General features: G+C 36.4%; 5 protein-coding genes and 1 pseudogene across 5 annotated transcripts in view; 1 reads left to right on the top strand and 5 right to left on the bottom strand.

The window, feature by feature from the left end:
- The window catches only part of LOC107796070 (peroxidase 64), a 1,772-nt gene extending 1,564 nt beyond the window's left edge, over positions 1–208 (bottom strand). The window contains exon 1 of the mRNA XM_016618790.2: positions 1–208. This exon is cut by the window's left edge and continues 68 nt beyond it. Coding sequence (XP_016474276.2) covers positions 1–142 — 142 coding nt within the window. The 5' untranslated portion in view covers positions 143–208.
- A 26,356-nt stretch (positions 209–26,564) lies between these two features.
- LOC107791849 (pre-rRNA-processing protein esf1) lies at positions 26,565–32,725 on the top strand. Its single transcript, XM_016613989.2, has 7 exons — positions 26,565–27,254; positions 27,355–27,429; positions 28,515–28,750; positions 28,978–29,140; positions 30,663–30,791; positions 31,192–31,880; positions 32,020–32,725. The coding sequence occupies exons 1-7, from the start codon at positions 26,625–26,627 to the stop codon at positions 32,324–32,326; spliced, it is 2,229 nt and encodes a 742-aa protein (XP_016469475.2). The 5' UTR covers positions 26,565–26,624; the 3' UTR covers positions 32,327–32,725.
- A 330-nt stretch (positions 32,726–33,055) lies between these two features.
- LOC107791850 (aspartyl protease family protein 1) lies at positions 33,056–37,065 on the bottom strand. The gene is made up of 10 exons (XM_016613990.2): positions 36,606–37,065; positions 35,802–35,937; positions 34,997–35,232; positions 34,686–34,910; positions 34,441–34,576; positions 34,280–34,353; positions 34,098–34,197; positions 33,961–34,021; positions 33,568–33,639; positions 33,056–33,490 (listed from the first exon to the last, which is right to left on the bottom strand). Exons 1-10 carry the CDS (start codon positions 36,914–36,916, stop codon positions 33,222–33,224), a joined length of 1,620 nt encoding a protein of 539 aa, XP_016469476.2. The 5' UTR covers positions 36,917–37,065; the 3' UTR covers positions 33,056–33,221.
- Positions 37,066–51,438: 14,373 nt separating this feature from the next.
- On the bottom strand, positions 51,439–55,870 carry LOC107830345 (aspartyl protease family protein 1). The gene is made up of 10 exons (XM_016657871.2): positions 55,279–55,870; positions 55,043–55,181; positions 53,841–54,076; positions 53,431–53,655; positions 53,189–53,324; positions 53,034–53,107; positions 52,797–52,896; positions 52,644–52,701; positions 51,911–51,982; positions 51,439–51,811 (listed from the first exon to the last, which is right to left on the bottom strand). Exons 1-10 carry the CDS (start codon positions 55,563–55,565, stop codon positions 51,591–51,593), a joined length of 1,548 nt encoding a protein of 515 aa, XP_016513357.2. The 5' UTR covers positions 55,566–55,870; the 3' UTR covers positions 51,439–51,590.
- A 3,190-nt stretch (positions 55,871–59,060) lies between these two features.
- Positions 59,061–60,186, bottom strand: LOC107830336 (uncharacterized). Its single transcript, XM_016657861.2, has 3 exons — positions 59,859–60,186; positions 59,675–59,726; positions 59,061–59,517 (listed from the first exon to the last, which is right to left on the bottom strand). Exons 1-3 carry the CDS (start codon positions 60,008–60,010, stop codon positions 59,347–59,349), a joined length of 375 nt encoding a protein of 124 aa, XP_016513347.1. The 5' UTR covers positions 60,011–60,186; the 3' UTR covers positions 59,061–59,346.
- A 9,836-nt stretch (positions 60,187–70,022) lies between these two features.
- LOC107813867 (uncharacterized) overlaps positions 70,023–72,089 on the bottom strand; it is a 2,402-nt pseudogene continuing 335 nt past the window's right edge.

Raw genomic sequence — 72,089 nt, forward strand, 5'->3', positions numbered from 1 at the left:
CTTCAGTAATAACCTGTGTGACAATATCTTCAACCTGAGGGCATGAGTTCTCATAGTAATTTGAACTAAGTGCATTTCCATGAGAGTAAATTAAGGACAAAACTAGTAATGAGCTGAACAAGAATGCAGAAGAGGGTGACATAGCTAAATCCTGCAAAGAATATAATTCTAAAGTGGTAAGAAATCAGTTGACTTGTGCTGAAGATTAAGATAATTAGCAAGGGTATATATAGGGATGTTCAGAAAGACGGACAGATTAGTAGAATGATTGTTGGAGTTGGAAATTGGAAATGTTAGCTCTAACAGTGAATTTGGTAACATGCATATTCCTTTTCATAATTGAGTGTTTTTGAAGCATACTAAAACATTAATTATTGTCCTTTCTTTTCTTCATTTTAAACATTGCCGTCACTGCCTCCCTTTTATGTTCATTAAAAATATCGATGAGAATTTTCTTGAACTTCAGTATTAATCTTACTGTTTTCAGGAGAAAAGAACTTTAAGAAGAAAATAAAGAGAATTTCTATATACAGGGAGACATCTCTATAACAACATTTCTATATAACAATACTTCACTATAAAAGTCAAGTTTTTCCCGAACCAATTTTCATATTATGTTATAATATATGTTCTCTGTAACAGCACTTCGCTATAACATCCAAAAATATTTGGAACAAACGAGACTGTTATAGAGAGGTTTGACGTATGAATTTAACTCTTTTTTAAGGGAAAAAAAAAAGAAGAAAAAACTATTTCCCCTTTAATAATAGACATCACTGGTAAAGTAGTTGAGATTGAAACATCAAAACCGCTTTCCATGTTTTTCTGGCTTGTTATCTAAGACTGATTTTGGTTAGTTACCATAATTTGGCGAAAGGACGAGTCAGGAATATAGCAATAGTGATGTGATTGGTAGTTAGGAATGCAAGCTGGCTTTGCAGAAATAGTATTAGCAACTCTCCTATTATTTTGTTAGCAGAGATTTAACTCATACGCAGATAGATATACATTGAGAATAAATAAATTTATAGTATTAGTTAATTTAAACGATTAAAACATGTTATGTACATTATTTAATTTCTTAAGTTGGAGTTACTATAGACAGTTAGCTGTTATAGGTATCTTATCTTAACGGCATTATTAAAATTATTCACTGTTAAACTCTTTTTTAGCAAGCCTATAGAACTCTGATTTTGGGTGCACGGGCTTCAAAACCTAATATTATGCCTTGGCTGTTCTAAGAGATGCCCCTCTCCTAAATTAGTATTGCTTGTGCCTACTTGTAGATGAGCAAGTGGTGCATTTTATACAACTCATTTATGTGTAGTCTAGTAATAATTAAAAATATTTCATGACTTTGAACTATCCTTATTATTTCCATAAATTGCAAGTTCCTACTTACTAAAGAAGTCAGTGAATAGATCTTGCATTTCGTAAGTATCCTCTCAAGTTGAATTCGTTTTGACATTTTAAAATCTAAAACTACACTTGTATTGTCTAAAAATGTCGGCTATTCTTTAAATTGGGGTCTAAAAACGGCTATTTGTGCACATTAACATGTGATGGATTTTGATGGTCTCAAAGTGGATGAGAAATTTTGAGAAACTATTATTGTTTAGTGATTATTAACTTGTTATAGCTACCATTTACTTAATTACTTCATATAGTATATGCCTTTCTACTATTATCAATAGTTTAAATAAGCCCTCTATTATACTATTAAATGCAACCAAGTCCCTGACGTTATACTATTAAACACAAATACCCTTATTTTAACAGATGGGCCACGTTGCAACACCAAAGTCATCCGGTTAGATTTAATATAGATCCGATCCAACCCTTCTCTAAAATATGGACTGTCACAGACCATTTGGTCAATTCCCCCTTTTTCTTTTCACTCTCTCGAAGCTCTAAGAGACCGGCGGTAGTGGTGACTCCAAACTGCTGATTTTATATGATCTTGGTGTAAAGGTTAGTCTTTTCTTCATTAAATTGCTTGATTTTAATATTTGTTGATCGATTTTGCTGATTGCTTGTTATATTATTCTTATTTTTGTGGTCTAGGTTTTCGGTTTGGACAACATCTAAGCTTTATCCTTTATTTTTTTTGTATATCTTTTATATTTTGTCTTCTTGTAGTTGTTGCATGTTTTAGTTTGAGGTGGTCCCGATTTGTAGTGGTTGCATGCTTCAGTTATGCTAATAAATTCGTATGGGTATATATCAAGGTGGATTTATTGTCTTCTGATTTAGGGTTTTTTCTCAGAGGTGGTTTCTTAAGTGGATTATGATTTGTTTTTTGTCTTACTGGTTTAGGGTTCACACATTGATAAGGGTGAAGGGTTTAGTATTTTAGGGTCGGGTTGGGTAATGGGTTGGGTGAAGGGATCTATACTAAATCTAACCGGATGATTTTGATGTTGCCACGTCGCCCTTCTGTTAAAATAAAGGTATTTGTGTTTAATAGTGTGAGCACGTGATTTTTGACTCACATGAATTACTCCAAAAAGAATTCCCAAAATTAGATTTTTATCTAATTATTTGCTAAAATTAGGAATTACTATGCAATTTGCCTGAGTGTTTGATTAATTCAAAGCCCAAATCAAATTACCCCAAAACTCGTCCGGTCCAGGCCCAAAAGTCATTCCCTACCCGGTCCGCCCCTACCAGAACCAAACGACGTCGTTTGGACACGCTTTGATCAGGGCCGTCGATTTCCATTTATCCAATAGATGAGAACCAAAATCCCTTTTTAATATACCCTAACCCCCTTTGAACCCCCCCCCCCAAACTCGTCTCTCACACTCCCCTCTTTCATCTCCCAAACCCCTTCACCTCTGAAAACTCTAGAGACGCCGCCACCCTTTTCCACCGCCCTAAACCTAGCAGCGCCGGTTCCGTTCACCACCAAAAATACACCACAGAACCACCACGACCCCCTCTAAACAAATCCCAGATTAGTTTCCTTCGAATTTTTAACCTCTCGAATATTAGATCCAAATTCAAGCCCTAAAAATTCAAAACTCGATACGGTCAAAACTGGTGGCATGCATCGACTGGGGAAGGCCGATTCACTACAAAATTGATGTCATTCGCTCTTTCTTGACAGAGAAAAGTGATTGGTATCAATTTTGTATGAATCAAGTTATCAAATTTTAACTTCGAGTCTAGCCAGGTGAGTTCTATTTTCTATTGACTAGTTTATTCTTCTTTTCTTCTCTTCTTCTTCTTCTTCTAGTCTTTTCTAATGGTCTGCTCTTGGTCTGAGTGTTCGAATAATTTCGAATTTAGTTTTGTTTTTCTTTTATATCAATTTAAGGATCGTTTGTTAGTTTTTCAGTTTTGTTTTTTTTTAAAATTAATTACGGTTAAATTGTTGCACTTTTATTTTTAGGTTATGGCGTGATAATTATTAGCTTATTTAGTCTTGGTTGAATTTTAGTTATTTTGTTTGTTTCTTTAAGCTTTGGGCCGATTGAGAGCATTTGGCTCTGAGGTTCGATTGAAATTGGATATGCTTTGCTATCTTTCTCTGAATTGGATTTGGACACTGAAATTTGAAGCCCAAGACCTGGGCTATACAGACCCACACCAAGTCAATTTGGGTCAATCTGACCCATGTTTGGTTTGTTTTCTGAAATATAACAGGGTCATGGGGGTAATTTGGGTAGTCTAGCCTAAGGGAACCTCAATAATTGAATTAGGTGGCTGCTAATAAGTGATAAGGTTTAGAAAGTGCACTACTGAATTAAATTATAAGCACTAAGTTAGTGGATAGTTAAAAATAAAAAAGTTGACTAGTAGTGGAGAGAACACTAACTTAATGCCTATTTCAAGGGCTGTTGAGGACAGAAATAAGAGGATAGAGTTTAGAGGTGAAAAAGGGAAAAAATTTGGAAAAGAGAACTTAAGAACATAGAGAGAATTCACTGGAGATACTGATAGAGATAGTTGAAAGGAAACTGAAAAGAAAACTCGGAAATAGCCTTAAGTTTCCTGCATTTCCTTATTGAAAGCCACTCAAATTCTGTTTGGTTTTTGTGTTCTTGGTTACTTAGAATTTTCGAAAGCTTCAAAGATCATGCATCTGATTTAAGATAGCTCAAATTCCATTGTTTCTAAAATTTGATTTCGAGCTATTGCTAATACTGTTACATTGTTGATCTGTTGTGTCGTCTCCATTGACCCTCATTTACTTCTTGTTTTCCTCTTATTTCTCAGGTATATTACTTAATTCCTACTAATGTAAAGTTTGCTTCATGTCTGATATGGAAAACTGGAAGTTTAGAGCATAATATCAGCTTGTTTCTTCTATTATAGTGTAGCTTTACTTTTTATGAAACTATGAGTGGTTGGTGCATATTCTCCCTCTTGGTGATAGCACTCATTGAGAGTTGAATTTGGTTCAAGAATTAGCAAAGAAATTCAATGTTCTGTTTAATATTTCATAGTTAAAGTTTCGTATTGTATAACTGAATCTTTTCATGATTCTAAACTCTTATGAAGGTTCGTTTAACATTAAGTTTAATCAAGTTTGGATATAACTTGTATCCCTTTTGCTTGGACTATTAATTGAAGTTGTTGTCAGCCTTTTCAAATGCTGAAATTAGGTTTTGTTTGGATGTGAATGATCCTAGATTGGTTTAGACTTGGTGGCATCAGTAATAGATAAGGGTTCTGGTTTGATTTAATTAGTTAGAACTGTTTGGCTTTCAGTTTATGTCTAAATGCATCTCAATATAGATCTTTGGTTTAATCCATTTGGTTCAAGTTGGTTTTCTTCTAGTAATCTTGTCAAATTTGCTCTGTTCAGTAGCTTAGTTTTATTTTAGTTTAATGAGTTTGCCTGGTGCATTATATCCTGCTGAGTAATGTCAAAAATCATGTTGAAAGCTGTATTTGGTTTCATCTGATGAGGGATCAGTCCTCTAGCAAGTATCTTGAGATTAAATGTTGTGTAATTGAAAGTCTTTTGGGAAAGTTGGGTGCATAGCTTATTTGGTTGCATACATAGTTAGATCATGCCAAATGGTATAAATTGTATATGTATCTTCTTGCTAAGCAATGCATATGGTTATTACAGCATGTTACCTTGTAATTCAATAGTGTCATATTCATGTAATGAGTGATCGAATTCTTTTTAAGTAGTAATCAATATGACTCGTGCTTAAAATAAAGGAAAATGATCCAAGTTGCCTTAAAATAGGAGCTATGCATTATTTCATTTGTAATGCAGAAATGTGTTAGTTTAAAATAGACTTTAGGACTTACATATACTGGATAGACCCATAAGATTCTGCTTAACATTACGCATGGAAATAGGCTCAAATTATACTGAGAATCTCACATAAGGGTCCCTGTATAATTAACCGAAGCAATTGTCAAAGGGTAGTTCGTTAGCAAAAGCCGTATTGGGTTTGTATTCTTAATTTGGTATACCCTTATGTCCATGGGACTCAGTCTTCTGGTTAATAACATATGCTGACCAAGGTCCATCAGCTATTAAACATGCTTGAACTCTTGGTAAAAGAATAGTAGAATCACATTAAGCCTCTCTTTAATCAATTAATTGGTTTTTTAAAAAAAATTAAATTGAGGTCCGCCGCGCCAAATATAATCCCAAATGCGTGGTCTGCACTTAATTATATCCCTTAAATTCTTAGAATTTGAGGCGTGCCATTTAGCAAATTTCCATGGCCCTCTCAAAATTAAAAACGCATAGTTACTTTAGGCGCACTATTTAATAATTTACCTTCCTAAACTCGGGTGCGCATTTATGTGACCCAAATCCAAATCTCAACGTTAGCTGAAATGTGTTGCGAACTGCTGGCGTATTTATGTAACGTGATTTGAAACATATTTTAAATAATGTTGCAATCTTCCTTTAATTAATTAAATAAAAGCGGTTTAAAGTAAAAATACACATAGGTTTATAATGGTTTTAAAATCAGATAATTGAACCATTTATTATAGTTTAGCGACCGCGCTAGAACCACGGAACTCGGGAATGCCTAACACCTTCTCTCGGGTTAACAGAATTCCTTACCCGGATTTCTGGTTCGCGGACTGTTAAATAGAGTCATTCTTTTCCTCGATTCGGGATTTTAAACCGGTGACTTAGGACACCATAAATTATCCCAAGTGGCGACTCTGAATTTTAATAAATATCATCCCGTTTCGATTGTCACTTAAATTGGAAAAACTCCCTTACATTATTCGGGTGTATAGGAAAAATGAGGTGTGACAGCTCTAGCGACTCCGCTGGGGAAAGAACCCAGAATCTCCGGTTCAGGGTTCAGAATTCGAGCTTAGATAAATTGTTATATTTGGCTTTATCTGATTTAGGGCCTAATGTGCTAAATGTTGATTTTTACCGCTTTGATATTATTTGAACTGTATATATAAACTGCTACAAAATCCCTCTCTTCTCTCTCTTGAGGAGTGCACGCTGGTCGTGACTTCTTTCTGTTAGTGTCCTATTCCAAATAGAACGAGGTTCGGACAAATTGCAAAGCCGGATGATCTTTTGGTTACCGGTACGCAGCCCCCCTCGGCTCGAGTTGTCCGCTCGGGTAAGCTAGGTCTAGAACAAATAAACTCAGGTTTTAAACCTAGTATAACAAGACCTCATGACGGATCCCTAGTAGGAATGTTTGTCTCCATCACGTGCATTTCGACTTTGGAGACTCAACACAGGGGTTGGGTCTGTCTAGGACATGTGTACCAAAAATGAAAAAGACCATCCTGATGTATCTTACTTGCTACTTGTGCATTTATTTGCTTCGGATTTGCATGTTGACCGGCTTTTGAATAAAAGGAAAGAGTTTGGAAAAGAAAATAGCAGTGTGAGGGCCAAGGGGGGTAACTACCTGTTTTGAGAACCTATATCCCAAAATATACCGAAACTCTGCCGAAAATTTGAAAAGAAAAAAAAAACAAAAAGAGAATTTTTATTGTTTTCAAGAAAAAAAAGTTGGTTTTTTGTTTTGTCAAAATTGCCCGAACTACGCCAATTTGATTCTCATCGGATGTGGGATACGTAGGCAACCCCCATCGGGTCCAACTGCCCTTTTTGCAAGATAGCCCAAAAAGAACAAAAATTTTATTTTTCATTTGAAAATAATTAAAGTAATGTCATTCTTGTCAAAAATAGCCGAATGTCCCCAAAAGGGCACCGGAAGGTTGCTTTTGCAAGAACATCCACCTTTGGTCATTTTTCAAAGTTTTGGCTGGTTAGCCGACACAGCCTTAAAATCTTCGTTCTCGAAATGCTGAAAGGTTGCATTTGCAAAATCGGGTTTTTATTTTATTTTGAAAAAAAATGTGTGTTAATTTTAATTTTGAGTCAAATAAGTCTTAATTTTTGCCTAAACACCCTAATAAACATGCAGAATGAGCACGAGTCAGAATTTGCCGGCAACAGTTATGAACAAAATCTCTTTGGAGTTGCGTATATGGTGAAAAGATCTGGGCAAGTCAGAGCAAGATAAGGTCAATTTGCATTTGGGAGGTCTCACCGGGTTGATGAAGATAAGGCCTATGGGAGACATCATAAAGGCGTTGGTCACATTTTGGGACCCGGCTCACAACGTCTTGCATCTCTCGGATTTTGAACGCATACCCACCTTGGAAGAGATAGCAGGTTACATGAGAAGTACTGAAGGTCTGAGGCATAAGTATCTGATCGCTCCAAGAGCCGTTAGCTCTCACAAATTCATGGATTTGTTAAAAATAAGCAAGGAAGTCCCATATTCCGAGTTGGACGGTGGCTTTTCCACTCTATATTTTATATACCGGAGGTACGGGCATATAAGAGGGTTCAACGATCCGGAAAGCGGGGTTTGTAGCAAAGGGAACCAAGCAAAATGGGATGAACATAGTCGTTTCGCTTTCATGGTAGCTTTCTTAGGCCTTGTGGTGTTTCCCCGGAAAAATGGGAATATCGATCTGCGGGTGGCTGGAGTCGTCAAAGTCTTAATTACCAATGCCAAGAGCACCCTTGCCCCTATGATAATATCTGAGATATACCGAGCTCTTACAGCTTGTAAAGCTGGGGCAGATTTCTTCGAGGGATGCAATTTGCTACTACAAATGTGGATGATCGAACACCTGTGTCACCACCCTCAGTATATGAGTTATGGGTCTGCAGAGAAAAGTTGCATTGAAGAGTTCGACACAAGGATTTCAGGGTTCAAGTTACCGAAGTGGTTTGGAGAATGGATATCCCACCTTCGCGCCATCACTACGGGACAAATAGAATGGACACTAGGTTGGCTTCCTGTTGAAGAAATTGTGTATATACCCGCCACTAGTCCTTACTTCCTCCTAATGGGTCTTCGAGGTATTCAGCTTTACGCTCCCTACCGAGTGATGAGACAATTGGGAAGGTGTCAGGTGATGCATCCAGATGAAGATCTTAGTATTTATGCGGTTGAGATTAGATTCAACGACCAATTTCACGAAGAAACAGTTTGTTCCATTTGGAACGGTGCCAGTATTTGACGGCGATCACTCGAGTAAAGGACCTATCTAGAGGCGAGGTCTCACCCGCCTATCTTGCCTGGTATAGAAAGAAGAACACTGCAAGGGTCGAACTAGAAAGACCGGCCAAAAAACCGCACATTCAGGAATTCGTCGAGGCATCGCAAGAACCGTGGGCTTGGTTGGCCAAAAAAAAATGAGTACAGGGCCACAATAGGAAAGCTGGAAAAGCAAGTCAAAGACCTTCAATTCGAGAATGTCTTACAAGCAGTGGCGGATGAGGGTGAAAAGAAAAGGCTAGCCAAAGAAAATAAGGCCCTTCGAGCCCAGATTCAGAAAATGAAAATAACGGCAGAAAATCCTGTCACAAGTGCCAAAGATGAAAATCTCATATATAACCTGAGGCAAAAAGTGAGTGAATATAGTTTTGATCTGAACAAAGCAGAAGGTGAACTAGCCAGGGCTCGAAAGCAATTGGCTAAAATTGCGGAAGAACGAGCATGCCCGGTAAACAATTAAAAGAAAGGTACGACATTGAGGTTGCGGGGTTAAAGAAAAGGGTCGTCACCATTGAGGACAAAATGATCAAACAGGCAAAGGAATTCAAGGCTAAAAGAAAACATTGTTATACAGAAATGGCACAGTTGGAAAGAGATTTGCAACAACTTCAAGAACAAAATCAAGTAGCCGAACAAACTCTGGAAGCCAGGGCACGGCAGATTGGGCGTTTGTTGCAAGAAAGGGTGTCATAAGAGAGAGAGAGCCAGAAATATCGCTGACTACATCATAATGAAGTGCAGTAGTTGTGAGGATATGACTAGATCTATGTTTTTCGCCACTGTGATGACCTTTGTCTACCGGATAATGGAAAGTCTCTACCACCTCGAAGGGGATTTAGCACATCGGCCCGAGGCGAGACTGAATGATGTCCCGCGGACCCCAGGAACAGTTGAGGCACTGATGTATTCGTGATTTTCACTTGAGTCTGTATTTTCTTTCTATTGGAGTTTGTCAGTTTGTTTTCAAACCTGTATTTTCTTCTGTTGTAATATGTTGGCTTGTTTTTCCTTTCATCAAAGTCCGTTAGTTTGAGTCGTTATAATCAAAATAGTTGCTTTTGTGAAAATTCGAACATCCCAAAAAAGGTGTTTTGTTACTTGTACCCTAGAACTACGCTCGGTCTGATTCATGCGGGGTCATGATACATAGGCAATCTTCATAGGATTCGACCACAACCAAAAGAAAAGAATAAAATGGAAAAAGAAAAAAGGGGGGAATAAGAGATAGGCGTGAGTAACAATAAAAGGGAAAGGTCAGGAAAAGCCGGGATGACACAAGCAACCGAGCAAATACATGATTGAAATGACTAATTGCCTAGATGCATTGCGTTCCTATGTGTGGTTGCTTATTTGTTAAAACTCTAATCACTAACAAGTTTGGTTGTTATTCTCAGAATTCAAGCAGTTAGTTCACCTAAGCATACTGACAATCCACCCATACCAAACCAGATCCAAAAGATAAATAATCATGTCTATCCCAGATGTAGACATCAGTGTCATCGAAGGAGAAGAGTTGGACGTTAACGCCATGAAAGAAGAGATGTACAAATTGAAATAACAAATGGCCGAAATGTATCAGGTCTGGGCTAAAGGACAACTGCCATTCGCTTACCCGACTAACCCTACCTTCACTCCACCACCGGCCCAAACTCAGGATCATCCTGCCACCAATCTATCCTCGAGCTTTCCCATGTACCAACACTACCGGGGCACCACTTCTCATACACCACAATCTCCACCCCCTAAACCAATTCCATGCCCTGCTCCACCAGTAACTCCTGTCTTCGTAACACCTCCAGCAGCTACACTCCACAAATCTCCTAGCGATCCTATGTTCCAGGCCCAGGACAACCAATACTACTCCTCGGAGCCCACTTTCAAAGCTACAGAAACCCATTCCTATACTCCTCTCTTTGACCTCCCGATAGAAGCTGATAAACCAGTCAAAAATTCCGAACAGGAGGAGATGTTCAGGAAAGTCAAAAGCTTAGAACAATCATTCAGAGACATGCGAGGATTGGGAGGGAAAGTAAGCGTGGCCTAAAAGGACCTATGTCTGTTCCCGAATGTGCAATTACCAGCAGGTTTCAAGATGCCCAAGTTCGATCTATACAACGGGTACGATGATCAATAGCCCACTTGAGGGGGTTTTGCAGCAAGATGAGGGGAGCGGGAGGAAAAGATGAATTGTTAATGGCTTACTTCAGTCAGAGTTTGAGTGGATCAGCATTGAAATGGTATACCCGCCAAGACCATGGAAGATGGTACACATGGGATGATCTGGCGCAAGCATTTGCTTGTCACTTCCAATACAATCTTGAGATTATTCCAGATCAACTGTCCTTGACTAAACTGGAGAAGAAGCACAGTGAAAGCTTCAGAGAATATGGTTTCCGATGGAGGGAGCAAGCAGCAAGAGTAGATCCCCCAATGAAGGAAAGTGAGATGGTAGATTACTTCCTACAAGCTTTGGAACCTACTTACTATGGCCATTTGGTCTCAGCTGTGGGAAAGTCATTCAACAAAGTGGTAAAGATGGGGGGGCATGGTATAAGAGGGCCTCAAGTCAAATAAAATCATGAGCTATTCGGCTATCAAATACTCAGGCTATTCAGGGCGGCATAGGAAGGATTGGGAAAAAGAAGAGAGAGGAAGCAGCAATGGTTGATTCAGGAACTTGGTCCGGATCCAGAGGTCCACCTTACCACTATAATCAACCTCGACCCCACCAACAAACTTATCACCACAATCCACCCCAACACTACTATCCCCCACAAAACCTCATTTTTCCGTCCACCATGCACAAGCATACAACCAACCTCCTGCCCACACTCAATGGCGTGCTCCTGTCCTACAAAATACTTATCCACATCCACGAGCCTACCAAAACACTCCCGGACCAAGTTTTCGGCCTAGTCAAGCATTCAAGGGTGAAAGGTTGCAGAAAAAGAAAACCTTTACTCCATTGGGAGAATCATACACTAGTCTATTCCACAAGCTAAAACAGCTAGATATGTTAAGGCCGATACAGTCCAAACTGCCAAATCCTCTTCCAAAAAATCTTGACTATACTGTCAGCTGTGAGTATTGTTCTGGTACTCTGGGTCATGATACAGAGAAGTGCTGGCACTTGAAAAGTGCGATACAGGAGCTTAATAATACCAATAGAATTGAAGTTCAAGCTTCTGAGGTGCCCAATATTAACAGGAATCCAATGCCAGCCCACCATGAGGCAAATATGATCGAAATAGTGCATGCGGAGGGAGAGCCCAAGAAGCCATCACAGACCATCATGATGATTCGGTCTAGTGGAGTCAAGACAGATGAACAATCAGCAGGTGAGGAGTTGACGCTCAAGTCGAGCAAAAAGAGTGTTGGGCCATCTGTAGCAGTTGAAAAGGGGTCTTTAAGCAAAGTTGCAACGAAACAGGAAGGGATGAATATGGTTGTACCCGGAGCGACCAGCAAACCCATCATAATCGTGGAAGGTGCCCGCGTAGATCAGGTTATTATCAAGCCGGTAACCCAGTTACCAATAATCAACAGCAAGGCTATTCCATGGAATTACGAACGGGTAATAGTGATGTACAAATGGAAGGAAGTCAAAGAAGAAGTATGTGAAGCGCAGGGTTGAACCGCTCGAGAAGGTGTTTTACTCCCGAGGAGTTAAGAAGAGCTAAAGATAATCCAGCGCTAGTAAAGAAATCCGTAACTAAAGAAGAAGCAGAAGAATTCTTGAGGAAGATGAAGTTACAGGACTACTCTATCGTGGAACAATTAAGAAAGACGCATGCTCAAATTTCCCTATTGTCATTATTGATCCATTCGGATGAGCATCGTCAAGCTTTAATGAAGATCTTGAATGAGGCGCACGTTCCTGATAAGATCTCCGTGAATCACTTGGAAAAAATAACCAACAAAATCTTCAAAGCAAACAGAGTCACGTTTTTCGATGATGAATTGCTTGTAGAAGGTACTGAGCACAACAGAGCTTTTTACCTCACAGTAAAATGTGAGAACTCTGTGGTGACCCGGGTATTGATTGACAACGGGTAAAGCGCAAACATTTGTCCCCTCTTCACTCTAAGCAAGTTGAAAATAGAAGATGAGAGGATCCATAAGAACAGTATTTGCTTGCGGGGATTTGACGGTGGAGGTAAAGATTCAGTTGGGGACATAGTGCTGGAGCTGACGATAGGGCCAATTGAGTTCACAATAGAGTTTCAGGTGCTGGATATAGCTGTTTTCTATAATTTGTTGTTGGGTCGACCATGGATCCACGCCGCTAAAGCAGTCCCATCAACACTACACCAGGTAGTCAAATTTTAATGGGATAGACAAGAAATAGTTGTGCATGGGGAAGACAGTTTATGCGCTCGCAGCAATGCCATTGTACCGGTCATTGAAGTGGAAGATGACTAGGGACCATGGGTCTACCAGGTTTCTGACACGATGTTGGTAGAGAAAGTTCCGGAGGGGAAATACATTCCAAATCCAAAGATAACAGCCGCATCAGTCATGGTAGACTATGAGATGTTGAAGAATGGTTTTGTACTCGGTAAAGGTTTGGGCTCATCTTTGCAAGGTATCATACAGCCAGTGTCCCTTCCTGAAAACTTGGGAACATTTGGTCTGGGATTCAAGCCCACTGCCGCAGACATAAGAAAGGCCAGAAAGCTAAAACAGAAGGCATGGGTCCTTCCAAAGCCAGTCCCACGTCTTTCCAAATCATTCGTCAAGTTCGGTACCAAAAGTCGCCCAGTAACAGCAATTCCCAGTTCTTTGATTAATCCTGACAAGGAGTTAATTGAAAGATTTGAAAAGTTGTTCGACATTGTGAACATGGTTGAAATTGGAGAGGGTTCCAGAAATGCGGAAGTGCAATTTGTCGGGCCAAAAATAAATCTTAACAATTGGAAGGCTACTCCTCTCCCCACTCGGAAGGAGTCTTGGTAGTTTATTTTGAGTTTCCTTTAGTTTGTCTGGGTTATTCCAGGGTTGTAATCCAGATTATTTATCTTTCAGTCTGTTTGAAGTGTGCAAACCTTATTATGTTTCATCATTCAATGAAATGTAGTTTCCCTTTCGTTATCATTGTTGATAGTTTTTATTTTGTTCTTCTTTTCTTTTATGTACAGTTCTTTTTACGCTGGTTCTAATGACATGGCATGCATGAGGAATCCTCAGCCCAGTCTTAAAAATCAATCTGATTCCGAAATAATAGTTCAAGAAGTAGATTGTGACTACAAATCAGAATACGATGAAGATGAAGCCTTCGAAGAGATTAGCAAGGAGTTAATTCACTTCGAAGAAAAACCCAAACCCAACCTGAATGAAACAGAAACCGTCAATTTAGGGGACATAGATAATATCAGAAAGACTAAAATAAGTGTTCATCTCGAGCCAAAGATCCGGGAAGAGTTAATCAAAGCACTCATCGAATACAAAGATATTTTTGCATGGTCGTATGACGACATGCCGGGTTTGAGCACTGATTTAGTGGTTCACAAATTGCCCACTGATCCAGCATTTCCTACCGTCAAGTAAAAGTTGAGGAAATTCAAAACTGATATGAGTGTGAAGATTAAAGAAGAAATCACCAAGCAGTTGGATGCAAAGGTTATTTAGTTCACTCGATATCCTGTTTGGTTGGCTAATGTCATGCATGTGCCAAAGAAGGATGGCAAGATCAGAGTATGCGTCGATTACCGTAATCTCAACAAAGCAAGTCTGAAGGATAACTTCCCACTACCCAATATCCACATTTTGATTGATAATTTTGCCAAGCGTGAGATTGAATCTTTTGTGGATTGCTATGCAGGGTATCATCAGATTCTAATGGATGAAGAAGATGCAGAAAAGACGACATTCATCAGACCATGAGAGACTTACTGCTACCGGGTAATGTCATTTGGTTTTAAGAACGCCGGGGCAAATTACATGAGGGCAATGACTACTGAGTTTCATGATATGATACACAAAGAGATCGAGGTATACGTAGATGATGTGATCATAAAATCAAAGCATCAGGCCAACCACGTTGGGGATTTGAGGAAATTCTTCTAGAGGCTCCGTAGATACAATCTCAAGCTTAACCCTGCCAAGTGTGCATTTGGTGTTCCATCCAGAAAGCTGTTGGGGTTCATAGTCAGCCAGCGAGGCATCGAGTTGGACCCATCAAAGATCAAATCCATCCAAGAATTACCACCCCCGTGGAACAAGACTGAAGTGATGAGTCTGTTAGGGAGGTTGAACTACATCAGCAGGTTTATTGCTCAACTCACGACAACTTGTGAGCCAATTTTCAAGTTGCTGAAGAAGGATGTTGCGGTCAAGTGGACTGATGAGTGTCAAGAAGCATTTGATAAGATAAAAGGATACTTGTCAAACCCACCCGTGCTGGTTCCGCTAGAACCAGGGAGACCTTTGATTCTTTACTTGACAGTCCTAGAAAATTCATTTGGTTGTGTACTGGGGCAGCATGACATCACCGGCAGAAAGGAACAGGCCATCTACTATCTTAGCAAGAAGTTCACGGCTTATGAGGTTAAGTACACTCACCTGGAAAGGACATGTTGCACCCTAACTTGGGTAGCACAGAAATTGAAACATTATTTGTCGTCCTACACTACTTACCTCATTTCGCACTTGGATCCGTTGAAGTATATCTTTTAAAAGCCTATGCCTACAGGAAGACTTGCGAAGTGGCAGATTTTACTCACGGAATTTGACATCATCTATGTGACTCGGACTACGATGAAAGCCCAAGCATTGGCCGATCATTTGGCCGAGAACTCGGTCGATGATGAGTACGAGCCATTGAAAACTTACTTTCCCGATGAAGAGGTGATGCATATCGATGAACTGGAGCAAATTGAAAAACCGGCTCGAAACTTTTCTTTGATGGGGCTGCTAACATGAAAGGAGTCGGAATAGGAGCTGTGCTTATTTCTGAAACAGGGCATCACTATCCTGTTACGGCTCAGCTTCGATTTTATTGCACCAATAATATGGCTGAGTATGAGGCCTGTATTTTGGGTCTAAGGCTAGCTGCAGACATGGATATCCAGGAAGTCTTAGTCTTGGAAGACTCGGATCTTCTGGTACATTAGATTCAAGGACAATGGGAAACGCGAGATTTGAAGCTCATACCGTACCGACAATGTTTGCATGATCTTTGTCAACAGTTTTGATCAGTGGAGTTTGGGCATATTCCAAGGGTCTATAATGAGGTCGCCGATGCTTTGGCTACCCTGGCGTCAATGTTGCACCATCCGGACAAAGATTATGTCGATCCTCTGCATATTCAAGTCCGAGATTAGCATGCTTATTGTAACATGATTGAAGAAGAACTTGATGGCGAACCATGGTTCCATGATATCAATGAGTACATCAGATGGGGATATATCTAGTGCAAGCCACGGGGGATCAAAAGAGAACAATTGGACGGTTAGCAAGTAGATTCTTCTTAAGTGGAAGATTTTTGTATAAAAGAAAACTAGACCTTGGATTATTAAGATGCATAGATGCTAGACAAGCTACGACTGTCATGTCTGAAGTACATTCGGGAGTCTGCGGACCACATATGAACGGATATGTGCTGCAAAGAAAATTCTCCGAGCAGGTTATTATTGGCTCACTATGGAGTGAGATTGTATCAGTTTTGTGTGCAAATGTCATCAGTGCCAAATACATGGAGATTTGATTCATTCTCCACCATCGGAATTGCACACAATGTCAGCACCATGGCCCTTTGTTGCTTGGGGCATGGATGTCATTGGACCAATTGAGCCAGCAGCATCCAACAGGCACAGGTTCATTCTGGTAGCCATTGATTATTTCACCAACTGGGTTGAGTCCCAAACTTTCAAATCGGTGACCAAGAAAGCAGTGGTCGATTTTGTTCACTCAAATATCATCGATCGATTCGGAATCCCAAAGGTGATCATCACGGATAATGATGCTAATCTTAACAATAATTTGATGGAAGAGGTATGTCAACAATTTAAGATTACACATCGCAATTCTACCCCGTATCGTCTCAAGGCGAATGGAGCAGTCGAGGCAGCCAACAAAAACATAAAGAAGATACTTCGGAAAATGGTAGAAGGTTCGAAGCAATGGCACGAAAAATTACCATTTGCGTTGTTGGGATATCGCACTACTGTCCGTACTTCGGTAGGTGCAACTCCTTATTTGTTGGTATATGGCACTGAAGCAGTAATACCTGCAGAAGTTGAAATCCCTTCCCTTCGGATTGTCGCTGAGGCTAAGATTGATGATGATGAGTGGGTCAAAACCCGTTTGGAGTAGTTGAACTTGATTGATGAAAAAAGATTGGCAGCAGTGTGTCATGGCCAGTTGTATCAAAAGAGAATGGCAAGGGCATACAACAAAAAGGTACGTCCCCAGAAGTTTGAAGTGGGCCAGCAAGTGCTGAAACGTATCCTTCCACATCAGGCTAAAGCAAAACGCAAGTTCGCACCGAATTGGCAAGGGCTATTCATTGTGACTAGAGTACTGTCCAATGGTGCTTTATGTTTAACAGATATCGAAGGAAAATGCATAGACATGGCTATCAATTCTGATGCAGTCAAGAGATATTATGTATGATTTCTTTGGTATATTTGTTGATTGTTTGTATTTGGCATTGTTTCAAAGATTGGAATGACGAAGGTAATTTGTTCTGTTATCTAAACACTTTACCCTTTGTTTCCCCTTTTTGAGCCTTATTTATTTCTTTCATACCCTTCTTTTGGAATCAATAACGAAAAGAGAGAAAAGAAAGAAAAAGAAAAAAAGGAGAAAAAAGAAAAGAAGCGAAAAGAGAAAGTACAAGAAAATAAAGAAATTCAGGCTGTGAACTACGTTTGACCTGATTCCTATTAAGGATACGTAGGCAGCCTCACGGCTCGGTCATAGTAAAATAAAATATCAAAAGATCCCCAAGCAAGAAACTGGGGCAGAAGTTGTGATTGTGATAAGAAATCTGATTCCAAAAGTTGTAATTCTAACCCATTTGAGATGCTTGGAGCCTTTTCGATACCCTTTTCTTTCCAAACATATCCAAGAACCCACATGGCTGTCCAAAGAAAGACCTTCCGATCAGTCTTCGAGAGATGCCAAATCAAGCAAGTAAAGAGAATTCATATCAGGGTCAACACTCCGGTTTAAGCAAGAGAAATCAAAAAATGAGAGAGTCTTATTGGTAAAACCCCTCATGGGCACCATAAGGCAACGAAAGCTGAGAGAAAGTAAAAATGAGAGAGTTTTATCGGTGAAAACCTTCGCGGGCACCATGAGGCGACGAAAGCTGAGAGAAAGTAAAAATAAGAGAGTCTTATCAGTGAAAACTTTTGCGGGCACCATGAGGCGACAAGGAATTAAGGAATAAAAAATGAGAGAAGTTTGTCGGTGAAAACCCTTCAGGGCACTGCAAGTCGAACAAGGTCCGTAAGTTGGCGGAAAGTAAAAAATTGGGTTGTGGAAATATTGGAGCACAAAGTAAAAAAATTGGAAAGGAGATTGGTTAAATAGAGTGGGCTGATTAATCCAAAATGCATACCATGACCATTGGTTCCAGTGAATCCACTTAGATAAGTTTCTTTTCCTATCTCCAACAGTTATCCAAATTTGGATTTTCTTCTTTATTCCTAATTCTTAAAATCATTGCATTTCATTGCTGTTAACTTTACTCCTCTAAAGCTCTTCCAAGGTTAGCCTTGTTTCAATAAATAAGAAGGAATGTCAAAGTGTACTACCATATTCAAAATTGCACAAAGCAAAATGCGGCTAAGACATGTTAGAGATAGTATGATAAAAAGTGGGACATAGGGTGTAAACAAAATCTATATTAGTGGAATGGTTCAGTAATGTCGTGGGAGATGTACGGGTTTAGGCAGAAAGGTCAGAAGGAGAGAACAACAGTTGGGGGATCATGTAGTTAAGGATCAGTCAGAAGGTCAAAACAATCTTTCGACCAGTTCAAGGCAGTCGGTCGAAGCAAAGCATGACAAAGAGAAAACCATCCCCAGTAAGAATGCCACAACCAACCGCCACGTTTTAAACTGACAAGATTTTCTTTGATTTGAAATAGGGGCAAAGAAGGCATTTGTTTCAGGAAGCACCCTGTAAGGAAAGCAAGTACCATGCAGGTTTGATCGCAGAATTTTCAGGACCCTCCTAGAAAATGAGACCTAGTTTAAAAATCGAAACAATCGTAAATAGCAAAATCTAGCATAAAGGTACCCCAAAGGAATATAAGTTGGTTTCAAAGTTTGTATGTTTAAGATAGGATTCAATTAGGAGTTCTCAGGACCCTCCTGGATAATGGGACTTAGCTTTAATTCGAAATATTCATGAGTACAATATCTAGCATAAGCTCTACTTTGTGAAAATATAAGTTGATTTGAATTTTTCATTTTTTAAGACAAGGCTCAATTCGAAACTTCAGGACCCTTCTGGAAAATGGGACCTAGGTTAAAATCCAAAACAATCATAAGTAGTAAATATAGGACAAATGTGCACCAAAAAGGATATAAGTTGGCTTCAAAGTTCGCATAAGAGTTTTTAGGACCCACCTGAATAATGGGACGTAACTTAAGCATTCCATTAGATAAGTAAGTGTTGTTATAAGAGAGTACAGTTTAGCGTTGAAATTTTCATTCGTAAGATAAGCTTTAATTCAAAATTTCAGGACCCTCCTGGATAATGAGATGTAGCTTTAAGACTGTCTTAAGTAACAAGATTCGACGAAAATCATACCCCTAAAAAATATAATGTAGCTTTGGAAACTTGCTAGAAATTTTCAGGACCCTCCTGGATAATGGGATATAGCTTGTAGATTGTTAGAGATGCTTGGTAAAAGGATTCAATTAACACTTACAGATGCGCCCGGTTACCAAACTAGGGCAGAAAATTTTCTTTGGTTTTGTCTATTTTGTTGAAAGTCAGATACCCGTCTGAATAACAGGGAAGAGCAACACAGATGTTAAGGACAAAAAGCAGCTCAAGATCAAATAATCAGGAGCCCACCTGGAGAACAAGGGGAAAACAAATCAAGTTTCAAGGAACAACAGTTGAAGTATCAGCAATCAGACGTCCACCTGGAGAACAAGGAACAACAGTTGAAATATCAATAATCAGGCGCCCACCTGAAGAACAAAGAACAACAGGTGAAGTATCAGCAATCAGGCGTCCACCTGGAGAACAAGGAGCAACAGTTGAAATATCAATAATCAGGCGCCCACCTGAAGAACAAAGAACAACAGGTGAAGTATCAGCAATCAGGCGTCCACCTGGAGAACAAGGAGCAACAGTTGAAGTATCAGCAATCAGGCATCCACCTGGAGAACAAGAGAATACATTTCAAATCCAGCAATCGGGAGCCTACCTGGAGAATAAAGGAATACATTTCGAGTTTCAGCAATCAGGAGCCCACCTGGAGAACAAGCGAATACAATTGAAATTTCAAGTAGTCAGGAGCCCGCCTGGAGAACGAGAGGAAGAAGCAATTCAAGTTCGAGTAATCAAGAGACCGCCTGTAGAACAGAGGATAGGCAACAATGGTCAAAGGAAGATGTTTAAAGGTTCACCAATGAGGTGCCCGCCTGGAGGAAAGAGAAAGCATCTCAAGAATACAATTCAAGTCAGTAGCAAAAGAACTTCTGTTGGAAAGCACAAGTCAATGAGGCAACAAGAATCACAAGATCAAGCTTGAGAAGTATAGAGTAGATCTTTGTAATGCATAGATCATATTTTAGTCTAGCTTCTTTATTTTTGTCATGGTGTAATAAGGAGGTCAGTAAGCAGTAGCAGCAGCAACAACAACAGTAAAATCACAGCTTCATGGTAGTTCCAGCTACCGAAACTTCCCGAACTACATTGACCTGATTCCTTTATAGCCAAGGATATGTAGGAAACTTTTGAAGTAGAGGTTCGGTCAAATCTTTCAAAAATGCTTCCCACGGAGTATTCAAACGGGCAAAAATCGCTCGTATCCGCTCACTTTATCTTTGCATGAAAACTCTTCATATTTTCAGACAAAGAGGGGCAGCTGTGAGCACGTGATTTTTGCCTCACATGAATTACTCCAAAAAGAATTCCCAAAATTAGATTTTTATCTAATTATTTGCTAAAATTAGGAATTACTGTGCAATTTGCCTAAGTGTTGGCATATTTTGTGCATATTTAAATTTTATTAGTGCATTGAAAATACAAAAAATATAGCATCTGCATTTAGAATTTAGTTTTACATTTTTAGATTAATTAAGTAAATTGTCGTCTTGCCAAAATGAAAAATCCCAAAAAATAACGTATTTTTTGCATTTTAGTGTTTAATGTCAAAATTGTGTGATTTTCTTGGTATTTAATTATTGGTGATAATTATTATTTAGAGATAATTAAGTTAATTTGATATAATGATTTGGTTTGGGGATTAATTAAGTTTTTATTTTAATTTTGAGGAGAAAATAGTTTTGAGATAAATAGGAAAAGAAAAGAATAAAAGAGAAATCAGAATTCTTGGGCCATGTTTAATTAATTCAAATCCCAAATCAAATTACCCCAAAACCCGTCCGGTCCAGGCCCAAAAGTCGTTCCCTACCCGGTCCGCCCCTACCAGAACCAAACGACGCCGTTTGGACACGCTTTGATCAGGGCCGTCGATTTCCATTGATCCAACGGATGAGAACCAAAATCTCTTTTTAATATACCCTAACCCCCTTTGAACCCCCCCCCCCAAACCCGTCTCTCACACCCCCCTTTCATCTCCCAAACCCCTTCACCTCTGAAAACCCTAGAGACGCCGCCACCCTTTTTCACCGCCCTAAACCCTGCGACACCGGTTCCGTTCACCACCAAAAACATACCACAGAACCACCACGACCCCCTCTTTACAAATCCCAGATTAGTTTCCTTCAAATCTTTCTAGAACCCCTAGAATATTAGATCCAAATTCAAGCCCTAAAAATTCAAAACTCGATACGGTCAAAACTGGTGGCATGCATCGACTCGGGAAGGCCGATTCACTACAAAATTGATGTCATTCGCTCTTTCTTGACAGAGAAAAGCGATTGGTATCGGTTTTGTATGAATCAAGTTATCAGATTTTAACTTCGAGTCTAGCCAGGTGAGTTCTATTTTCTATTGACTAGTTCATTCTTCTTTTCTTCTCTTCTTCTTCTTCTTCTTCTTCTTCTTCTTCTTCTAGCCCTGTTCTAATGGTCTGCTTTTGGTCTGAGTGTTCGAATAATTTCGAACTCAGTTTTGTTTTTCTTTTATATCAATTTAAGGATTGTTTGTTAGTTTTTCAGTTTTGTTTTTTTTTTTTAAAATAATAATTTAATTACGGTTAAATTGCTGCACTTTTATTTTTAGGTTATGGCATGATAATTATTAGCTTATTTAGTCTTGGTTGAATTTTAATTATTTTGTTTGTTTCTTTTAGCTTTGGGCCGATTGAGAGCATTTGACTCTGAGGTCCGATTGAAATTGGATATGCTTTGCTATCTTTCTCTGAATTGGATTGGGACACTGAAATTTGAAGCCCAAGACCTGGGCTATACAGACCCACACCAAGTCAATTTGGGTCAATCTGACCCATGTTTGGTCTGTTTTCTGAAATAAGTCATGGGGGTAATTTGGGTAGTCTAGCATAAGGGAACCTCAATAATTGAATTAGGTGGCTGCTAATAAGTAATAATGTTTAGAAAGGGCACTACTGAATTAAATATAAGCACTAAGTTAGTGGATAATTAAAAATGAAAAAGTTGACTGGTAGTGGAGAGAACACTAACTTAATGCCTATTTCAAGGGCTGTTGGGGACAAAAATAAGAGGATAGAGTTTAGAGGTGAAAAAGGGAAAAAAATTTGGAAAAGAGAACTTAAGAACATAGAGAGAATTCACTGGAGATACTGATAGAGATAGTTGAAAGGAAACTGAAAAGAAAACTCGGAAATAGCCTTAAGTTTCCTGCATTTCCTTATTGAAAGCCACTCAAATTCTGTTTGGTTTTTGTGTTCTTGGTTACTTAGAATTTCCGAAAGCTTCAAAGATCCTGCATCTGATTTAAGATAGCTCAAATTCCATTGTTTCTAAAATTTGATTTCGAGCTATTGCTAATACTGTTACATTGTTGATCTGTTGTGTCGTACCCATTGACCCTCATTTACTTCTTGTTTTCCTCTTATTTCTCAGGTATATTACTTAATTCCTACTAATGTAAAGTTTGCTTCATGTCTGATATGGAAAACTGGAAGTTTAAAGCATAATATCAGCTTGTTTCTTCTATTATAGTGTAGCTTTACCTTTTATGAAACTATGAGTGGTTGGTGCATATTCTCCCTCTTGGTGATAGCACTCATTGAGAGTTGAATTTGGTTCAAGAATTAGCAAAGAAATTCAATGTTCTGTTTAATATTTCATAGTTAAAGTTTGGTATTGTATAACTGAATCTTTTCATGATTCTAAACTCTTATGAAGGTTCGTTTAACATTAAGTTTAATCAAGTTTGGATATAACTTGTATCCCTTTTGCTTGGACTATTAATTGAAGTTGTTGTCAGCCTTTTCAAATGCTGAAATTAGGTTTTGTTTGGATGTGAATGATCCTAGATTGGTTTAGACTTGGTGGCATCAGTAATAGATAAGGGTTCTGGTTTGATTTAATTAGTTAGAACTGTTTGGCCTTCAGTTTATGTCTAAATGCATCTCAATATAGATCTTTGGTTTAATCCATTTGGTTCAAGTTGGTTTTCTTCTAGTAATCTTGTCAAATTTGCTCTGTTCAGTAGCTTAGTTTTATTTTAGTTTAATGAGTTTGCCTGGTGCATTATATCCTGCTGAGTAATGTCAAAAATCATGTTGAAAGCTGTATTTGGTTTCATCTGATGAGGGATCAGTCCTCTAGCAAGTATCTTGAGATTAAATGTTGTGTAATTGAAAGTCTTTTGGGAAAGTTGGGTGCATAGCTTATTTGGTTGCATACATAGTTAGATCATGCCAAATGGTATAAATTGTATATGTATCTTCTTGCTAAGCAATGCATATGGTTATTACAGCATGTTACCTTGTAATTCAATAGTGTCATATTCATGTAATGAGTGATCGAATTCTTTTTAAGTAGTAATCAATATGACTCGTGCTTAAAATAAAGGAAAATGATCCAAGTTGCCTTAAAATAGGAGCTATGCATTATTTCATTTGTAATGCAGAAATGTGTTAGTTTAAAATAGACTTTAGGACTTACATATACTGGATAGACCCATAAGATTCTGCTTAACATTACGCATGGAAATAGGCTCAAATTATACTGAGAATCTCACATAACTGTCCCTGTATAATTAACCGAAGCAATTGTCAAAGGGTAGTTCGTTAGCAAAAACCGTATTGGATTTGTATTCTTAATTTGGTATACCCTTATGTCCCTGGGACTTAGTCTTCTGGTTAATAACATATGCTGACCAAGGTCCATCAGCTATTAAACATGCTTGAACTCTTGGTAAAAGAATAGTAGAATCACATTAAGCCTCTCCTTAATCAATTAATTGGTTTTTTTAAAAAAATTAAATTGAGGTCCGCCGCGCCAAATATAATCCCAAATGCGTGGTCTGCACTTAATTATATCCCTTAAATTCTTAGAATTTGAGGCGTGCCATTTAGCAAATTTCCATGGCCCTCTCAAAATTAAAAATACGTAGTTACTTTAGGCGCTCTATTTAATAATTTACCTTCCTAAACTCGGGTGCGCATATATGTGACCCAAATCCAAATCTCAACGTTAGCTGAAATGTGTTGCGAACTGCAGGTGTATTTATGTGACGTGGTTTGAAACATATTTTAAATGACATTGCAATCTTCCTTTAATTAATTAAATAAAAGCGGTTTAAAGTAAAAATGCACATAAGTTTATAATGGTTTTAAAATCTGATAATTGAACCATTTATAACAGTTTAGCGACCATGCTAGAACCACGAAACTCGGGAATGCCTAACACCTTCTCTCGGGTTAACAGAATTCCTTACCCGAATTTCTGGTTCGCGTACTGTTAAACAGAGTCATTCTTTTCCTCGATTCGGGATTTTAAACCGGTGACTTGGGACACCATAAATTATCCCAAGTGGCGACTCTGAATTTTAATAAATATCACCCTGTTTCGATTGTCACTTAAATTGGGAAAAACTCCCTTACACCCTTCGGGTGTATAGCAAAAAGGAGGTGTGACAATAGTATAACGGCATGGGCTTGGTTGTTCTAATAGTATAACATAGGGCTTATTTAAACTATTGATGATAGTAGAGGGAGAGATGAGACCCTTCTCCGTTTACTTAATTACTTCCTATTGCTATCTTTTCAGTTGTTATGGAATGTATTCGATGTATTCAAGCTACTGTATTCACGAATACAATATCAAAACTCGGCGAAAAAACAGGGCATGCCAGCTATCATCTGCTGTATTCATATGTATTCGTGAGATGTATTCATGAATACAACGTAAAATAGGCCTCTCCAACTGTTTAAAAACGAAAAATGAATTAATTAACGTGATAGACTCCTAATATAACTCAACAAACTCAATTATAACACGCAAAATTATTAATCCAGTTAGGGAAAAGATTTCTCAGGCGAAAAATAGATTGTTATAATTAAAAGATACATATGAATAATTAAAAAATACAATATGTATAATGTTGAATTCATAATATATGTTTTCCTTCATGCTATGTTTCTCTAACAAAATCTTAATACATCTAAAAGTCACTGTCTAGAATGTAAATACATTTCATTGGGTTGTATTCATTAATTTTCTGTTTGTATTGAGAGTATTTTACTGTATTTTATTATATTATTATTTTAAATATAGATGGATACCATTAGACTGAAAATATAGATAAATACAGTTAGAGCTAACAATATATGAAAAAATGTTATTGTATAAACTCATATATATATAAATACATCCAAATACAACGGTCAAAAATCACTGTACAAAATAAAAATTAGTCTATGCCTTATCGAATACATATAAATACATCCGAATACAAGAATCAACTATTCCATTGGAATTGTCAACCGGCCACCGGAGTTGCAGAGTTCTTGATAAAGGAGAATCGTGGTTCAATGTAGCGACATAATTTTTGCAGCTTGGAAACATTATCTAGCGTGTTTGGCAAGTCTCTAACAACTTCCTGTTCAGCATCCAAATTTTCCTCGTCAAGAACATTATCAGACAATTTTGTCTGCTTCCATTAGATCCGTTTTGCTCTTTTCCAAGACCTTGTATCGAGAAGTCTTTTTGTCGAAATTTCTGGGTAGCATCTTATACATACTGCCAATTTGTAGCTTCTTGTATTTAGAGAAATTTCTGGGCAGAGAGTATGGGCAGCATCCTATTCATTGTCAAAATTTTTGGGCAGCCTTTTTGTGCTTACCATTACCACTTCTTCACAGGAATGAGCACTAATTGCTAATACCAGCACTTGATCTCGTGAATAATGATAGGGCATGGCCACAACGTCTCCTGCAAAAAAAAAACAAGAACATACTTAGGGTTTAATAAGGAGGTAGTATTATACAAAGAATGATTCAGAAAAATATTAGAGAGAGTGTTTAATGGCTTAATGGTAGGAGATAAAAATTAAAAGGTAGCTATAGGAGAAATTTTTTAAAAAGGGTATTTATTGATAATAAATAAGATGTCAACCTTTGCAATAGGAGGTAAAATTTCTAATTTTTATCCCCACTTTATCCATTAGGCAGAACTTTAAGTTTAATAAATATTACACTTTGCTTGTCCTATGGACAACACTTTTTAATTTTTGAACTTAAAGTTCTTGAGTATTGAACAAGGAGGGTCAAAATTAAAGACCACCCAAAAGTGTCATATTTATGCAACTTATTGGATTTTGATAAGTTAAGTACTTGGGTTGGGCCGTGAAGTAATGTCATTGGACTGAATATTGGGCTCTAAACATCCATCAGCCCGATTAATACTGTCGTCTTCTCCTTCTTCTTCCTCCTCTGTTATATGGTCTGTAATAATAACATCCGGGGTTTTAGGGTTTAGCTGGAAGAAGAACGTATTCATGGGGTCCAAAAACAAAGATAAAATCAAAAAGGGAAAAAGGCTGGCCGATACCTCCACCGCTGCCGGAGATGAAAGCGGCGGCGGAAATAGAACTGAGAAGAGAATCATCAATGATTCTCGATTTACGGCGTTACATTCGGACCCCAGATTTCGCGAGCCGCCCAAGAAAAAGTCGAAAGTGACAATTGATTCTAGGTTTAATCGTATGTTCACAGACAAAAACTTCGCATCATCGAAAGCGCCTACTGATATAAGAGGCAGACCCGTTAATTCCTCCTCCTCCTCTAGAAAAAACCCTCTAAACCATTATTACCATCTCGAGAAAGAAGAAGAAGAAGAAGAGGGTGAAAAACAGAGGAAGCAGAAAGAGAAATCAAAGGTTACAGAACCTGAAAGCGAAGAAGAAGATGCAGAAGTAAGTGAGAGTGAGAGCGGGATGAGTGAAGAAGAAATTGAGCAACATAAATTGAAGAAAGTTGGCGCCGAATCATCAGAGTCCGAAGAAGAGGAGGATGGGGAGGTGGAAATTGATGATTCACTGGCAAGTACTGAGGATTCTTCTTCAGATTCCCATTCTGATGATGAAATGGATGAGGTTTACTCAGAGGAGGAAGATACTTTCGTGCAGGTATACATACAATGACAGAGAGAATTTTATGTTGGGGTATGGAATTTGGATTTTATGTTGTATTAATGATCTTTTCAAAATTTTCTTTTGGAGGAAGCAGAAAGAGGATGTGCCTGAAATTGACAAGGAAACTAAGAGGCTTGCAATTGTTAACATGGATTGGGGTAGAGTAAAGGTACCTTCTTTGTTTTCCTTTTTTTCAATATGGAAACTTGTATTTTTCCTAGAAAGGTGTCAGCTATGGAACTTTTGTTTCTTATAGTAATTATTATTGCTTTGCATAAAAACACTGTGATTGCAATTGCTTAGACTAATCCTATTATCAAAAAAATTGACCTGCTGCGTGTTGAATTGTTTGGGAGGGGGATTTGTTTGGTTCAGTTTTCCTTGACCATTTACTAGGTTTATCTTAATGTGTCATGAAGAGAGTTTGGAATAACAGCTTGTGCATTTCTTGATACTGGAGAATATTGTTAAGAGATTGTGTGAGCAATGCATTCAATTGTGATTAGTTATGAACAGGTGCAGCCGATTTAAAAAAACAAGCTATGAACTGGCGCATTGCATAGAAGTATTGATTAGCTTTGAAATTCATTTGTTGGACTTCTACAAATACGGAGTTGCAGGCAAATTTTTTTATCTTTTCTGGTTGAGCTTACAAAATAAAAGAAATATAGAAGATAGTCAGAATATGTGGGAGACTGCTTGTGAGTTCATGCATTTTGTTTAAAATGTATGATACTAATTAGCTGTTACATCCTGAGACCATAAGAGTTATATCATATGTACCCTGCCGTAGTCATAATGTAGACTGCACCTCGATTTCATCATGGAAAAAATGTGGATTGCACCTCGATTTGAATTATATGGGGCTGTTTGGTTTGCACATAGATCTCTAACTAATGTGATCTATTGAAACTTATTGTATAAATCTCTATATATAATGTATTGTTTAGTTTTCACTTTTCAGTACTAAACTATGCATAATTTTTGTGGAAATAGAATGTGAAATAATAATAATATATCTAGTAGCAATACCTGGATTAGAGTATCTAAAGGAAAAAGATTGCCTTAAAGTAGGGAATCCCCGTACAATAATTATTATCACTGGACAACAATATCCGTGCATTATTATTCTCTGCATAAAAACCTTGTATTATAATCCATGCATAACTAGCCATTAACCAAACTACCCCTTGATGATGTACTTCTATTTGTGCTATCAAGTTCTCTTCTCAGTAACATGGTTTTTCTATGTAGGCAATTGACTTATATATGCTATTGAGCTCCTTCCTCCCCAAAGGGGGTCAAATAATATCTGTTGCTGTCTATCCATCTGAGTTTGGACTCAAGCGTATGGAAGAGGAGGCTGTCCATGGTCCAGTCGGCCTATTTGATGATGAAAATGGAAAAAATGAAGACAGTGATGATGATGATGATGATAACGATGAGATTGACAATGAGAAATTACGTGCTTATGAAATGAGTCGGCTCAGGTGACGATATGGTTCTGTTTTTTCCCTGAGCCATGTATCTTTGAGTGATTCTTGCACTTTTTGGTGACCAAAAGTGATAACTTATTGCTAAACATTTATGAAATTTATTCTGTTTCTTCTTCTCCTTTTCCCCTTATGCTCCTCTATTCTGTATTTCATAATTTATATGTCTTTAATTTTATTTCCCATGGATCTCTTTTTAAAGTTGCTTCTTTTGTATTTTGCAGGTATTATTATGCTGTGGTGGAATGTGATTCAAGCGCTACAGCAGATTACCTTTACAAAACTTGCGACGGGGTTGAGTTCGAAAGAACATCAAACAAATTAGATTTGAGGTTTATTCCAGACTCTATGGAATTCAAGCATCAAGCACGTGATATTGCAACAGAGGTAATTTATGGCATCTCTTTGTCATCATGGGGTCTTTAGTTTTCACGGCTATTTCTGGCTGAAAACATAAAATCTAATCACATTTGTGTTTGAAGTGTTCATTGGTTGTTATTGAGTATATTATAGTTTCGAGTCATTCGACATGTCCATAGGATAAAAGTAGCAAAAATGAGGATGTTGAGGTGGATGTGCGGGCATACTAGGATGGATAAGATTAGGAATGAAGATATTCAGGAGAAGGTGGGCGTGGCTCCGATGGATGACAAGATGCGGGAAGCTAGGCTCAGATGGTTCGGGCACGTGCGGAGGAGAAGTCCAAACGCCCCAGTAAGGAGATGTGAGCAGTTGACTTTGACAAGTATAAGAAGAGGTAGAGGGCGGCCCAAGAAGTATTGGGGAAATGTGATTAGACAGGACATGGCGAGACTTAAGATTTCCGAGGACATGGCCTTTGATAGGAAAGTGTGGAGGTCTAGCATTAGGGTTGTAGGATAGAGGGTAGCGGAGCTCTTTGCTACTCCGTACCAGGTGAGAGGCTAGTTTGACAGGGTTGTGTCCTAGAGTGTTGGGGGTTAGTGTTGTGTCCACACTTCTCTTTCACTTTTCATAGTACCAAGCCTTTCTTACGTGCTACTGTAATTGTTTTTCATCTATTTTCTGGTACTTTTGATTCTGTTATTATTTCTATGCTTTCTGCTGTTGGTACTGATATATTGTCTTTGTCATTTGCTTGAGCCGAGGGTATATCAGAAACAACCTCTCTACCCCTTGGGGTAGGGGTAAGGTCTGCGTACACTCTACCCTCCCCAGACCCCACTTGAGGGATTTTATTGGATTGTTGTTGTTGTTGAGTCATGCGACATGCTGAGTTATCTGCTTGTTTACCTTCTCATCAAATGAAAAAAAAAAGATCTAATTGCACCCTAAGGTGTGACCTAGTGGCCAATGAAGTGGGTGGATAACCATGAGGTTTCAGGTTCAAATTCATGTGGAAGCAAAAATACTAGGTGATTTCTTCCCATTTGTCCAAGCCTTGGTTGGTAGAGTCACACCGGCACCTGTGGAATTAGTGTAGGTGTGCAAGCTGGCCCGTACACCACATTTATCAAATAAAAAAGTGATCTAATTGTGTGCTTGCATGTTTGCCTTTTGTTTCCAAGATCACTCTCCTGCCAAGGAAAATGATGAATATCATGTTTTTCTTCGGCGCCACTATTTTTCTCTCAGCTCTCTGTTCTTGCGTGAGAAGTCGACAACTCCATGTCCCCATGGTTAGAATAAAGCATCTTTTTCTTCTTTGTCAGTTTCTTTTTGGGATGAGGGGAGGTGATATTTCACTTTCTGAGAGCTACAGTTCTTTACAAAATTAATATTCTTAAGGCATATGTAATTCTTGTTGCTAACATTTCTCTTTTGCATTTTTAGGGATTAATTTACCTGCTAGAATACTATTCTCTTAAAAGGGGGAAGAAACCAAGATGATCTTTTAGGTGATTGATTATTAATGTCTTTTGATACTTAGGCCCCTGCAGATTATGAAGGTCTAGATTTTCACACTCGAGCTCTGCAGCACAGCAATATTGAACTTACATGGGATGAGGATGAGCCACAACGCATCAGGACCTTGAAGAGAAAATTCAATGCTGACCAGGTTAACTCTTATTTGCTGTAGTTTTGTGCACATGTGTCTTTTAGTTCTGTATGTCTGCGAGAAACTTGAACTTTGTCAAACCAGTTTTGTTGCTGAGATGATTTTCAGGCACCTCTTACTTTGTTTCCTTTTCTTTAATTAATTATATAGTGTGCACATACTTGCTTTTACGTACAGGTGTTGCATGTGGTTATCTGTGTTAGTATTTTGCTATCTATGTCTGCTGATAAGATTGTGTTGCACTTGCCAATATCAGGCATATTCATTTTTGGGCTTTTAAGATTTTAATGTGTTGCCTATTTTAAAAAATCCTCATGTTTGTCACCTTGTTTCTTTTCCTCAAGGCGATTGAATATTCTTTATTACTCGGCAAGTATTGATGTGGTTTCTTTTTTGGCAGCTGGCAGATATGGAGTTGAAAGAATTTTTGGCGTCTGATGACAGTGAAAGTGATGATAGTGAGGAAGGTGATGGCACAGAAGATAAATCTGTCAAAAAGAAGAAAAAACAAGATAGGTACCGTGCACTGCTCCAGTCTGGGGAGGGTTCAGATGGAAATAATGAGGACGATGATCAGGACATGGAGGTCACGTTTAACACTGGCTTGGAAGATCTAAGTAAACGTATCCTAGAAAAGAAGGATAAACAGTCAGAAACTGTATGGGAAGCTGTTCTCAGAAAGAAAAGAGAGAAAAAGAAGGCCAGGAAAGGTAAGTCCAAGGATTCATCAGACGATGAGACCAGCGATAGTGATCAAGAACCTATAGAAGAACCTGAGGACTTCTTCATAGAAGAGCCTTCTAAGGATTCTCAACATCAGAGCACCAGGAAAGGAAAGCAGAGCGTTGAAGCATCTGAAGAAGCTGAAGCAAGTAGAGCAGAGCTTGAGCTATTACTTGCAGATGACAAGGGAGGAGATGCTAACTTGAAGGGTTACAACATGAAACCTAAAAAGGCAAAGGGGAAGAAGGGTAAAGAACTTCCAAATGAGGACAAGTTGCCAAGTATTGATTATGAAGATCCACGGTTTTCATCTCTCTTTAAGTCACCACTCTTTGCATTGGACCCCACAGATCCTCAGTTCAAACGGTATTTCCCATCTTCTCCTTTGCACCAATTTCTATTCGTGTATCAAAAAAACAAAACTTGCCTGGCATTTATCCCAACTCCCAGAAAAACCCTTCTTACTTTTTTCATTTGCTTACGGTATCTATTGTGGTTGTTGCAGGAGTGCAGTTTATGCTCGTCAGCTGGCGCAAAAGCAGCACAAGGCCGAAGAAGAAATTGTGAAGGCAAAACAACAGCCAGGAATAGCTGCACCGTTGCAGCCATCCAGCACATTAGAGGCAGTAACAAGTGAAAAATTGCAGTCGGATAATTTGCCTTCAACAAAGGAGAAGCACGAGCTATCTTCCTTAGTTAAATCTATTAAGATGAAATCACAACAAATGTCACTGCCCTCACAGGGTAAGGTAGTAGGAAAGAATGAAAAAAGTCGAGCAAGGGCAAAGAAGATAGAAGAGCGAAGAAAATAAGAAAGCGAGAAGAGAATGAGAAAAGTCGAGCAAAGGCAAAGAAGAAGGATGCAGAGCGAGGCAAAGAAATAGAGCAAGAAGTAATATAAATCTTGCTCCCATGCTAGTAAACACAAGGTCTGTGAAGGTGAATCGTGGTTCATTAGGGGGTGAATACTGGACGCAGTGAATCTCGATACGTAACTTCTTTTATTTTCTGATTGCCCCTATTCGTTACTGTAAGGTCTAAGTTAAGGTGGTGGGGCAGAATATTTTTGAATATCATCTGTTATTGTTTTGGGGTGTTACTTTTACACAGTTGGACGTTTTACAAAATTTACATTTTTTTGCTTTACAATGGTCAACTGTAAATTTAATATAATTCCTCCCAAGATTGAAAATGCAATGACTTCCTCCTAAGTATTTTCTTTGACCAGCTTCAGAGGATTCTGATTACTGTGATAAAGTCTGCTTGAAAAGCAAAGGTAGACTAAACTGACACAAGCACAATTTCATGGATCATTTTTCTCCCAATATAGCAGTATTAAAGTCAACTTGCTCACACAGTCCATTTCATCAGATACACCTGTTACTTCCTCACCAACATTTTGTTGTTTTGTCTCTGGTGGGATATAAACCCTAATCTCTCATGGTTTTATTCGCTTCGTTGACCGTTAGGTCATGCAGTTGTTTGCTTTAATTTCAAAGGTCATGCGTAACCAAAAGAAGAAAATACCCTTTACCGGTGTGTTTCAATGAAAAAAAGGTCTTTAAACCTTAAAAGAACAAAGAAAGAAATGAGTTATATTTACATTGCATATTAGGTATAAACAGCAATATAAAAAATGCTGTGCTTACTTCAATTCTATGCGATCATTTAACAGAGCTCAATATTATACAAGGGCAATGAAAAGCCTCATGAAGAAACAATGATCAAATAATAGCTAAAAAGGGAAAACAGAGCCATCATAAGTTGGCAAATGTAGGAATTGAAATGTGCTGGTGCATGGTTTATTGCAGGTCTAGATGACGGAACAGATGGAAACGAAGTAGCGGGTTCATTTCCACTTCCATTTCCCTTGGTGGCCTCTGGCACCACACTGGAGGGCGACGGCGCTTCAGTAGAATTACGTTTGTTCACTGGCAGAGTTGTCGATTTGTCGTTGGATTCTCTAGAATCATAACCTGACAAGAATGGTTTCTAGTTAAAATATGGACAGGTGTGCACACTAAAAAGGTCATACTCATGAATGCAAACTCACAATCGGATGGTTTCCAACCCAAAACCATCTTCTCTCGATCAAAAACCACGCGATAGCCTGTCATAAAATTTTCTGCAAAAAGATCCATGTATTAGTTTTCTGTCATAAATTCCAAATACAGAGACAAAATCGAAGTAAATCAACAAATAGCTCAGATTTTTGACTATGTAACCAGTTTTACTAGTTGGTTATGGACTTGATTCTTACTAATTTACTTTGTCACATTCACATTTCCAATAATATATAAGCTAGAAGTATGTAAAAAACTCGATAGGAACCAAAACTTCTAAAAGTTGGTAATTGTGAGATCATTAGCTGGCATGGTGCAAGTTATATTGCAAAATTCCATGGATAGAAACAAAATCTACGAGCAAGCAACTGATAGATACTTACGTCCAATGATGTTGACATCCCCACTTTTCACAACAGCTAAGCAAAATGCGCGAGAACCATCCTGATGATCATGACTGGGTATTAGAATATTCTAAAAGAGAACTTCTGTAATAAAGAAGGAGCAGAAACCATCTTACCTGGAGCGAGAGCATAATTATCGGATCGAAAAGAAAAAACTGGTTGCCGCCTTTCATTGTCAAATTTACATCAGGAACTTCGAATGTAGTTTGATTTGCACTGCGTATGTAGCATGTTAATCCTGAGAGTTCAAAGGACATCAAGAAAGTAAAAGTGATGAAGATTATAAAAGATGGTTCACCTTAGCCCGTAGCAGTATTCAAAAGGAATTTCGCCATCAGGTTGAATACGTAGCTGTTTTGCTTGAGAATCAAACTGAAAAAAGAAACAAAATATCTTCAGTTTCACAATACAAAGAACAAACTCCCAACTAACAAATCATACAGTCAGCCTGTCACTCACGTTCTCTGTAATGACTTTGTAAGCTGGGTCGTTCAAGTATGTGAATGAGGTGCCAGAGTCAAAAATGGCTGTGAAATCAACATCAGTGATCTTGTTTCCCACTGTTATTCCTGTCAAGCTGATGTTATAGGTTGGGCTGCAATTCAAGGAAGGATAAGAGTGAATACATATTTGGTCGAATTCTCCTGAATCAAGCCAGGAACAGAGGCAAACGCTAAACCTAGAATATCAAATTGACTGCTTACTGTAGTTGATCAAGATTGAGTGGTGTTTCTCCTTGGTCTGGACTCCCTTTATCTCCAAACACTATTCTTCCAATACCATCAGGGCCAAAGCACATGGAGAAAGAATTTGCAGCAAGACCTTTACTTGCTAACATGCTCGGAACAGATATACTTTCCAAGCCAAGTCCAAATAGACCATTAGGAGCAGCGCCACTTAAAAATGCACCGGTTTGTCTTATCCCACACCTGAAATTGAACAAGTAGAAAATTAACATCATGGTGGATAAAGATTGCATCCAAATTACACTGCATTTCTCTCAAACCATACCCACCCTAGAGCAATTGGAGCCTCAACACTTTTTTGTTGAGCATTATCTGTCTCTAAGTGCAAGATGTCTTCCACCAGTACCCCTGATGATGAGGTATTATTGGAGAGATATGCAACTCCATAAGCACATGCGTTTTGTGAAGATAAGCATCGCCTCCTTTGTCCACACAGAGTGCCGTTGCAAGGAACAATCTGACCCGTTGACGACGTATTAGGGCTGTAAATATTGAGATTTATTCGCTGTTTCAAAGCAAACAAAGGATTATAAGTGTCAAATAATACATAAAGAAACATTAAACGGAAAAGGCAAAAGAGCAAAGAAAATTTTGTTCCTGAAGGTGAAATCCTGTGGAGTATGAAGTAATTGAGCTAGTAAGAATCTCAAAATTCTTCAATGACAAACAAGCCACGGAACAATATGGATCACATATTTCATTTCAGAGTCAGTATATTACATGCATCAAACTCACTTTGCAAATATTGATTATGTTGAATTTTGCGCTAGTTATGTATCTTCCTTAACAGAAAAACAATTTTCTCAATACATTCTCCACCCCATATCTTGTTAACTAAGAGAATATATTATTATCATAATGACGGAAAAAGACAGTTGAAGAGAAATCCACTGTGTTACAGATTCAGCCATTGTGTTATCAGCAGGTTCCTTTCTGAAAAAGGTTATCAGACGAGGATGATCATCTTCCTTGTAGCAGAAGGCAACATACAGACGAGGATGATCATCGAAAAAGAAAAACTCTTTAAACATTTGAAAGTAGAAAGAAAAAGGTACTAGAATAAAGCAAACATACTCGTCCAGAGCGTGTCTCGAGGGCGCGCACACAATTGCTGCAATCACAGGGTAGCCAAAACAAGTCACTGCCAGTGTCAAGTGCCACCAGAAATGATAGCCCAGGAGTGCCCACTGTCACATTTGCATAATGCAAACTGCAAATTGGCAAAGAGTATTAGTCACACACCTTAAGAAGAAAAAATCACAACTACAGATACTACATATTTTGCATTCAACTCTATCTTTATAACATATAAATTACAACATGCTACTGCAAGGAATTTTCAGAACAATTCCTTGTCTAGAGAGGAGATAAGTGGCAGCAGAGGAACGGAAAATCAGAAAAAAAAAAATGGAATTTATTTCCGGAGCTTGGAATTCGAACTAGAAGAAGACTATAATTAAATTTAGAGTCAGTACTTTTAATATAGGAGTGAAATCGCCAAAATTCCAGTCCGATGAAACACACAAACAGAATTAAAGAACAGAAACAGGCCTAAATCTTTCTTTTTTTTGTTTTATCATATTTTCCTCCACATGAATCTCGTAAGAACTATTAATGGTACATGGAATTTATTTAAGTTAGGTAACCTATTTTTCCTGAACTGACACATCCAACTAAACAGACAAAAACAAACGTAAAGCTCAGTCAACTCTAACATCACACTAAACGGACAAAAGTAAAAGACAGTAAACAAGAATTTCCAAAAACGTACTAGTAGTTCACAATCAGGAATAACAACAAAAATATTTAAAAAAAAAAATAGAGCAGCAAATAAACAACTGCAAAAGCAATCAGAAAAGAAAAATAGAGAGAGCTTACAATCCCAAAGAACTGAGGCGGAAAGTTTCATTTCCTCCTGAAAAAGAGAGAGGAGTGGGATTAGTTGTATCAGCAAGGCGGCGACCTTTGATAAAGCGATCACGCTGAGTCCAAGCTGAATAATACTCAACACTTCCCTTCTCAGGCAATCCATGAAGGTCCAAAATACCCTTCACCGGATCCGAATACCGGTGATGGATATCAAACCCGAACGTCCCAAACCCATCGCTGCTCTGCAATTGCAATCCCAGAATCGCCAAGAAAATAATAGGGGCAAGGAAAAAATTAAAACTTGTATAAGAATTAGCCATCTTTGTATTATAGGAGAAACAGAAAAAACTGGTTCTTTATATGTGTAGATATATATACAGGGATAAACAAAGAAAAAGAGAAAAGGCAAGGAGATATTTGAGAAAGGAAATAAAACAATTGGGTTGACTAGTTCGAACCTGTTGAAGATTTGCGTTGCTTCCATTTGTAGTGTTTTATTTGGGGTAAAATGGTGTGGGGGGAGAAAGTCGTCGTCGTCTACTGTGTGAAAGACGAAAGCGTGGGGAGTTTGGTCACCTATGACTTGTTAGGGTGGCGGTTTAGTGGGCTCCACTTCCTTCTTATAGTGGGGTCCATGTTCGTCCATGTTCTTTAACTCCGGAATGTCTATAGTACGAATTGAAGCTGCGGATTTTCTGCTTCTGTAGATTCTACTGCTGTAATATATTCATGATTTCCTCATGCTTTTTGCCCTTTTGTGTAAATAACCATTTGTATGGGCTACTTCTCTAATGTTTTTTCACTCTACTTTCCCCTTTGGGAAACTGGACTTTACTTTTTCCAATGTAATTTCTCATGATGTTGTTTTTAGAAAGTCCTCTTTTTCAATTCTTTTATTCTGAATATGTCGGTAAAAAATAGCGCGGAAGGGAGAGTCTTCCATTTAATAATTAAACAGCAATTTTGATATTTAATGATTTAGGTTAATTGGATTCACATAATATGGTATAATCTTTTGATCGGAATTTCTGTAATTTTTTTTGGTAATTAACTTTTATTATTTACCAAAGTATCTATTTACAAGCAGTATCTCAAATCTGAATTTGGATTATATTTCATTTAGCTCTTTGGTTGCAAGTCTCATAACGAATTTCTAATTCATGTCCAATTCGGATTAACTAAATCTAGTACTAGTATATAGAGTTACTAGAACCTTTTGGAGATTGAAATTAAGGCTAATCTTTTTCAACCAAGCAATCATTGTTTTTTTCGTTAAATTCAGATTACATGGGCATGTGTCTTAATGGCGATTAACGATTATCATGTCGCATGTAATGAGAAGATTTATAATATACATTAAAAAAATTCATGTGACCTTAAAAAAAAACATTCGAAAGATAATTAACTAACTTCTTTTAACATTAAGATAAAAACAAGAATACAAACATTGAGTTCCCCATTGGGGTTCGGGAGTGGGGGTATATGAAGTCCTTTATCACCAAATAAAATGTGGTCTTTTCTTCTATAATATTAGAAGACAATTCACACACTAATATCAAAACTATATATATTTATAACCCAAGTACCTTTATTCATAATAAAACAATAATATCGTAGTAGACGTGGCGGAAGTTCAAGGGCGAAACCATACTGAATTGATTAATGTAAAGAAAGTGATGTTTGGAAGATATTATGAGGTACCCTAATATCTAATAAAAGATAGTTTACCTAACAAATTAAGTAATTATTTTTTAGCTATGGAGAGTTGTTATATATGACGTGGGTTGGTTTGGTGCAAACCGTTTACATTCGTCCATATCATATTCCTATTCGTTAATTCTCAGCACTCAAAAGGAAAGAAAAAAAACTTAAATCTTTCTTCTCAGATTGTCCATCATTTTTTTTTCTGAAAATTATTAAATTACTTTATTACAAGTATACTTCCATATATAATACTACAACAACAACCCAGTATAATCTCACTTAGTGGAGTTAGGGGAGGGTACAGACCTTAACCCTACCTTGGGATAGAGAAGTTGTTTCAAAATAGAAACCCGACATCCTTCCCTCCAAGAACTTCCTGTTAAGTTTGGCAAATATTTTTGTCCCACATCGGTGGGAAAAGAAGAGTTTGGGAGGATTTTCCCCCTATAAAAGAAGGCTTAATGTTTAGGATTTAAACACACCTCTCATTTGCCTTCTTATCTTCTTAAGGCATTTGTATCTTCTCTCTTTAGTATTATTTCACTTATTTTTTTGGAGTGGAATAAAATATTGGTTGTGTCCGAGGAGTAGGCAAAATTGACCGAACCTCGTAAATTTTGGTGTTCCTTTTATTGTTGCTTTATTGTCTTATTTATTATTTGGTGGCTGTCATAATTTTTGGTATAGTAGTTGTGACTTATTCATACTATATACATTTGGCTTCCGCAACAATTGGTATCAGAGCCAAGGTACTGTCTAAGTATGCTCTGTGGTTGCAGCATAGTCTGATCTTCCACATCAGAAAAGATTTATCTTGGTAACTGAGTCAAGGTTTTGGCTGAGTATGCTCTGTGGTTGCAGCTTAGTCTGACCTTCCACACCAGAAAGGAAATAATCTTGAATTGTGTCGTCAGCTATTAAATAATATTTGTGTCAAAGATGGGAGACAATAAACAAGAAGAATCTACATCAAGTGTCAACAATACGTCATCATTGGCATCTTCACTTATGACAAGAATTGTGTCAAATGCGAAATTTGCGGTAGAAATATTTGACGGGTCCGGACATTTTGGGATATGGCAAGGCGAGGTTCTAGATGTCCTTTTTCAACAAGGGCTAGATCTGGCCATTGAAGAAAAGAAACCAAATGTTATTGGAGAAGAAGATTGGAAGATTCTCAACCGTGTTGCTTGTGGTACCATTCGATCCTTCCTTGCTAGAGAGCAGAAATATCCATACACAAAGGAAACTTCTGCAAGTAAATTATGGAAAGCACTGGAGGATAAATTTTTGAAGAAAAATAGTCAAAATAAATTGTACATGAAGAAGAGACTGTTTCACTTCACCTATGTTCCTGGTACCACGATGAATGAATATATCACCAGTTTCAATAAGTTGGTCACAGATTTGCAAAATATGGATACAGCTTATGATGATGGTGACTTGGCCTTGATGTTGTTGGCGTCACTTCCTGATGAGTACGAGCACCTTGAAACTACTCTACTCCATGGAAATGACGAAGTTTCTCTCAGAGAAGTTTGTTCGGCTTTGTACAGCTATGAACAAAGAAAGCGAGAAAAACAGAAGGGCGGAGAAGGAGAAGCACTATTTATGAGGGGTCGTCCTCAAAATCAAACGAGGACAAAGAAGGGAAGATCCAAATCAAGATCCAGACCCAGCAAAGATGAATGTGTCTTTTGTCGAGAAAGGGGCACTGCAAGAAAGACTGTCCGAAGTTGAAGAATAAGGCCAAACATAACAATGGAAAGGCCATTATGGATTCAAATGTAGCTGATTGTGATGATTCAGACTTCTCATTAGTTACAACAGAGTCATCAACATCATCAGACATATGGTTGATGGACTCGGCTTGTAGCTATCATATGTGTCCCAACAGGGACTGGTTTGTGGAATTTCAAGAAAGAGAATATGGAGTCATCCACACAGCGGATAACATCCCTCTTACCTCATATGACATTGATTCAATACGATTAAGGAACCATGATGGAATGATCAGAACATTAACATATGTTCGATTTGTACCGGATTTGAAGAAGAATCTCATCTCTGTAGGAGCCCTAGAATCAAAAGGGTTCAAAATCATTGCAGAAAATGGAGTGATGAGAGTATGCTCCGGTACACTAGTGGTAATGAAGGCTAATCGGAAGAATAATAATATGTACCGCTATCGTGGCAGTACAGTTATTGGGACAGCGACAGTGACATCCAGTGACGACAAAGAGGCAGAAGCAACCAAGCTATGACACATGCGCTTGGGACATGCTGGAGGAAAATCCTTGAAAACTCTATCAGATCAAGGATTGTTAAAAGGAGTAAAGACTTGCAACTTGGAGTTTTGTGAGCATTGTGTCAAAGGGAAACATACAAGGGTTAAATTTGGTACAACGATCCATAATACTAAAGGCATTTTGGATTATGTACACTCTGATGTTTGGGGTCCTTCCAAAACACCTTCATTAGGTGGGAAACACTATTTTGTAACTTTTGTTGATGATTTTTCCCGAAGAGTGTGGGTGTATACAATGAAAGCAAAGATGAAGTGCTGGGAATTTTCTCAAATGGAAGACGATGGTGGAGAATCAAACAGGCAGGAGGATCAAGTGTATTCGCACAGACAATGGAGGTGAATACAAAAATGATCATTTCAATAAGGTCTGTGAAAATGATGGCATCGTCCGACACTTCACTGTAGACATACACCACACTAGAATGGAGTGGCAGAACGTATGAACCGGACCTTGCTGGAGAAGGTACGATGTATGTTGTCCAATGCTCGCTTGGGCAAAGAATTTTGGGCTGAGGCAGTTACATATGCATGTCACATTATCAATCGCTTACCATCTGCTGTTGTTGATGGCAAAACACCATTTGAAAAATGGAATGGAAAGCCTGCTATAGATTATGACTTTTTGCACGTGTTTGGCTCAACTGCATATTATCATGTGACAGAGTCAAAATTGGATCCAAGGGCAAAGAAGGCTATTTTTCTGGAAATTACTTCTGGAGTCAAAGGATATCGCTTATTGTGTCCTATGACAAAGAAAATAATATTCAGCAGGGAAGTTACCTTTGATGAATCTGCTATGGTAAATAAGGTAACAGAAGATACCAAACAAAATGAAGGTGCTTCTAAGCAGGTGGAGTTTGAGGGAAAATTTATTTTTCCTACACAAGAAACAAAGGAGGAAACAAATGAAGATTACCCTCTGGAAGGAGAGCCAGTAGAGGAGATTCCAACTCAGGAACCTCAACAACAACTTGAATCAATAGCAACCAGCAGGCCAAAAAGAACAATAACGAAACCTGTTCGTCTCATAGAGACGGTTGCTTGTGCAACCTCAATTGTAGCTGATGATGTTCCTACCACTTATAAAGACGCTGTCCAAAGTTCAGAAGAAGATAAGTGGAGGATTGCCATGAATGATGAAATACAGTCCCTTCATCAGAATCATACATGGAGATTGGCCAATCTCCCGAAGGGAAAGAAAGCAATTGGGTGCAAATGGGTATTTGCAAAGAAGGAAGGATTTCCTAACCAAGTAGATGTTCGCTACAAAGCAAGATTGGTGGCCAAAGGATATTCTCAAAAGGAGGGAATTAATTACAATGAAGTGTTTTCTCCAGTTGTAAAATATTCCTCCATTAAAATTATGTTGGCTTTGGTAGCACAATTGGATTTGGAACTAGTTCAGATGGATGTAAAAACTGCGTTTTTATATGGAAACTTAGAGGAGGAAATCTACATGACTCAGCCAGAAGGATTCAAAGTTGCTGGAAAAGAAAATATGGTGTGCAAACTTGAAAAATCATTGTACGGATTGAAACAATCTTCTAGACAATAGTACAAGCTATTTGACGAGTTTATGTTGCGACAAGGGTACAAGAGAAGCAAATACGATCATTGTGTGTATTTGCACAAGCTTAAAGATGGTTCTTTTGTATATCTTCTCCTATATATTGATGATATGTTGATAGCTTCCAAGAATTCGAAAGAAATTGATAAGTTGAAGATTCAACTGAAGAAGGAGTTCGAGATGAAGGATTTGGGTGAGGCAAAGAAAATTCTTGGCATGGAGATAATTAGAGATAGACGTTCAAAGAAACTCTGTTTATCTCAAAAAGAATATTTGAAGAGAGTACTTCAACGTTTTGGCATAGATGACAAGACTAAGCCAGTTAGTACTCCACTTGCTTCCCATTTTAAGCTAAGTACTACTATGTCGCCAAGGGATGAAGCTGAACGAGAGTATATGTCAAAGGTACCATACGCAAATGTTGTTGGTAGCTTGATGTATGCAATGGTTTGCACAAGGCCTGATATTTCACAAGCTGTTGGAGTTATTAGCAGATATATGCACAACCCAGGAAAGGAGCATTGGCAAGCTGTGAAGTGGATTCTACAGTACTGTAGATGTCGGGTTATTTTTTGAGCAGAAAGATAATCAGTCTGTAGTTAGATATTGTGACTCAGATTTTGCGGGTGATCTGGACAAACGAAAATTAACTACTGGTTATGTATTTACTTTTGCAAAGGCACCAGTTAGTTGGAAGTTTACTTTGCAGTCAACAGTTGCTTTGTCTACAACAGAGGCAGAGTACATGGCTATTACAGAGGCTGTGAAGAAGGCAATTTGGCTTCAAGGATTGCTAAAGGAGCTTGGTGTTGAACAAAAATGTATCACATTTTTTTGTGATAGTCAAAGTGCTATTCAATTAGCGAAGAACCAAGTTTATCATGCAAGGACGAAGCATATTGATGTTCGGTATTATTTCGTACGAGAAATCATAGAAGAAGGAGGAGTCACGGTGAAGAAAATTCATACTACGGAGAATCCTGCTGATATGCTGACAAAGGTGGTGATTGCGGTCAAGTTTCAACATTGTTTGGATTTGATCAACATTGTTGAAAACTGAAGATTGAAGATGAAGACACAATCAAAATTTATTATTGAGAGAAAATTGAAGATGTGGAATTTTGCCAAGGTAGAGAATGTTAAGTTTGGCAAATATTTTTATCCCACATTGGTGGGAAAAGAAGAGTTGGGGGGATTTCCCCCCTATAAAAGAAGGCTTAATATTTAGGATTTAAACACACCTCTCATTTGCCTCTTATCTTCTTAAGGCATTTGTATCTTCTCTCTTTAGTATTATTTCACTTGTTTTTTTGGAGTGGAATAAAATATTGGTTGTGTCCGAGGAGTAGGCAAAATTGGCCGAACCTCGTAAATTTTGGTGTTCCTTTTATTGTTGCTTTATTGTCTTATTTATTATTTGGTGGTTGTCATAATTTTTGGTATAGTAGTTGTGACTTATTCACACTATATACATTTGGCTTCCGCAACACTTCCCACCTTGCTCTTGGGGAGACTCTAACTCACAACCTCTTGGTGGGAGGTGGAGGTTGCTTACCATCAGAGCAACCCCTCTTGTCCATGAAAAAAAATATTTTCTTTTCTCTAGAAGTTGTATTTCGGAAAATCTCAAACCTCATTTATAGGGTTACACTGACTATAGTATTATTGATTCCTAAAAAAGTATAATATTAACGTTCACCTCAAAATTCAAATATGTACCTTTTTAAGCTATCTTTCCCCCGTGAGAGCGCCACATTAATTGTATAGAGAAGACGACTTATATATCCGAAGATAGCGTTAGGCTAAGCCTAAGACATTGCAATCAGTTGGAAGCTTCCTATGGTGGAAATTGTTTTCAGCTCTGTTTAATGCTTTGAGTTTTGACTATACTTTTATTGGACTTGCAAGTTACATCCATTAAATAAAAAGCTACCCAAAGAAAAATATTAGGAAGAGATTATAATCTCGCGTCCCAATTTATATGGCACCATCTAACTGAAAGATTTTTAAAATCTTATGGTATAAAATAAATTTTAGATATTTATATGGTTCTAAATTATCTCATTAAGAATAAAATTAAAATTAAAAGTTAAAATATTTTAAAATATTTGTAAGTGAAATGTAGTTGTTAACGTTTTTAATCAAATGTAGCTGACGATATTAACAATATGCTAGTAGTAGTAATTTGGCAAAATATTCAAAGTCAAGGGTTAAAGAACGCGTTAGTACGGTACATTCATGATTGTCATTAATTTTCTCATCAAGAATTGGTCATAGGTGTAGCCTCTAAAGCCACCAATCATGCTACATTAATGAATAAAACCCCACCTCCTAAAGTATCTTAACAAAGCAATTAGCTGAAAGTAAACAACAACTACAATATTCTATTCTACTACGTATCTGACTATCTCTAAGCATCTCCTAATTTTCAGAATAGCACGTAACAAACAATATGGCTTCTTGTTTTGACTGGTAAATGTACAACAAAATGAATTTATTATCTTACAAACCAAAAAGGATTTAAGTAATATATAGACATCGACAGACGACGACAGTGTAATGACTTTTTACAGCATTAGTATGATTTAATATGTTGTCGCATGTTACTTATTATTTCTTTAGATTATTAATTAATGCTATTAAATAAAGTTATTTATAATTATTTTTAAGTGACTTGAGTGTGTAAATATTACGGTGCACAAAAACTTAAACTCCATACGGAAATTATTGTAAAGATGAACTCAGACAAGCAGTTGCCAACTAGTATATAAACTGGAGCTATGTCGCTTCCCTAGAATTAATTACGAGGAGATAAACAAAATGGATATATTCTTTTCTAAGACAAATAAAAGTTTTATTAAAAATTGTAAGGCTTGAACCGATGATTTTTTTAGTTTTTCATTCAGTATCCGATACCCACATTGAGGTCCGATTAAATCCAGATTCGCACTCGGAAAATCCCATATTGAACCGATGATTTTTACCATCGAAGTGTGTGAACCACCTCATCAAAATACTCATTATTAAAAATAGTGCATTTATTTATTTATTTGGTAAATAGTGTTTTCTATTAATTCCAGAAAAATATCTTTACAAAGCAAGTGGATGCTGACCATCCACGATCCTATTTACATCAAAACAATCTTTCTTTTTTGTCACTGCCCACAAATGCATCATGTTCATCACATTTAGGCCCCCTGTAACTTGTGGTAAACATACTTTCTCCCATGAAACTAGTGCCTTTTTAGAGACAGTAGAGGCACCTGTCCATAGGAATGATCTGCAAATACCCTCAACCATCTTCATCATCTTTTTAGGTCAAAGAAAAATCTGTGCCCAGTAGGATTGAATTCCAAATAGAACTGATTTAATCAACTGTAGTCAACCTACATATAAAAGTAATTTTACAGTTCAACAGTTGATCCTCTGTGTGGTCTTCTCTACTAATGGCCAACACTGAATGACTGAGAGCTTTTTAGATGGCAAAGGAACACTAAGATATTTGAAAGGTAGAATGCCTTCAGAATAGCCCAGTTCTTGTAGGATGTCCTGTTTCTGGTCATTTAAAATACCAGCTAGATAAATAGAGCTTTTGTCTGCTTTTGCTTGAAGACCAGATGCATCAAAAAACTTTAGGAAAGTCTGCTTCAGCAATCGAATAGATTTTAGTTCAGCCTTGCAAATTAATTACGAGGAGATAAACAAAATGGATATATATTCTTTTCTAAGACAAATAAAAATTTTATTAAAAATTGTAAGGCTTGAACCGATGATATTTACCAACTATCACACTACATCGTAGTGTCTGAACCACCTCATCAAAATGCTTATACATTTTTTATTTATTTTTTGTATGCGACAACATAATTTGGTGAGTAAAAAGATGATCTTGGGAGGGCAGCCTCCCCTGAAAAGAGCATGCTGGATTTTGCAAATGCAATGGCAAAAATAAAAGAAACAAGGAGAATATTAGTGGTAATTGATATTTTGCAAGTTATATATAGACTTTCTTGTTTGGCGAAAATGATAAATACTCATTACTCGTTATCATTCATGCCACATGAGAAAGACACCCTATTTCCTTTTTATATATTCGTTATTTCGTTTTGAAATTAATATTCATTTTCTTAAACATATTATATTTACAGAATGTTACATCGGGATGAAGACTCTTATTAGTATCAGTATACCCGGTAAGTTTTTTCTCCATTTTCCCCCTATCCTCTTATTCTTAAATGTTAAATTAGTCAATCTGAACATTACATTATATTATACTTGTTGGCCGAAGTGAAGTTTGTTTTGAAGATTGACAAAGGAACTCAAGCATGAACCAGGTCTATCCACAGTGTATACAAACACAGGCAGATTCAAGCACAAGGGATGCACGTGAGGGAGATAAGCTTAAATGATTATATCTGATATCTCCTTATCGAAAAGATTGCATAATTGATAAGGAGAAGGACTCCTTACTAAACGAGAACACTATCCAAGATAAGAGAGGAGTTAGAAATTGCGAACAACTAGAACTCTTCCACCAAGGAAGAGTAGCATTAGAACTCTAGTTGTTTCTTAATCTACTAACTCTATATATTGCAGGATGTTATCACTTTACAAGCACAAACAAAAGTTGAAGTTAAACGTAAGTTGAGAACAAAATAGCAAGGCATTTTGCAAGCAATTCTTGTGTGATTCAAGTGTGCGAACCTAAAGCTACATGAACCAGATAGAAGAACTAGTTCCAAGTATCTGTCTTTTATTCTAGTCCAACTGTAGTAGATGTTTTCATATTGTACCTTTCAGTTTTATTTAGAAGCAATTGTAATAGGTACTTTGAGTATTCAAATTAGAGTTAACTTGAAGTTATCGCAACAGTTAGAGGCTGGTTGCTACAACAGGATTAGAGGTAATCCTTAGGTTTACAAAGAGTTTTGTAAATACTGTTTTGGCTAAGTGATTTTAGTGAAGTGTTGGGAAAAATCCTACTAAATAGTAGGTCGTGATTTTTTTACCTTTTGAGCCGGGTATTTTCCACGTAAAAATACTTACGTTCTTTACTTTCTGCATTTATTATTTCCGCAATAGTAGTTTAAGGAACACATAGAAGAACCAGGTCCTTCTATAATCTGTGCACACAAAAATTGGACACCACACAAATCACCCCATCTTTTTTGGCATTGAAGTATAAAACATCAATTGGTATCAGAGCGGGTTATCCTTGAAGAGGCTAACACCTTAGGAACATATCAAGATGAGTGCACCACTTGAAAACTGGGAAGGGCAATCCACTGCTAGGCCACCACTCTTCAATGGCCAGTACTACTCCTGGTGGAAAAACAGAATGAGAGACCACATCATAGGAGAAGACTATGAACTATGGGACATTGTCACAGATGGTCCATTGGCTACCATGAAGATAAATGCCGAATGAGTAGATGTGCCAAAGACAACAGCTGATTGCACTGCTGAAGACTTGAGAAAGTGGGAGAAGAATGCTAAAGTCAAGAAATGGCTTGTTTGTGGACTTGGTCCAGATGAGTACAGCAGAATTCAAGGTTGTACCACTGCTAAACAAATATGGAACACACTGCAAGTGGCTCATGAAGGAGCACCTCAGGTGAAGAGATCCAGAGGAACTCAATTGTACTCTCGATATAAGAGTTTTGCTATGAAGTAAGGAGAAACCATTCAAGAGATGTACACAAGGTTCACTACATTGACAAATGAACTGAAATCTCTTGGAAGGATTATTCCTAAAGAAGAAAAGGTTGAAAGGATATTGACTAGAGTCTTGCATATCACTTAGGAGAGCAAAATTACTGCTATCCAGGAATCAATGAATATTTTCACTCTCCCTCTGGATGAATTGATTGGAAATCTTACTGCCTATGAACTTAGGAGACAAACCATGAAAATGGTTATACCTAAGAAGGAAAGAAGTTTGGCTCTCAGAATCACTGAAGGTTCTAATTTGGAAGATGATGAAATGACCATGATCACCAAAGATTTCAAGAAGTACCTAAGAAGAGGAAAGAGTTCTTCAAGAAGTGTTAGCTACATCAAATCAAAATCTCCTAAGAAGCAAACCAATGATGGCTGCTACAAGTGTGGGAAGACTGATCACCACATCAAGAACTGTCATCAATATGAAATCGAGTGGAAAAAGGAAAGAGTTGAACGAAGGAACAGGAAGAAGGAACAGGTTCAACCCAAGAAAACAACATTAAAGGATCAACAAAGGTTATGGCCGTTGCTTGGGAAGATAGCTCAGACGAAAGCTCGGATGATGATGATGATGATGATGGTGATGAACGAGCACTCATGGCTATTGGAGAATCTGATGAAGAAGCTGAGGTAAGTGTTTCTAATCTCAAAGACAAGATTAAATGTTTGTCTAAGGAAAGGTTATCTGAGTTGTTCCTAGATCTAATTGATGAATCTAAGAATGTAAACAATGAAAAGGAACAACTGCCAAAAGAGTATGTAGTTTTAAAAGCTAAATGCAAAAACCTCGAACTCAGAACTAGTGAAACTGAAAGTGAAAAAGTTGTGCTGAAGAACCAGGTTTTTGAACTTGACACTACTGTACTGGAGCTTAGATCTGAATATCTAAAATTAAATTTAGGAACAGGTAAAAAGACAGTTGATCACAGACAACTCACCTTAGAAGAGAATGTAGGAAAAATGAAAGATGAGTTGCACAAAAGAGATGAGCAAATAAGAATTCTAAAGGAACATCTGAGCAAGGTCAAGCAAGAGCTAGACAGAACCAGGCCTATCATTTATTTTAAGTTATTAATTAATGCTTTTAAATAAAGTTACCTGCAGTTATTGTTTAAATGATCTGATTGTGTAAATGTTTTTTGCGCTATGAGTGCACTAACTTAAACTCCATACAAAATTAGTGTAAAGATGAACTCAAACAAGCAGTTGCCAACTATATAAACTGGATCTATGTCGCTTCCCTAGAATTAGGAGGATATATACAAAATGAATATATTCTTTTCTAAGACAAATAAAATTTTTATTAAAAATTGTAAGGCTTGAACCGATGATTTTTACCAACTATCACACTATGTCAAAGTGTGTGAACCACCTCATCAAAATACTTACTCCATATTATTAAAAACAGTACATTTTTTTAATTTATTGTCTGCAATAATATAACCTGGCGAGTTAAACGATGATCTTGGGAGGTCAGCCTCCCCTGGAAAGAGCATGCTAGATTTTACAAATGCAATGGCCAAAATAAAAGAAACAAGGAGAGTATTAGTAGTAATTGATATTTTGGAAGTTATATATAGACTTTCCTGTTTTGCAAAAAAGATGAATATTCCTACTCATTCATGCCACATGAGAAAGACACCCTATTTCCTTTTGATATATTCGTTATCTCGTTTTGAAACTAATATTCATTCTCCTAAGAGAACAAATTATAAACATATCATATTTACAGAATGTTACATCGGGATGAAGCCTCTTATTAGTTTTTTATCCCTTTTTTCCCCTATCCTCTTATTCTTAAATGTTAAGTTAGGTCAATTAACATTATATTATATTTTTACTGCTGTTCCATAATGGTATAAAGTTTGACTTGGGAAGGACAAAGTCAATGGTATAGTAGGTAGGAGTATTCTCGCATGGATTTGATGCGTACAATCAAAGAGCAGAAGGATCGGAAATTTATTTTTAAGCAGAAAACATAACCAAAAAAAAAAAAAAGATGTATTTCCTCCAATAATTGACCAATTGTAGAATGAACCTTGCTGGCGGCATGAAAAACGACACAAAAAAAAAGTTTGCAAGTACAAGAATGGTCGGAGAGACATTATGGTCCTGATTTCATTCTTGTACTCTTTTTCTTAGTTTTGGTATGGACGGCAATTTAAAATTTATGGTTCAAAATTCTAGTCTTTTTAAGCTATTGGACTCTCAACTGATAATTTGTATATATTACTAATATTCTTAAGACAAATATAAAATTTGAACTAAAATTACCTAGTTTGTCCAAATCCGCACTTTGGTCTGTAACTCCACCCCTGAGGCAGATTGAACAATCGTTTTGCCTACCGCGAACTGTGACGTAAACTCAGATTACTGTGCTGATGAAGGTAACCAACCTAGGCGACGTAAATATATTCCTTGTTTCTAAAAAAAGGAAAATAGGAACGCGTAAAGGATGTAAGTGTGTTGGCCTCAACTCTTCGGAGGTGAGCAGTAAGCTATTATCCAACACATTTACCTAAGATTTAGTAATTTTTTCCTCCAAAAGTATCAGACTAGCAAACATCCACTACAATAAAGAAAGTCCATTCCTTTTACCATCAACCAAAAAAAAACTTCATCCACAGTCTATATGTTTATTTAAACCGTGTTGACTAAACTGTTCCAAGATTCAAAGTCAACGCAGAAATACTACCGCCAGACTGAAGGAGTTCCCGAGAATTACATCCTTATTAAGAATAGACAAAATTGAAGTAATCAATGACAAGTTGTCCAACTCTTTATGGAGTATATTTTAGCGTTAGAATAACTGAATTATCGTAAAAGTAACATCTTTACCTAATGCATAGGGAATCAAGTCATGCTTTCATGTTTCAGTAGCAGTTAAACTGGTCATAACAGGAACTTCTGGTATAATTAGCATTTCTGAACTGGACTTGGAGAAGCTAATTCCTAGCTGTAAAGAGCTAAAAATCAGCATTCACGTTCTAACCTATTATGGTGAGGAAACCTAATCCAAAACTTCAAAGCACAATTCTAAGTTTGAAGGAAAAAAGAGAGGTAATGTATATGCACTCCACAAAAACAATCTAGCATATATGAAAAAGGAGTTCACGAGACTTTAATGGTAGTGTAATATGGCATCCGCCACCCTCCTAGTTCCCACCTTCACCCCTCAAACAAAAATGCCACAATCACAATACATAAAATGTAGGGTCGATTCAGCTGCCTCTAGACATTGAGATTCAAATTCAAAATATCATCCATATCCATTGTCCAATCGAACAATACCCATGACATTAAGCGGGAAGCTGAGGGGTTGAGGAGCAAAAGGAGAGGAGAAGTACTAATTGGATATCGTTGCAGCTGTGACAGTGGAACATGGTGGCTCTATACAATCCACTGTTCTATTGCAATCATAATGTACATTAGCTACCATATTGCCATGTCTTAACGACAAAAACATAAGGTTTGGCTCGGGAAAAATATAACTTTTCTATATGTATTTACATTTAATGGGTTAGCCTCGAATTCAAATATGACCAGGCAACGAAAAAATTTCCCACCATATTGGAGCTTTACAAAGTTGTTATCTGCACTATGTGCTAAAGCGCTATGAAACATACCTAAATACTGAGAACTTCAACCACATCTAGCTGCCAAAAGGTCAGTGACAATGAGCATATGGTAGCTATTATAAAAGTAGCATTGTTAGAGATGCTAGGTAGCATTTTATGAGGTTCAAATAAAATGTTTGATAAACTGATGATGCAAAAGAACTTTGAGGAGTATTTGTAGTCCTTTCATCTGATTTTTCTGCATCATCATTTCCAGGCCCAACAGCAACAGCAGGTGGCACACGGGTAGTATTAAGGGCTTCTGAAGGGAAATGGTCTATTTTTTCAATCTCATAACCTGCATGAACGCCACAAATCCAAACCAGAAGCATAAAAAACCTACGCTATTTGTCTTAGTTAAGTTATTGGAGAAACGAACACTGTAAACAACACTCACAATCAAACTTCTTCCAACCGAGAATGGCCTTTTCTCGATCAAACACAAAGCGGTATCCAGTCATGAAGTTTTCTGGAAAAAGATCAGTAAGAGCAACGACAGTCACATATCACAATGTGTAAATGAATAGATCCATTTTTGAGCTGCCCACTTTAAGTATCTTATCAATGATAGACAACCAAAACTTTAGAGTGCTGAGATTAACTCTAGCATTTTTATTGCCTGAGAGTTTATTACTTTGCTAGGAACCTGAAGTATCAATTTCACCAGGTGTTGGGACTCTTTAGGCTACAAAAAGGTGATTATTCTATTCCATTATCAGAAGCTTAAAATAAAGAGAAACCCCCTTAATTTCAGGGAATTAAAGCCAAAACAGCTGTTATCTCTAACACCACTATTTTGCTGACAACTCTTTTTGAAGTAAAGCGTTTTGGAAAAAATAAATCATGAAGTCCTCCAGTTGAACAGAACCTACCAAAATAGCTGAATGAATAATATTACAATGTACAGTGTTAGAGTCTCACGTTGGTTAAGGATATGTATTGTTGTCTTCTTATATGATCTTAGGCAATTCTCGCCTCATGAGTTAAGCTTTTCGAGTTGAGTTAGCTTTCCTTTTGTTTCATGTAGCAGTAAAGACAGACTTGATTACCTCACGTGTTTGAAACTTCATTTCATTTCAATCCAATGAAAATAGAAAATTTAAAAGCATTGTTACACTAAGGAAGCTTACGTCCAATTATATTTAGGTCTTGACTCTTCACAACAGCCAGGCAATACACGAGTTGACTCTGCATAGGAGACAATATTTAGTATTTTTTTCTGGAAAAAGGCAATAACTGAAATTAAAAACAAAATATTGTGCAAGACAGTTGAAACATTATACCTGCATGGATATAACAATAATTGGATCATAGACAACAAGTTGGCCTCCCCCTTTCATAGTTAGGCTTAAACTAGGAATCAAGCTCGTATTTGCATCAGGACTGTCCAATATAAATCACAAAATGATAAACAGAAAGATAACAAATTAAATGCTGTAAAGAAGTGGTTGAAGGAAGGAGAAAAAAAAAGAATACACACACACACACAGAGACACATGTACATATATAGCATATATTACCTCATATCATAACAATATTCAAAAGGGATCCTAGGATCAGGTGGGAGCCGCTTGTCTCGTACTTGAGAATGGAACTGTTGAGGAATAAGACAATTGAATCTTGAACATTATCTAACAATGTGTACAAATAAGTACCATTTGAAAAGGATTCTTACACTCTCTGAAAGCTTTGTATAGGATAGGTCAGCAAGATATGTGAAGGACGTCCCGGTATCAAAAAGTGCTGTAAAACCTGAGTCAACAAGAGTTGTTCCAACGCGTATTTGATCTACAGAAATGTTATACGTTGGGCTGCAAAAGGTTTTCCACAAGAGCATGGTTAAGTGGATCTAACAGATTTGGATGACGCTAACCATAAAAATTTAAGGTGGTGTTTAATGGCGTCATTACCACTTACTGTAATGGGTTTATATTAAAAGGGGTCTCTTCCTGGTCAAAGCTACCCTTGTCTCCAAAACTAATTCGTCCTGCCCCATCATGACCAAAGCACATGGAGAAGGAATCTGACATAAAACCTTCTCGAGACAGAATACTAGGGACTGATATCTTCTCAAGACCAAGCCCAAATAAACCGTTTGGTGCTGCAACGTCTAGAAAAGAACCAGTTTGCACCTGTCCACAACTGAACACTTGAAATTGGCATTTATCAGAGAACGAATTTGAGAACTTCGGCAGAAGCACTTCTCAGTTACACAGTTAACCAAAATGTGCCTTCCATCCAACACATATAGTTAAATATACACTGCCAGAGGTCAACCTAATGCCAATCAACATCAAATCAATTAGATAAAAGTTCAGGATACTTACCCAAAGATCACACGCGCCTGGACAAATTTTTTCTCATTGTCTTCTGTTCTCAAGTGCAGAATATCATCCACTAAAATTCCTGAAGTTGAAGTTTCCGAGGAGACATAGGACACTGAATAAGGGCAGTGGCTATATGTACCAAGGCAATTATTGCGCTCTGTACACAAGCTATTACTGCAGGTGACCTGCTTGCTAGTTGACGATCCGTTCAGGCTGTATATGCTAAGCTCAAAATCCTGGGATAAAAACATAATCCACTTCAGAAGGAGTTAAAAGGAAACAATATCAGAGAACCACAAAAAGGAATGTATCTCATTTCATCCACGTCTGTCTAAGCACCCTTATAATTTATCTGGCAAATCAAAGTTAACGGTACAGTTAACACTGGTATTTTCAAATTAGAAGAAGATAATTCCATCGAACCATGGCCTAGAGGAGGAACCGACACCATACAAAGATTGATGAGTAAGGCTGTGAGGGAATAGAACAAATAATAGTAAAATGGTAACCCCAACTGGAAAACTAGGGCATAAAGTCCGGTTGCTTCACAAAACAATTGTTCATCAGTGCCTGAAAGATGCCATAGTGTAGGACTACTTAGTTGTCTGTTCACAGTTGACAATAATGTACAAGTGAATTAGATACAGGAATCTATGATCGTGCATACTCATGTGAAATTTTGGTTGTAAAATTCTCTTTGGCTGCTCCACAAAATAATGGCATCCAAAAATGTATAACCCCAAACTATTATGCCCTTGTAAGTGGTCATTTTCTAGTTTAGTGTACCGCTGTCTTATCAGAACCTCTAATTACACTCACGAGTCATGTTATACCACATTCCCAAAGACAGAATTTTGTGGATATCATTGCAGGTTTACAAATGGATAATAGTTATTTTCACACCAAACGGAGGTCATAATGTACTATTTTGTCACACGAAAAGTCTCATGAAATTTATAAGCTCCTCACTTTTCCATCATATGCATCTTGTGCCAAATTAGTTAGAATGGTCTAGCTGTCAAAGGCACCTTTAGCCAATTTTTTATGTTATAAAATGTGATTGCTAAGTACCAACATTCTAGGAATTTTGCATAAAGCTCAGTTAGTTGAGAGCTTTACACCACAATGTCTCACTCAACCCTTTCATATATAGATATACTTAAAGACACCCAAAAAAGAGAAGGGGGTAAAGTAAAACATACAGAGCTGTAAAGTGTAGGATCATCAGTAGAAGCACATTTGCCGCATTCACAAGGCACCCAAAATAAATCACTCCCAGTATCAAGCGCCACAAGAAACTTCATCCCCGGTGTCCCCAACGTCACTGTAGTGTAATGCAGGCTACAAAAACAAGATTTTCAAAATTAAACAAAAAAAAAAATGAGTCCAAAAAATATCAACCCAGAAAAAAGAAAAAAGGGGATTTGTTTGGACTTACAAACCAAGAGAGCTGATCCGGAAAGTGGAATTGCCATCAGAGAAAGTAAGTGGTCCGCCAAATTTGTAAAGCTTCCTACCATGTAACAACTTATCGTGGTTGGCTAACTGAGTATAGTACTGAAGACTTCCCTTGACCGGCCAATTATGAAGTGGACCACCTATTTTCTGCAGTGACCACTTCTTGACAGTTTCAGAGAAACGGTGGTGCATTTCAAATGTGAAAACACGCCCACTGCATTGTCGAATTGAGAGCAATGTTAGAAAGAAAATAATGAAAGAAGACATTTTTGTTTATCTCTAAGAAGTGCTTAAAAACTCAGATCTTGAACTGTAATGGCACTGAAATTAGTTACTGGGTAGACAGCTTGAGAGTTAGGTTTTCAAAGGGGGAGTCAAGAAAAGGAAAAAAGAGAGAGAAAAGGATTAGATTGGGAGTAGAGAGTAAAGTTTGACAGTTGTGTGGAAGTTCAAGAAACTCCATTATACTGAGTCGACTGGGATCTTCATGGGGTTGTTTCCTGCTTCATTGTCTCATTTTCCGAAAGTAGTTATTTTGCCAAGTTGAGAAAATTTTCTCAGATGATTGCCTCTTTTTATGGATTTGGCATTTTATCATTTATCACTATGATGGATCAATATTGTCATTTTTTTTTAATTGGGAAAATAACATTATATAACTGCTTTTAAAATAATAGCCAAAAAATATATTTTTTGTCATTATTATATATATATATATATATATATATATATATATATATATATATATATATATACACACACATTATGTATATTATATACAAAATTTATACTCTTTTCTTGACTACTAAATGTAAATAATTTCTGGCGTGGGCTAAAAATGAAAAAAATCCTTTTTTATTTCCCATTCGATGTTGGTACCTACATTTAGGCCCGATAAAATTCGACCCGTGCCGGTAAATCCTGCGTTGGGGGAAAAACGATTTCATACCCAGAATTTGAATCCAAAACCTCTAATTATATGAGGATGAACGAATTCTTAGTTACTTACCACTGCATCACAAACATTGTTGGTATATTATCATTTATCAGTACTCACTTGGATGTCAAATGGGCAAACTGAGTCCAGTTCTCGTACGTTAGATACTTAAATTGTGTTGAGCACAATTCAACCAACATAAATTTGTACGAGTCAAGATGAGTATAGTTAATAATTGGAAAAATTTTAATTGAATAATGGGGCATAGTTTAATTTATTCAATTTAGTGATTTACATTAAAAGGATTAGACAGTTTACACTTTTATGGAACAAAAATGATGTTGAACAAGTACATGAGATCAATTTTAAAGTAATCATACAAGGATGAATCAATAAATGAGTCATAATCTAATATGTTCAAAGATTACTAACGATGAGATGAATTGATCAATGGATTAAATCTAATTAACTAGACCCCTCCAATTTAAGTTTAAATTTGAGCAACATGGATGGATTACACTTCAATAGGCCAGAATTAACACTCTAATCCCCAAGAAAGTGTTCTATAGTATTTACGTAGATTTGCTATCTTTTTTGTGTATTAATTTATGTTTGTAATCTTATATAAAGCGGGTAGACTGTCTTTAAGTGTTCTAATAAATTTAATTCTCCTAGTTGCTAAAGCAAGCTGTGAAATCAATATTGTATGTGCATGACAACGAACGAGACAAACACTTTTAAGTGGTTCCTTTTTTGTTTCTTTCTATCCATGTGGGGCATGAAATATTAAATAATTCTTCAATTTTATAAACCGTTGAAACAATTTGTAGTATGTTCTTTTGTTTATCTTTGGCAAAATATCTTAAACCACCCCTAAACTTTGCTCAGATTATTAGTATCCTCCCCGAATTATATCCGGTCTTAATTACCCCCTTTAACTTGGCCTTTTGAGGGTCATTACCCTCTAGATACTGATATGGCAAAAAGTGTGGGTGCACTCGTCTGCCACGTGAATTTTTTTGTCTATGTGACATTTTTTTTAAAAATAAAATATTTTTTTACCTTTTTAAGAATATTACTTTTTAAATAATTTTTTTCGAATAAAATTTATAATAGAACTTGGATATAACTATATTATTTAGGTTAAATATTTATTTGGCCAAAAATAATAAAATTTTAGTTAATCCTTTTTTGAATTGACCTGAAAATAAAGATTTATACAATTGAAATATATAGTCAAGGCATCTAAAAAGTTATAAAAAATATATAGTTGAAATAAATAGTCATTGCATCAAAAGAAGAAATAAAAAGAGTGTACAATTGCACTTGTAATTTCTTGCAATTGTACACTCTTTTTATTTCTTCTTTTGATGCAATGATTATTTATTTCAACTGTGTATTTTTACTTTTTTAGATAAAATTTGTAAAAAATAATAATAATTTAGAGCACCGTAATTTAGAGCTATATAAAAAACTATAGCCAAAATAATTAATTTCAAACTATGTATTTTTTATAACTTTTTAGGTGTCTTGACTATTTATTTTAATTGTATAAATCTTTATTTTCAGGTCAAATTCAAAAAAAGATTAACGAAAACTTTGTTATTTTTTGCCAAATAAAAATATTTAGCCTAAATAATATAGTTATATCCAAGTTTTATTATAAATTTTATTCGAAAAAAATTATCTAAAAAGTAATATCTTAAAAAGGTAAAAAATATTTTATTTTTAAAAAAAATGCCATATAGATAGAAAAATTCACGTGGCAGGTGAGTGCACTCACATTTTTTGTCACATCAACGTCTAGGGGGGGTGATGACTCTCAAAAGACCAACTTGAGGGGGGTAATTAAGACCAGGAATAGTTTGGGATAATACTAATAATCTGAGCCAAGTTTATGAGTGGTTTAAGGTATTTTGTCTTATCTTTTCGAAGTGACGCTTTTCTTAAAAGTTTAATTTCTGAAATTACAATGGCCCCACTTGGGGAAAATAATTTGGTTGGCAATTTAAATTTGTTGACACTTGACAGCTCAAATTCTGTTTGTGTTATCTTCTTTCTTTTTCCTATTTCCCAATTCCATTTTAACTTTAGGGTTTAAGCAGTCCGTCTAAAAAAATAATAATAATTACTCCCTCCGGTCCACACCAAGTAATTATTTTACCTTTTTATTTTGGTCCAATATAAGTGTCTATTTATATAATCAAGAAGGAATTAATTTTATTTTTCCAAAATTCGCCCTTGTTTACATATTTTAATGTGTTAAGGTAACAATTAATTAGGCTAATTTAGTGAAAATATTTTTTTTCTCTCGGAGTTCGTATATTAATGGGTGTGACAAAGATAAAATAGTCACTTATTGTGGACCAGGAGTAACTTTTATCTACATGCCTTAAAGACCATGTATTAAGGGTTGTTTAGTTATCGGGATGAGAATACTAATCCCAAAATAGAATTTAAATTGTAAGTATATCATGTTTGGTTATAGTATTAGCTAATACCGATATAAATTTTATACGAAAATGATGATATCCTGACCCATGTAATAATATAAAGCTGATTGGCACAAGGTACTTGACCTCTATTTTCTGTCTTATCACACGTCCTATTTAGAATTAGTTTGCAAATTTTTATCATTTCGATACTACACATGGATAACAAAAAATCGATTTTCTATTTGGAAAGAGAAGAATATACAAGGTTTCTTCAATGAAATAACTTTGTTCTACATTCTCTACCTTAAACAAAATCTCAGATGATGGACAAAAGGAAGAAAAGAGTTCGAGGCATTAATTGCTCAAATTCGTAAACTTTTACCCAAAAACTAGTACTTAATCGACAAAATTAAGTTCAAGTCACTATAAAAGTTAACATGTACATGTAATATTAAATTGAATCAAAACCAAAAGAAAAAACCTAATAAAAATCGTAATATTTACAGAAAGTTTGATCATGTGATAATCTAACAGGGCACTCATGCAGTACCCACAAAAAAAATAAAAAAATATAACTTAAATCCCTTAAAAAGGGTCTTGACTTCTTATACATCTTATCACTCTGCTTCTTAAAGTAAACAAAATTGTGAAAAAATTGGTAAACTCTGGGTAAGGCTTAAGCTGGAGAGACAGAGGTAAATCCAAATTTATCAGATAAATTAGTTCTTGTCAAAGGTGAAAAATGCTCCATTTGCTGAATAAATTGCACGTCGTGCACCAATGGATTATCTGTTCTCCCCGGAGGAGAACCTGAGTAACATGACGGCGATTTTCTTCCATCTCTTGTCTGCATTCATATATTCTCTTGTTAAAATAACAAATAAGAGAGATCTTCAGACATTTTAATTATAGAAAAGAAAACTAAACGGTAACATAATCAATAATTTTAGGGATATCCTATCAAACAAAAAGAATTAGTCGAACAAAGTGCGTAGAGAACAAACCTTATCAGCAACAATGTTGAGAATCCCACTTCTTCCATCAAAATTCTTCTGGCTGATCACATGAATTTCCAAATATTATTTCTCAAAAGATCAATTACAATACTCCATTACATTAAAAAGTAGAGAAAGAAAAATATAAAAATGCGAAAAATAGGACTAAAAATGGAAATAAAAGAAGAAGTACGTATTATCGTTGTAATTCATGGATTTGAGGAATTCAGGAAGAGTAGAACCAGGTCTTCTAGGTTTAGGGCAAATAGGTGGCACATTATTTCCTCCATTGTTCAGCTTATTTTTCTCCTCAACAAAAATGCTCTTCACTGAAGAATGATGCATCTGTCGTCTACTAATTTAACATGTAAAGAAAAAGTGTAGTTCTACTAATTAAATTGTCACAAGTACGAGAACTTGTGACAGTTTCTATAACTGTTCCTGATTATTTATACCTTTTCAGAAAATGGTAATGACACATTTTTTTTACCATAAGTTAACATCGGCCACATGTTTATCTCAAAAACAGTGAATAAAAAGAGATAAAATAGTGAAGTATACTGGGCTTATAGAAGTTAGTTATAGTGAAAGAGCGAAGAGGCCATTGCTTGGCCAAGATTTTACGTAGGGTAAGGTCTTTGACTAGAGTTTTTTATTCCTATTTCTTCTCCATTTTATCATCTGGACAATAATTACTGGTCCAAGTGTGTAAGTTCCCAAGATTTTTGCCTTCATTATTTAACTCTCGGCTTATGTTTTAACAATTTGTTTCCATGTTATGCTTACATCACTGAAAAAGTCACTCACTCAATTTCTCAAACTTCTAGTAGCCAAATGTCCATTTTGCTCTCAAAATTATCAGCTTTTATTTTTTCATTTTTTAATATTATGACACTCTTATTTATTTTTAATCTTTATTATGAACTTACCTATAGAATAAAATAAATTTATTTATAAAGTATAAAAAATAATTTTCAAGCATATATAATGTTGGAATAATAGGGTAGAAATTTCTCTCTCTAACCCAATGCTCACCGGTGCACGTTAGTACGACGTCCGACCACCGTAGATATGGCTCGGGGAAGAGGCAGACCTCGAGGAAGACCAAGGTTGCAACCTTTAGCTGAGGGAGGAAACCTAGCTGAAGCTAACTTGAAACCAGAGAAAACTCCAGTAGCTACTATGGCTAATGCTACTGTTCCATTGGAAGAGAATCAATAGGAGCAACGTGCAAGTGAAGGAATGAAGAAAACTGTAGCTAATAAATTGGATCTGAGTGTTAGTCCAATCTTAAGTGGCCAAAGTGACAAAATCAATTGAGAAAGCTGCAGATCTAGCGAGTACGAGCAAACCAACACAAGATCTAACACCAGTAAATGAGGAGAAACGGGAGAAAACAGCGTGGACCTTATTGTTTGCCGGTAATCGCATCTCTGAAAATGGTTTGAAACTGAGTTATATACCACCTAAAATCGTAGAAGGTAAGACAGTGGTACAACTTGAGAAAGAGGATGTGAAGAAGGAAGTTAGGAAATGGAAATGTGCTTTAATTGTGTATGTAATTGGGGAAACACCTGGCTATAATTACATGCACAGATTTGTAAAACATAGTTGGAATCAAGTCTTAGAACCGGAAGTATTCTATCATTATGAAGGATACTATGTTGTCAAGTTTCAATCAATGAATGATATGAATAAGATTCTATACTCGGGTCCATACACAATGAACAATAAGCCACTTATTTGAAGCCATGGACTGTTAATTTTGATTTTACCAAGGAATTTCTAACTGAAATTCCACTGTGGGTGAAACTACCTAATCTTCCTATGAGTTGCTGGGATGGGCAGTCTTTGAGCAGAATTGCAAGTGCTATTGGCAAACCACTATATGCAGATGAATGCACCTCAAAACAAAATAGGATCTCATATGCTAGGATGTTAGTTGAGATTAATGTTACTAGAGCATTGCCAACAAGTGTCATAGTATGTGAACCAGATGGAAGACAATTTGAACAAGCAATAGACTATGACTGGAAACCAGAATTCTGTGATGAATGCTTGAAGATTGGTCACTCATGTAAGAAAGTTGAGAATGAACAAAACCACTATGAGCAGCCTAGGAGAGGAAGGAGGCCAGATGCACCACTTGCTACACAGGAAGGCCCTCAACAAGCACAGAAAGTGGTACAAGAGTAGAGAACTAAGAAGCAGATAGAAGAGCCTCCTACTGTGGTAGGAGGAGCAGATCAACAAGAGGAAGAGATAAATGACAAACATCTTATTGATCAAACACAACAACCTATGGATCAGACACAGCAGGCTCTAGCAAGAACTGAAGTTCAAACACCTGGAAGGGTGGTACAAAGCACTCAAAAGAGCCTTGAACTGAGTTGTATCAGGGAGTTCCCAACTCTGGCTACTAGTATACCGAGAGGGAATAGAACAGGGGAGTACAAAGGTGGGAAGGGAATACAGCAATGCTTGCCCATAACTACTAGTGGGCCACCTATAAGAGTTTAATAACTTGGGTGATATAGAATGTGAGGGGAATAAATAAGAGATATAAGCAAAAAGAATTAAAGATATATGTACAGAATAAGCAAATAAAATTAGCTGATTTTTTGGAAACTAGAGTCAAGGAGAATAGAGCCAACAGAGTACTCAAAAATATCTTACCTGGTTGGGAAATTCAGAACAATTACCAGAATGCAATTAATAGGAGGATTTGGCTGACATGGGATCCTAAGGTATATTGTATTGATGTTGAAAAAATAGATGCTCAATTAATTCACTTACAGTAAAGGGGAGAACGGATGGATTTGAAGCTTGCCTAACACTAGTGTATGGTTTCAACACAGTTGAGCAAAGGAAAGCTTTATGGAGTAACCTGAATGACATTCAACACAAGTGGCAAAGCCTTGGATAATTGGTGAAGATTTTAATGCAATGTTGTATACTCAAGACATAATGTATGGAAATCCAGTAGCAATGAGTGAAATGGTGGATTTCTCAGACTGTATTCATAATCTGTTTCTAAATGAACTGACCTAGAAGGGAGAATACTATATCTGGTCCAATAAACAACAAGGGGATGACAGGATACTAAGTAGAATTGATAGGGTGTTTGGTAATGACCTGTGGATGACTAATTGGGGGCATGTGTGTACTGAATATGATGTACCATTGATATCTGATCACTCTCATATGCTACTGAACATCAAGACCATGAGATCCACTATCAAACCACCCTTTAGATTCTTTAATGTATGGACAGATCAAAAGGAGTTTGGGAATATAGTGATGTCCATATGGAACAAAATATTAGCAGTGGATGACATGGAGAATGTATGGACGAAGCTTAAAGCTCTGAAGCCTTTATTCAAGAGGATAAATACTGATGAATATAAGGAAATAACAAAGAGAATTGAAGATGCAAGAAGTGACCTTGTTATAGGCCAAGAAAAGATGCAAAGCCAATATAGTGACAGTCTACTAGAACAAGAGAAGCAAACTCTCCAACAACTAGAGAAGTGGTCTCTAATTGAAGAGAGTATTATGCAACAAAAATCAAGGGTCAAATGGATTAAACTGGGGGATAGCAATACCAAGTATATCTGCTATTGTAAAAGAGAGGAGCCATAGAAAATAGATATTGGAGCTGATCACAAAGGATGGAACGAAGGTTAATAGCCAGGATAGCATTAACGAAGAGTTTATAAGGTTCTATAAAAACTTGATGGGGACTTCTACAAAGACACTACCAGCAGTCAACAAAGAAATAATGAAGAATGGCCCTAAGCTTACTCGTGAACAACAGCTAAGTTTGATTGCAGAAGTGACAGAAGATGAAGTATATAAGGGACTATGTGCTATACAAGAGGATAAATCTCCTGGAGTTTATGGATATAATTCATGTTTCTTCAAGAAAGCATGGCCTATATTGAAGTAGGAGATTGTGCAAACAGTGCATAAGTTCTTTATCACAGGAAGAATGTACAAAGGTATTAACTGTACAACAATCACTCTTGTTCCTAAAGTGAATAACCCAACCACAGCAAGGGAATTCAGGCCTATTGCATGCTGTACTGTTCTCTATAAGATCATTTCTAAAATACTGGCAAACAGACTGCATGGAGTAATTACTAGTGTGATATGTGAAGCTCAGGCAGGTTTTATTCCAGAAAGGAAAATATCAGATAACATAATCTTATCTCATGAACTTGTGAAGGCATACACCAGAAAGAATTCTTCCCCAAGGTGTATGATCAAGATTGATCTAACTAAAGCTTATGATTCTATAGAATGGATATTCTTGGAACAAGTAATGATTGAGTTGGGATTCCCTAGTAAATTTCAACAATGGGTGCTGGCCTGTATGAAGACAATGACTTATTCAATTATCATCAATGGAGAACCTACTAAGCCATTCCGGGCTGCAAAGGGGCTGAGACAAGGAGACCCTATGTCTCCTTTACTCTTTGCAATTGCTATGGAATACTTGAGTAGAGGCTTGAATGGACTGAAGAAAGAAAGGGAATTCAAATATCACCCAAGGTGTGCTAAACTAGGCATAACTCATCTGAGTTTTACAGATGATCTGCTGCTCTTTGCAAGGGGTGACTTGGCCTCAATCACTTAGTTACAACATTGCCTTAACCAGTTTTATGCAGCTTTTGGATTGAAAGCTAACCAGGAAAAGAGTTCAATCTTCTTTGGTGGTGTTGATCAATTGGCAAGTGAAGAGATAGTGCAGAAATTTGGTTACTCTAGAGGTACATTACCAGTTAAGTACTTAGGAGTACCATTAACCACTAAGAAGATGTCCATAGCCCAATGACAACCACTTATAGAGAAGATGGTGGCAAGAATTTCTTCATGGACAGCTAAAAAACTCTCATATGCAGGAAGAATTCTATTAGTGCAATCTGTTGTATTTGGCATCCAGGCTTATTGGTCTCAACTGTTTCTAATTCCTAGCAAGATCTTGAAGACTATTGAAACATACTGCAAAAGCTATGTGTGGTCAGGAGTCAATGTCATTACTAAAAGATCTCTGGTAGCATGGGATAAAATGTGTACTCCTAAAAGTACTGGGGGACTAAACCTATCAATCTCAAACTATGGAATAAAGCAGCAGCAACAAAGAATTACTGGGATCTAGCAAACAAGGGGGATAAAATGTGGATCAAATGGATACATGCATACTATATAAAAGGCCAACAGTTATCTAATATGCCAATACCAAAACAAGCTTCCTGGTTAGTTAGAAAAATGGTGGAGGCATGATAAGTGCATTTTACCAGATATTAACTACATAATTTCTCTCATAAAAATATATAAATTATCATGTTTCCTACATATTCTTAACTTTATTTTGCAGGAATAATTATAGCAGAATTATTGTGCGCAACATGAAAAAAGAAAAATAAATATTCAAGAAAAATACAACAAAGAAGTGTAAGATCGAGCTATGATTCATTACTGTCGTGACAATGCACCAAGTCTCGATTTGCCATGATGAAATCTAAACTTAGAATTGCAGAATTCTCATCTCTGCAAATTCAAAATCTAGACTTGCCATTGAAATCTAGCACCAAATCTAGAATTCGAATTCTCATATCTGCAAATGCAAAATCTAGATTTGCCATGGAAATCTAGCACCAAAACGAGAAGTCATCATGAAATTTTCTTTATATAAGAAGATGTTGCCGATCAGAAGGGGGAAGGGGAGAGAAAGCTTAGAGTTAGAAATCGGAACCCAAATTCCTAATAAGTTTCTCTGTTTTATTTCTTTCACTAATATCGAGTTATCTTTTCTTTTAAATCACAATAGTGGTTTAGTTGTTGTTTTTAAATAAATTCCAGTGTAAGAAATTACTCTAGTTCCTACTTTTAATTAAATAGGGAGAATTATTATTCTTGAATATTTCTTTCTATTTTCTTATTTAATGGACAAGAATATTTTCATTGTTAGTACTAGTTCCAGTGTGGAGTAACTTTTCTTGTGTTGGGAGAAAGACGGATCTTAATATTTCTATATAATAGTAGATATTATTCCTCAAATTCACATGCTTGAGCTAGAATTTATTTAACTTTTATCTGCATTTACAGTTAGACGTTATTTAATTTATTAACATCTATCTATCTTGTACTACATATTAACTGTTTATTAATTCTGTAATCGAGAGAGGCGGAAGAAATAATATAGTTAAATGTAGTATTGATAAATGTTAATATTTTATTCAGTAACATCTATCTTTTTTATGTTATAATTAATTTTACACTTATTTGTAATCGAGAGAGGCGAATGGTGTAATAATCAGTTATAATAAGTAGGGTAACCGAAAGGGACTTACTATCAAGAGCATGTTTTAGTTCAATCATATATTTCTAGTTCTTTAGTATTACTATTTTAAAGATTAATAGTATAACCGAGAGGAGTTCAATTAATTATTCAACTTGAGTAGTAATATATATTTGTAATCGTGAGAGGCATTTATACCTTTTTGAGAAATAGAAATTGAAGAATAATAATTCTACTATATAATAGAAATATTAAGTGAAGTCAAGATCTCAACACCTTTTATTATATTTGTGAAAAATAAAATATTTTCTACTGCTCTATTCATGCATTTTTTAGTTAGTTAATTTACAACTCAACTCTTTCTGATTTTCTCAAATAGTAATTAAAACAAGAAACGTCTGTAGAATAGATAAACTAATCTATATGGGTTCGACATCTTTCTATACTATAATTTGACAGAGTACGAATTTAACTTATACACACGCCAGACACTCGTCAAGGCAAGAAGCTCAGTGGCAACAATTCAACTTCAGCTAAGGAAGAATAGCAGCATGATCATACAACTATATCTGGCTATGATGGGGCAATTGCCAAGAGTAGAATGGAAGATGTTCATGTTTGGAAATGAAGCAAGGGCAAAAGCCAAATTCACAATGTGGCTGTATTTCCAAGACAGGATGCTGACCAGTGACAGATTAAACAAATGGGGGATGCAGGTGGACAGGGAATGCAGTCTATGTATAGTACATGATGAGAGCATGAAGCATATCTTTATTGAATGTGAGTATGCTAAGAGTATTTGGACAAAACTACTAAAATGGATGCAGAGGCAACCAATATGGGCAACCTCATGGGACCAACACTGGAAATGGGCAGCAAAGAATGCAAAAGAAAAATCAAGTTAGGCAGGGGTATTCAGAATGGTATGTGCAGAAGCAATTCATGAGATATGGAATGAGAGAAATCATTGGATATTTGAAAAGTAAGCAGGAAAGCTGAAGAGTTAGCTAGGAACATAGCATGCATATGTAATGTTAGAGCAACAAATCAGAATAGGCAACTTATACTAAATTTTCAGTTCTGAATGTAAATAATAGGAGAAAAGGAGGTGAGTATAGTTGATATATGTATAGTTTGGAGAGTTAGAGCAGATAGGACAGTAGGCTGAGTTTTAAGCCAATTGTGGATATGTAAAGCTTCATTGGTGATTAATGAAAATTTTATAATTACCAAAAGAAAAATGTTGGAATAATAAAAGTCGGACATTGATGCAACTTATCTTTGAGGAGTCATATCTTATTCTTATTTAGTGAGACGATCAAATTATTGATACAACAGTATACTTGCATATAATTTATAATAAATAATAAACATGATATATATATATATATATATATATATATAAAACAATAAATATATTTCTTCCACGTCTTAATATGCTTTTAGTAACATTAGCCTGTCTTTATATTGTTATTAGATGATCAACAAGAGTAACACATATCTTAGAAGGTATAAATTCTGCATTTGACCATTTTCATATTAAAATTTTCATTATGATCATTGAAATCCAACTTATCTGAGTTTATTTATTATTTTAAAAAATCTTATAGAGGATAAATTCGACGTGAGCAAACTTAAGGTAACCAATTTCAGCGTCGCTTCTTTTACTAACAATTTAACAACCAATGAATGCAACATAATGTATTCGGGTGTACGTGTTTGGTACAATGGTACGTATGATGGAAAATGTTCCTTTCAAGAAAATAAGTTATTTTCAAATGTTTAATTATTAAAAAATATTTTTTTTATGGAAAATAACCCGAAGGGAGAAATGACTTCACTTTTGGGCAGAAGTCAATTTCCTTCCTGATTGTCTCTATTTTTAACTTCATATCATTGCTTTAACCAACACTTTATTCTCAATCTGTATTATTTAACAATATTGTCGAAACACTTAGCGTGTTTGATATAAATAACTAAAGTCATTTGTAATGGAAACTGTTTATTGGTGTTAAATTGGTGAGTGAAAATATTTTTCTAGAATTTTATAGGAACGAATTCTTTTAGTTGATGTGCTTTTCTAATGGATTTTTTTTTTATTTTTTTTCTAGTTTATAAGGATTTTATTCATTTCTCCATAGCTAGAAAAAAGTTTAGTGGCATTTGTAGAAATTAAAATTTTAACAGATCAAGATAAATCCTAAATTCGAGACAACTCTTGAAATATTAGGTGTCTGTTAGGGTTGTTTGGTGGCTACTCCACCCAAACCCTAATCCATGCCTATAAATAAGGCGACATATGTCTTTCAAAGAGGATCTCGGCAACTCCATAAACTATCGGAATATGCACAAAGAGATCAAATATGAGATCTCCGAAATTCCATGAAATTCTTAGAATATTCATTAAGAGATCAAAGACATGTCAAATATGTCTTGCTCAAAGTCCTACATTCGAGAAATACGCTGATTAAGCCCTCGATCACGGAGAACGATCTAGAGAGAAGAATCAAGGGAACAAACAGAATTATACTTGTCACCTTATCAATAAAATTATGTTTCTTCATATTTATATTGTGGTTTTTGTATTACAAATAATTTATTGCAAACAAACTGGCACGCCCAGTGGGACCAAATCTGTCATTCATCTCTTCCTCATGCAAATCAAAAACTTCAAGTTTCAAGATTATCTGTTGTGATGGTCGGGTACTTCAAGTCTCGTCTTCAAGTTTCAGCAAGCCTACACCTCGACAAACCTTGAAGTTGGGGGTATTTGTAGACACTGAAATTTTAACAGATCAAGATAAATCCTAAATTCAAGATAACTTGAAATATTAGGAGTCTATTAGGATTACTTGGTGGCTACTCCACCCAAATCCTAATTCATGCCTATAAATAAGGCTACATATGTCCTTCAAAGAGGATCTCAGCAATTCCATAAATTATCGGAATATGCACAAAGAGATCAATTATGAGATCTCCAAAATTCCATGAAACTCTTGGAATATTCATTAAGAGATCAAAGACATGTCAAATATGTCTTGCTTAAAGTCCTACGTTCGAGAAATACGCTGGTTAAGCGCTCGAATCACAGAGAACGATCTAGAGAGAAATCAAGGGAACAAACAGAATTGTACCCGCCACCTTATCAATAAAATTATGTTTCTTCATATTTATATTGTGGTTGCAATTTATTTTTGTATCACAAATAATTTGTTGCAAACAGTAATATCATAATTTATGATTTTAGTAAATGTGGGATAGTAATAATAATTATATTTTATAAGGCCATCTCCAACCCTCTCCCCATTTTTGCCCCCAAAATTTCAGGATGAATAGTGTTCCCTCAAATATGTGGGTACACTATTCATCTCCCCCATTACTATTCATGCATATTTTATTATTTAACTCTATTAATTTACCTTTTTATGTATACCTAATTATATTTATGTAATATATTTATAATATTAATTTTACATCTTAACTTTGGCGTATAATTTTGATAAATTAATTTTTGTGCATTTATTATTTTTATGTAAAAATTGTAAGTTAATTTTATTATAAGTTATAATTGTACAAAAATATATAATCATCTCAAAAAATGAATAGTGCAAATATAAAATATTAGATGTTGCTAAAATTGAAAGGTACAAATATAAAATATTAAATATTGTTAAAATTCAAAATACATTAAATGAAAATACATAAAATTGAAACGACAATAAATAGCATAATAACTTAGTAGGCAAATATGTCGTTTTCAGATACACCAAAATCATTATAATATTGAGTGAATGGTAACGAGAGGATTGTTGTGATTGTGACTGTGGATATTGTTGACTTCTTTTATATATTATTCGTTGTTGTTCTTGTCGCATAAATTCACGATGAGTCGGATTGACAATAGAATCCAGATCCATCATTAAAACTTTATTTTCTTCTTTCATTTTTTTACTCTTAGTTTTTCTTTTTGAATAGTCAAAACTTCCCTTTTTGCTTCGGTTGCATTATTCATCGCCTCAACCATCCGATTATTTCTTATTGGATTGTCTTCATTTAATCTTCGTCAATTTTTCTCTTCATTTTTGCTTTCTTCACCCTACTAGGCCGTGGTGATGTTGTGGAATCACCTGCAACATCCTCATTTAAATTTAGTGAAAAAGATGATAAGTTAGGAGATGATAGATAGGGTGAATTAGGGCTAGGATTCTCAGACTCTGATGATATATTAGCATTGCCTTGCTTTCTTGGTTTTCTCCTTCTAAAATCGCTATCGTTAAACTTCTCAAAATCCTTCATTATAGCCCACGCATGATCAAATTTAAAACCCTTTTTGAAGTTCAGATCTTGCATAAGTAAAGCTTTTGCTTGTGTAAGCTGCAATATTAAAAAAAATTAAAAAAAGTAAGTAAATATATATACAAATAAAATATAAGTAACTACAAAATAAATACTCACAATATTTATGTAGTATTTCGAATGAATTTTATCGTTATGTAATATGTATTTAATTAATCTTGTATCGCAATGATTTCACTTTTATTTATTAGTTATGCTATAATAATTGCTTACAAATTGTATTATTTAAAATTTTATGGAATTGTTTTAATGGAAATTACAAATTAATGAAAATAAAAGATGGAATTTGTTTAATGAAAATTTAAAAATAAAATTGAAATGAAAGATAATAATATAATATAGAAGAGAGAGAAGAATATAAAAGGAATATTCTCTTTTAGGGGAAAAAATGGGGGAATGGTTGGAGCAAGGGCATCTCCAACCTTTACCCAATTTTTGGTCAATGGGGATTTCCCCATTTTGGGGACAACTTACTCCAACCATTCCCCCATTTTTTTTCCCAAACTTTTTTATATTTTTCTCTTTCTTCTATATTATATTATTATCTTTTATTTTTTAATTTTCATTAAATAAATTCCATTTTTTATTTTTATTAATTTGTAATTTCCATAATTAAAACAATTCCATAAAATTTTAAATAATATAATTTGTAAGCAATTATTATAGATTAACTAATAATTCAAATAAAAGTGAAATCATTGCAATACAAGATTAATTAAATATATATTACATAACGATAAAATTCATCCGAAATACTAGATAAATATTCAACTTCAATCTCTAGCATTCTCCCATAAATGATCTATTAATGCATTACGAAGTACAAAATGAGCATCTTTGTCCTTAATTCTTCTATGTCGAGCTAAAAATTCTTGAAATCGTTGATTTTCATCTACTGTTGGAGTTAGACCTTCCAAATCTTCTTGAATTGGTGCATTAAGATCACGCTCATTCTCGATTATCATGTTGTGCAGTATAATACATGTAGTCATTATATCATGTAGCATTTCTTTCTGCCAAAAACGCGAGGGTCCTGAAACAATTGCAAAACGTTGTTGCAAAACTCTGAATGCACGTTCAACATCTGTTTGGCATGATTCTTGTTTCATCGCAAAATATTTCTTCTTTGCCGTACGTGGCTCACGAATAGTTTGCACAAGGGCTGACCATTTTGGATATATACCGTCAACTAAATAATAATCCATATTATATTCTTGCCCTTGAATAACATAATAGGCGGGAAGAGCAGTACCTGCAGCAAGATCGGAAAACAAATGTGATGACTCTAAAACATTAATGTCATTATTAGTGCCGGGCATACCAAAATATGCATGCCATATCCAAAGGTCATAATCAGTCACAACTTCAAGAATAATTGTTGGTGATCCACTACGAACTGCATATTGTCCAGCCCATGTTGTTGGACAAGTTTTCCATTTCCAATGCATGCAGTCTAGACTGCCTAGCATTCCTGGAAAGCCACGTTGTTCACCGATGTGCAGAAAGCTTGCAACATCGTTAGGTGTTGGTGATCTCAATTACTGCTCGCTAAAAACCTCTACGACAGCTCGGCAAAATCTCTTCAGGCTCTCAATTGCAGTCGACTCTCCAATTTTCACATATTCATCAGTGGCATCCGCCGGCAAACCGTATGCCAGCATTCTAAACACGGCTGTAATTTTTTGTAGAGTAGATAATCCAAATCTACCCATAGCATCGACACGTTGTACAAAGTACATATCATGACCTTTAACTTCATCAACT

This window comes from Nicotiana tabacum, chromosome 3 (assembly GCF_000715075.1).
Source record: "Nicotiana tabacum cultivar K326 chromosome 3, ASM71507v2, whole genome shotgun sequence".
NCBI classification, from domain to species: domain Eukaryota; kingdom Viridiplantae; phylum Streptophyta; class Magnoliopsida; order Solanales; family Solanaceae; genus Nicotiana; species Nicotiana tabacum.

Coding starts and splice junctions, on each gene's coding strand:
- LOC107791849 (XM_016613989.2), top strand. CDS start 26,625: ATGGGGTCCAAAAACAAAGATAAAATCAAAAAGGGAAAAAGGCTGGCC. Junction 27,255..27,354: donor AGGAAGATACTTTCGTGCAG/GTATACATACAA, acceptor TGGAGGAAGCAG/AAAGAGGATGTGCCTGAAAT. Junction 29,141..30,662: donor CACGTGATATTGCAACAGAG/GTAATTTATGGC, acceptor TTTGATACTTAG/GCCCCTGCAGATTATGAAGG.
- LOC107791850 (XM_016613990.2), bottom strand. CDS start 36,916: ATGGCTAATTCTTATACAAGTTTTAATTTTTTCCTTGCCCCTATTATT. Junction 35,233..35,801: donor TCGAGACACGCTCTGGACGA/GTATGTTTGCTT, acceptor GCTTTGAAACAG/CGAATAAATCTCAATATTTA. Junction 34,022..34,097: donor TAATTATGCTCTCGCTCCAG/GTAAGATGGTTT, acceptor CATGATCATCAG/GATGGTTCTCGCGCATTTTG.
- LOC107830345 (XM_016657871.2), bottom strand. CDS start 55,565: ATGTCTTCTTTCATTATTTTCTTTCTAACATTGCTCTCAATTCGACAA. Junction 53,325..53,430: donor TTTAATATAAACCCATTACA/GTAAGTGGTAAT, acceptor AACCTTTTGCAG/CCCAACGTATAACATTTCTG. Junction 53,108..53,188: donor ATACAAAGCTTTCAGAGAGT/GTAAGAATCCTT, acceptor ATTCCTCAACAG/TTCCATTCTCAAGTACGAGA.
- LOC107830336 (XM_016657861.2), bottom strand. CDS start 60,010: ATGCATCATTCTTCAGTGAAGAGCATTTTTGTTGAGGAGAAAAATAAG. Junction 59,727..59,858: donor ATGAATTACAACGATAATAC/GTACTTCTTCTT, acceptor TCATGTGATCAG/CCAGAAGAATTTTGATGGAA. Junction 59,518..59,674: donor TCAACATTGTTGCTGATAAG/GTTTGTTCTCTA, acceptor ATATGAATGCAG/ACAAGAGATGGAAGAAAATC.